Source organism: Pyrus communis, chromosome 8, assembly GCF_963583255.1.
Source record: "Pyrus communis chromosome 8, drPyrComm1.1, whole genome shotgun sequence".
Lineage (NCBI taxonomy): Eukaryota > Viridiplantae > Streptophyta > Magnoliopsida > Rosales > Rosaceae > Pyrus > Pyrus communis.
The window spans coordinates 17,560,742-17,621,394 of NC_084810.1; the positions used below are offsets into that span (position 1 = coordinate 17,560,742).

At 36.4% G+C, this 60,653-nt stretch overlaps 5 protein-coding genes across 11 annotated transcripts; 2 read left to right on the forward strand and 3 right to left on the reverse strand.

Moving 5' to 3' along the window:
* Positions 1 to 10,923: 10,923 nt before the first annotated feature.
* Positions 10,924 to 14,112, forward strand: LOC137741480 (uncharacterized). 2 transcript variants are annotated; one of them, XM_068481184.1, is made up of 5 exons: positions 10,924 to 10,975; positions 11,072 to 11,183; positions 12,138 to 12,245; positions 12,544 to 12,786; positions 13,827 to 14,112. In XM_068481184.1, the coding sequence occupies exons 1-5, from the start codon at positions 10,967 to 10,969 to the stop codon at positions 13,889 to 13,891; spliced, it is 537 nt and encodes a 178-aa protein (XP_068337285.1). In that variant the 5' UTR covers positions 10,924 to 10,966; the 3' UTR covers positions 13,892 to 14,112. The 2 variants fall into 2 exon arrangements, with proteins under 2 accessions (XP_068337285.1, XP_068337286.1); XM_068481185.1 differs by having other exon boundaries at positions 12,547 to 12,786.
* Positions 14,113 to 18,631: 4,519 nt separating this feature from the next.
* LOC137741910 (heavy metal-associated isoprenylated plant protein 3-like) lies at positions 18,632 to 20,629 on the forward strand. The gene is made up of 5 exons (XM_068481610.1): positions 18,632 to 18,756; positions 18,852 to 19,047; positions 19,402 to 19,619; positions 19,737 to 19,824; positions 19,923 to 20,629. The coding sequence occupies exons 1-5, from the start codon at positions 18,748 to 18,750 to the stop codon at positions 20,333 to 20,335; spliced, it is 924 nt and encodes a 307-aa protein (XP_068337711.1). The 5' UTR covers positions 18,632 to 18,747; the 3' UTR covers positions 20,336 to 20,629.
* An 8,352-nt stretch (positions 20,630 to 28,981) lies between these two features.
* LOC137743359 (uncharacterized) lies at positions 28,982 to 32,360 on the reverse strand. 6 transcript variants are annotated; one of them, XR_011069457.1, is made up of 3 exons: positions 32,275 to 32,360; positions 31,814 to 31,892; positions 28,982 to 29,292 (listed from the first exon to the last, which is right to left on the reverse strand). XR_011069457.1 is itself a non-coding variant. In XM_068483240.1 (3 exons), the coding sequence occupies exon 3, from the start codon at positions 30,286 to 30,288 to the stop codon at positions 29,908 to 29,910; it is 381 nt and encodes a 126-aa protein (XP_068339341.1). In that variant the 5' UTR covers positions 30,289 to 30,303; positions 31,814 to 31,892; positions 32,275 to 32,351; the 3' UTR covers positions 29,790 to 29,907. The 6 variants fall into 6 exon arrangements, 5 of the variants coding, with proteins under 5 accessions (XP_068339341.1, XP_068339342.1, XP_068339345.1 ...); XM_068483240.1 differs by lacking the exon at positions 28,982 to 29,292 and adding an exon at positions 29,790 to 30,303 and having other exon boundaries at positions 32,275 to 32,351; XM_068483241.1 differs by lacking the exon at positions 28,982 to 29,292 and adding an exon at positions 29,790 to 30,300 and having other exon boundaries at positions 32,275 to 32,348.
* Positions 32,361 to 41,543: 9,183 nt separating this feature from the next.
* On the reverse strand, positions 41,544 to 46,316 carry LOC137741700 (ABC transporter F family member 1). The gene is made up of 6 exons (XM_068481411.1): positions 46,155 to 46,316; positions 45,803 to 46,035; positions 45,046 to 45,119; positions 44,725 to 44,935; positions 44,063 to 44,297; positions 41,544 to 43,022 (listed from the first exon to the last, which is right to left on the reverse strand). Exons 2-6 carry the CDS (start codon positions 46,016 to 46,018, stop codon positions 41,965 to 41,967), a joined length of 1,794 nt encoding a protein of 597 aa, XP_068337512.1. The 5' UTR covers positions 46,019 to 46,035; positions 46,155 to 46,316; the 3' UTR covers positions 41,544 to 41,964.
* A 7,235-nt stretch (positions 46,317 to 53,551) lies between these two features.
* LOC137743051 (auxin-responsive protein SAUR50-like) lies at positions 53,552 to 54,117 on the reverse strand. Its single transcript, XM_068482969.1, has 2 exons — positions 53,721 to 54,117; positions 53,552 to 53,601 (listed from the first exon to the last, which is right to left on the reverse strand). The coding sequence occupies exons 1-2, from the start codon at positions 54,115 to 54,117 to the stop codon at positions 53,552 to 53,554; spliced, it is 447 nt and encodes a 148-aa protein (XP_068339070.1).
* Between the last annotated feature and the right edge of the window lie 6,536 nt (positions 54,118 to 60,653).

Sequence of the window (60,653 nt, forward strand, 5' to 3'; positions counted from 1 at the left end):
TATTATTAGTGACATTTTAAAACTTGCAATCAGTGAGTGCTAAACTTTGTTTGGTTTAAATGATTACTTTCTTTGTGTCAATACATTGTCCTACCTTTAATAAAAAATATAAATAAATAAAAATAAAAATAAAAAAACCTATCTTAATAGGGGCCCTTTTATTAATTTCGCACAAGGCCCCCAAAATCTCAGAGACGACCCTAAGTGCCATGTAGAATATGTCCAAACTGACCCATGTTTGTTGCAAAATCTCGTTGGAAAGCTGCAAATCCCCGGTAAAGTGTCCCCTTCTAGTTCCACTTCTGCCTCGACCCACCACTGCGCAAAATTTGTAGCCTCTCTAGCAGCCATACACTTTGCAAACATCGGAGATTTGATTCCTCCAGTATTTAGCGCCATTGCAACCACAAAAGTGCCATTGGCATCTCGGATCACCATTCTCATCCCACCCTGATCATGTCGCTTATCCCAAGCCCCATCAAAGTTGACCTTCAGCCACCCTGTTGCAGATTTCCTCCATTTTTTGTAGTTTACTAAACTTTTTACAGTTATGCTTCCCATGCCACTGTTAAACTCCTCAAGTCAGGCTTAGGATTTACACTGAATATCCAGTGGACTCATTGCCACACCTCTCCATAGGAATGCATTTCTATCTATCCATATTTTCCAAAGAAAAACCAACACCAAGTCAAAACTCTTTTTTGCAAAAGAAGACGCCAACCTCGATAGCCATTCTCTCAATCCTCCTTGTTTGTCACAGCCTGTTCTGAGGCCCAGCACCCATGATAACCAAATGGAGCTCGAGCGAGGGCAATCCAGCAAAGCATGTTCAACCGTCTCCAGTTCTCTGCAACAGAATAAACATTTTGCCTCCGTTAGACCATTTACAACCCTTGGGTTAAAACCTAAAATTTTTAACCCCAAAAATTTAGGCTTAACCCAGAAATAATTTTTCCCCTTTAACCCTTTTGGGTTAAGTTTTTAGCCCGAGGGTATTAAAGATGAATTTAAGATTTTTTTTTTCTTAAAGTAATTTAAAAAAAAAAAAAAACATTATGTAGACTATCCTAATTTAATTTTATGAACATTTTAACCTAAAAATATTTAGATTCCTATAAATATTGAAAAATCTCTAAACCGACACCATCAAACTCATGGAACACTATGAAAGAATATTAAATACATAAAATAATTTTTTTTAATTACTTTAGCCGTTGGATTAAAATTTGGACCGTTAGATCTTTTATTTATTTATTTTTTTTTTACCGTTGAATTTGATCATATTAGATCTTAACCGTTGGATTCAATGAATTTATAAATATCTAACTAAAAAAAATTACACATATATGATGGGCCATCTCCACTATCCCAAGGGGAATCCTAGGCTAAATTAGCCCCAAAAATGAGTTCTAAGTTAAAACTCATATTTTCCCCAAAGGTTGGAGTAAGTTGGGATAAGTTTAAGACTTAAAATTTGAGTTTTACTACTCCAAGAATTGGAGCAGGTCTTAAGACCCTATTAACACCCTACGCTGCACCAAATTCACTCGAGTCGATATAGCGTTCCAGCAACACCTCCAAACACCAATTTTAACTTTACCAGGCACCTTAGCTCTCCATAGAGCTTTCCATAAAAACTTAATATCAGCATTCAAATGAGAACCGCCAGGCACATCTCCAAACACTTCACTACATGATCTCGCCACATGATAACCACTTCTAGTCGTGAACTCTCCATTATTTTCAGTAGTCCATATCAGTGAATCAAGTGGTTGGAAAAGGCTTAGTGGAATGCTCATAATTAGTTCTATTTGCTCCTCCCGGAAAACGTTACGAATTAATCCTTCATCCCAAACCAGCCTCTCCAAGTCTACGATCAAACTCCATACTGTTAAAGCATGACTCCACCCTTGCGGAATAGGGCTTAAAACCTTGAAAAAACTTTCCCTTGGTATCCAGCCATCACCCCATATTCTGACCTTGAGCCCATCTCCCACTCTCTATCTAGAACCTTTCCAAATAATTAGACAGGATTCAGCGTGCTTCTCCAAATGTGAGATGCATTATTCTTCATCGGTGCTTGTAAGAAATCAGTGGTTGGGAAATACCGTGCTTTGAATAACCTGGCTGCAAGTGAGGAGGGATTATGAATGAACCTCCAACCTTGCTTAGCAAGTAGTGCCAAATTGAAAGCATATAAATCTTTAAATCCCAAGCCCCCTTCACTTTTGGGTTTACACATTTTCTTCCAACTCACCCAATGTATTTTCCGTTTGCCCGATTCCCGCCCCCATCAAAACTGGGCAACAAAATGATTCAACTCATCACAGAGGGTTTTGGGCAAAAGAAATGTGTGCATTGTATAGAGTGGCACTGCTTGGGCCACTGTTTTTATCAAAATCTCCTTACCCGGACTACTTAGTAAATTTCCTCGCCACCCATGGAGCTTCTTCCATAACTTATCTTTTAAATAAGCAAATGTAGCTTTCATGAAACTCAATCGTTGCTACTCCCAAGAAATTTGCTAGTAGGTGGCCATCGAACTCATTTACATTCCCACTGAAAGCGACACAACTCTTGGAAAAATTAACAACTTGCCTTGATGCTTCCTCATAGCTCTTCAACAAAAGCTTCACTTGCACACACTTCTGTAAAGTGCTATGTGTGAAGATGAAGATGCCATCGGCAAACAATAAATGATGAACACTTGGTAAATTTTCCTTTGTTGTTGGCATGCATCAAATAGAGCGGAATGTCCCTCCGCACAAATAACAAACAAAAATGGTGACAAAGGATCCCTTTGACAAAAAACCGTGGAGACACATCATAATAAGTTGAATCCATTGTTCCAAGAACCCCAATTTCTGCACTATTTGCTCTAGGAAACCCCACTCAATCTGATCATACACTTTACTAATGTCCAGTTTCAGAGCCATCACTTCATTCCATCCACAGCCACCAAGCAATTGTCCGAATTCAACTAGCTAGGAACAAATACACTTTGTGACGGAGATATAATTTGCGGCAAGATTTATTTTAAACGATTGGTTAAGACCTTTGAACAAATTTTATTAATAACCTTGCGTAGGCTGATAGGCTTAAGCTGAGACATCATCGAATGATCTTTAGTCTTAGGAACAAAAGTAAGATGTGTAAAATTAATCTTCCGTAACATATGATCAAACGTTAGAATATGCCGAACGCCATTACACACGTCATGTCCCACAACCTCCCAATCCTTTTGGTAGAAACTCGATGACATGCCATCAGGGCCAAGGGCCTTTGTAGGATGCATTTGAAAAAGGGCAAATTTGATTTCCTCATTGGTAAATGGCAATAGGAGCTCCTGATTCGTTGAAGCTGAGACTTTGGGTTGGACCACTAAAGAACATCATCCACCACCACCGGTCCTTTAGAGTCAAATAATTTTGAAAAATAGCTAACAATGAAATTCTCCATTCCTTGTTTACTCTCCACGCAACCCATTCTGCCTTTGTTATCTCGTCACTTTTTGGTGGAAGAATTCTATATTAAAGTCCCCTAGCCACATCCAATTTTCCTTGGCTCGTTGCCTCCAAAAGGCTTCTTATTTTCTAATTCGAATTGAACATTTTTATTAATTGAAGCAATAGTGGAGAAATTAAGGAACTCAAATTTAGGAGAGAAATTGCCTCTTAGTACTACGATCTAGTGGTATTCCTATTCACTTGTAAGTGAGAAGTCTTAGATTCGATTCTTGCTAAAGGCAAATTTGAGATTCAATTCTTGCTAAAGGCAAATTTGAACCACATTATTGCTAGCCCATTGTGAAGCTAAGCCTACCCTCTCCCTCTTAGTATAGATAATATCGTTTGTTTAAAAAAAATTAGGAGGGAAATTGGCAAAAATACTCACTATTTGCCTTCTTAAATAAAAAAAACAATCACTTTTTGAAAGTCAATCAAATATACTCATTTTAGCATGTGGTGTTAGGAATTTGCCATTCTTAGAGGGACACTTGGGTGAATTTAACAACACCATAACGACACTACAACAACAATCTGATGTCATAATGACACGACAACAACAATAAAATCAGGTCATGCACAACTCATGGTGGTGTCGTTACAGTATTGTTGAATTTCTGGAGTATCATTATAGTGTCGTTGTGGCATCATAAATTATACTGGTGTCCTTGTACTAGATATTCAAATGGTAATACAGTAAAAGTAGAAGGAAAAATGAGTACGTTTAATTGAATTTTTAAAAGTGAGTTTTTTTTATTTTATTTAAAAAGGCAAATAGTGAGTACTTTTGCCAAGGGGCGTGCTATCCACACACCCCATTTTAATTCTCACACACCCCTTGATAATTTCTATTCTTTGATCTTCTTCAATTCATCCGATCCAACTGTTGAAAATTAAAAAGAGTGTGCGAGAAGTAAAATAAGGTGTGTGGATATCACACCTCTTTTGCCAAATTTCCAAATCTAGGACCATGTGTTCAAGGTTAAATGATTATCATCACTTGAGCTACAAACCCTTATAGTTGATCTTTTAAGTAGCTTCATTCAAGAATACTGTTGACGTAAAAAATTGGAGGACAACTAATACTGATTAGGTCATAATTACGCGTATATAGTGGTTCACCTATAATTAGTCTACATCCACTGTGGTTGTATTTGTATTGAGTATTAGAGGAGCTATTATATTTACATAGGCTTAGCAGCCATTACATAGAGAGAATGGGGGAGAGAGCTTATGGGAGTGACCTCCCTGACCCCTTCAATGTGAAAGGCTTCCTTTTATAAACCCTCAAACCTTCTTAGCAAGTTCACCATGTGGCAATCCTCCTTTTGGGGCCTAAAGCACGGTCGAGTCCTTTAATTGTAGAAATTGGTGGCCCTCTCTAAGTCACCATCTCTCCATCCAGCGTTGATGGAGCTACAAGTCAATGGGTCTGATAGGGCTTTTACCACACACACGAAAAGGTTAAAAACTCCTATAAAACTTGCAAGAATGACAAGGTTATTGTAGTATAAACGGGTCTAGCAAGGTCGTTCTCCACAGAGATTATTAAATAATTCGAAACAAATCAAATTCCAATTAATTATTGTAAAATAGAAATTTGAGATGATTAATTTTTATGACCTAATTTAATAAAACGAATTTAACTAATAAAAATAAGACAATTTGCAATAATAAAGCTGAAGGAAAAAGAAACAATTTTTTAAATACCAATTTATAAAAGCACTAGGGTTCCACCATCACCTAGCAATCATATGCATTTTTACCAATTACTTATGATCTACACATGTCACTTTGAAGGTTAGGTTTTCCTAATGTATATCCTACTTGGAACATCCAACATAGAACGTATATTTAACATGCAATCCGTCCTGACGTTCGAATCAAATATGAACATGAGAGACTCATTAAGTTTTATGAAAACCCTTTGAAAAACCATGCAACCCTTAAGATTACAATTATTAATCACAAGAAGCCAGCGCCAATTTCAAGGAACCTTCCGACGAAAATTGCATCAAATTACTTTTCTAAAGATCCTAATGGTGATCAGGCATTAAGACAATTAGATAGTTTTAATCACAGTGATTAATAATTCAAAGTATGCATATAATCAATCATAAGCAATTAAATAAAAATTACATATTCATGCTAAGACTCAAGGCTTCGCCCTAACAAAAGGAATTAGTTACGCATACTCATAATAAAAATCAAAGAAAATATCATTAACTAGAAAAAGAATGAAAACACCTTGTAGGTAAAAAGCCTAAAATTCTCCAAAGCTTTGCTAAATTATCTCAATGTCGAGTCGTGAACCTTAATGGCTAAAAACCTTATTTATACTACCCCAAATTAAAACCCTCATAGGAAAAGGTTTTTAAAAAACTAGGAAATAAAATAATAAAAGGATAACTAGGAATTAGATTCCCATTATGATTAGGAAATATGCTAAACACAAAAATAACCACGTTTCTGGACCTTCAGGGCTCTAAAACAGGCCCAAAACGACTCAAACTAAAGATTAGGACCTCCTTTTCAAGTTCCAAGAAGAGCCCAAATCCAAAATCCATCATATTTCAACCCAAAAATAAAAAATAAGCTCTGCAGCACAATCTGCCAGCACAGCAAGCTGGGCATAAATTAATTCATCATGATCAGATGCTTCGGGATAAAATTATGAAATTTTGACATAACCTTCTTGATAGATTTACAAACCCGCTCCAATTGGAATCACTAAAAAATTCCACCGTTTGATTACTTTATGCTCCAAACAAGTTCGCATGTGTTACATTAAAAACACGTAGCAAGAAATCAAAATCTCACCAAAATAATAACCAAAATATACCAAGAATAGGGAATAATCTATAGTATAAAATCGACTCATTAGGATCCTCCATCTAACGGTGATCATGTACAGGGTCAACAAGTCTTCCTTCGTTAGTGACGTGGACAAAGTTGACTATTCTTCGTTAATTTATGTGCATATATGTAGCATCTACCAGCCCCCAAGTCTTCAGGCAAGTGCTGCTGCATCTGTGCAAGTCAATTTATCTGAGCATTTCTGATTGGCCGACCTGATTTTGGAGGACTACCTGTGAGTATTTTGGTCGAGCGTTCGAGTTCAAATTGGTTTAGATTCTTTAGAAAATATTATTACTTGTCCTAATTAATATGGAATTCAACTTATAGTATAAACTAGTTTTTACCACTTATATTTTGATAACCAGACTATATTGAGATTATAATAAGAGATTAATCATATGGATTAATTGACTATATAAAAATGCCCTCCGCTCTCACAGATCGAGAAGATAACGTCAACTGTGAAGATTATGGCTTCATGGTTTCTTCATCAGCTGATACATGTAAAATTATTCTTACATATTTTGCAACTCAAATCCGATAAGTTTTTTCTTAATTTTTTTTTTTAATTTTTTGAAAGAGGTATATGTAGTATTTGCATTTTTATTCTAAGGGGCAGTTGAATGTGAAACCGAGCTAATATCCAAGGTTACCACTAAACAATGACATTTCCTCTTAAGAATAAACAATGACCCCCGATTAGAAATAAAATAAATAAAACGAAACTACAAGGAACTTGTTCAGGTGAGATTTCGGCCCTGGCACAGCTCCTCTACGACGTTGTCACTTTGGGTGAATGTGTTGGTGTCTGCTGGCTTCTGTGACCTAAGTTCGCCATCCGCTTAGAAAGTTAGCTTTACAAAAAAAAAAATATAAGTTGCAAACTACAATTTCTAAACATGTTGACATCCAAGTCCAAAATTATAATTTCACCAACACGATAGAGGACGCAGAGTTTGAATTTGGCCCTATAAACCAAATTAAGGTAACTGCTACATGCTGTGACACATACATTAAAAAACTTATCAATTATGGCTAATGAGTCAACGATTCTCATCAATTAAATAAGGGTAAATATCAGTTTACTACTCTCAAGTTTCGTGGTTTTCAACATTTGGTACATGAAGTTTTTTTCATCCCAAAGTCATATCTAAAGTATTAATTTTGGAACAGTGTCATACATCCGTTAGTCTAACTGTTAAATCTTCCATTAACTGATGACATGACACCTATGTGAACAATGACTGGGCACCACGTGTCATTAAAAGATCCACGTGGAAATTAAAAATTCAAAACAAAAAATTCCCGCCAAATTTTTAACCCATAACTCACTGGATTCCTTTTTTTCCCGCCAAATTTTTTTTTCAAAAAAATCAAATTTGTCTGCCATTGTTGATCTCTTCCCCACACTCCTCTCGATCGCTCTCCCCATTTTTAACCCATAACTCACTGCATTCCTTCATTCCATTGTTGCTCTCATTTTTCTTTACTTCCAAGCATCTCTCTCTCTTTCTCTCATGCAGTGTTCAGCGATGCCCGATACAAACCAAAACCCGACCCGATTCTAATCCGGCCCTCCCCTTCCCAAATGCATCTCGCCGCCGTCGTCGCCGCAAACCCACTCCAAACCCTCCTCGACCTCATCAACTTCACCCTTTCCCTCCTCCTCTGCTCCTCCCTCACCGTCCACTCCTTCGTCGGCCGCTGGACCGCCCTTCATTCCTCTGTCGCTGACATCTTCGACTCCGCCCACTGGCCCCAGAACCCCCTCCTCCACACCCTCCTACCTCAACTCCTCTCCACTATTCATCGCCTCACTACCCTCGCCGACCAATGTACCAACGCTCGATTTCCACCACCAGTCTTCCGTCTGCGAGCAGGCTATCTTCGCCGTCTGTCACTTGACCATCGCGGACGACGAGTCGTCGCGCAAGGCAGTGTTTGAAGAAAGGAGTATAGGTCCTATGCTGAGAATACTTGAATCCGAGTAGACCCATTTGAAGAGAAGGTTGTGATGGCGGTATAGGCGTTCACCGCAGAACCAGAAAATGCCTAGGCCATTTCCGCCTACTGTGGCATCTCAATCCACATCGAAGCCTACTTATCTGGGTCTCCGGCGACCCAGACCCATGCTGTCGGAGCCATTAGAAATGTTGCCAATGTGGAAGAAATCAAAACTGCTCTGGGTCGTTCCCTATCTAGTTTTATTTTATTTTATTTTTTCAAAAAATTTTGGCGAGAAAAAATGAATGTTATGGGTTAAAATTTGGGCGGGATTTTTTTTTTTTTAATTTTTAATTTCCACGTGGACCCTTTAATGACACGTGACGCCTAGTCATTGTCCACATGGGTGCCACGTCATCAGTGAACAGAAAACTTAATAGCCAAACTAACGAATGTATGAGATTATCCCAAAATTAACACTTTAGGTATGACTTTAGGACTAAAAAAATTTCATGTACTAAATGTTGAAAACCACGAAACTTGATGGTAATAAACTGATATTTACCCATTAAGCAATGACCCTGGAGTCTTTTTGATAAACAGAGACACTTCGTTAGTGCTAACAAATGATTGAGGATCCTCTTCGGATTCTTTTTTTGAAGATCTCGGAAATCCTTCAATTGTATCTATTCATTGTACATTGTACAGTCAGAAATTATTTTAAAATTTTTATTTAAAATTAAACACAAATAGTACCTGACGAAAACTAGTTACACAATTTACAATAAACGGATACAATAAAAGAATTCATGACCCTCGTTCCTACAAATAATGCTTATATTATTTCACACGTCTTTAGAATTATTACAAAAATATCCTTGGAACAAATAGACGGGGATTTTCACTTCCTACAAATAATGCTTATATTATTTCACACGTCTTTAGGATTATTACAAAAATATCCTTGGAACAAATAAACGGGGATTTCACTTCCTACAAATAATGCTTATCTTATTTCACACGTCTTTAGGATTATTACAAAAATATCCTTGGAACAAATAAACGGGGATTTTCACTTCCATTACAAGTTTTTTGGTTTCAGGGACATTTGCGTCCAATAATTTTTTATGAAGTCTTGTGACCCCAAAGTATGGTTTTGTCTTTCTAATGGTAAAGATAAATAGATAAAAGTCATGCATTATGTGGATGGAGATATACAATTATGGGATAAACATAGTAACACTCACGAATGATAATATAGACGTCGTATTGAAATGAAGTTGTATGCTAATATTATATTAACATTATTTCTAGAAAGTCAATGCTCCTCATCCATAAACAATCACCGTGGTGGTTGGCTTTTCCATAAACAAAAACTCTCGTTATCTTCTCTATACATTTTCATTTACATCTCAAACTATGATTACCTTTTTTCTTTTTCTCTTTTTTATTCTTGTCGAGTTTCTACAGATTATAGCATGCCTTTGAGTTCTACATTAGCTTATTCAAGTTAGCTCCTTAATTGTCACAAAATAATATGTCAAACACATTTTTCACTCGTTGTATATGTAATAAACTGTTTTGCAAAATATTAACGAACAAACCATTACATTTTCAGATTTGTTATATTTTTTTCATTTGTAACTCAAAATCTGATATATATATATATATATATATATATATATATATATATTTTTTTTTTTTTTTGCTTTTTCTCTTGTTTAGTAACTACAGAATATAGCATGCCTTTGAGTTTAGCATCAGCTTGTTCAAGTTAGATCCTTAATTGCTTCAATTGAATTGGCTAATAATTAGATTCTTTTTTTTTTTTTTTTGTCAAAATAATTAGATTCAAGTTCATTTAAACGACACATATTAGATGCTCACATAAATGGAAGCTTACATTTCCACATTTGTTGTATATTTTCATATAGAACTCCAAATTTGATTACCTTTTTTCGTTTTTTATCTTTTTTTTCCTTGTTGAGTTTCCACAGATAATGGCATGTATCCGTAAAGAAAGCTAGCTTTACAAAAAAAAAAAAAAAAATATAAGAGGCAAATTGTAATTTCAAAACATGTCGATATCCAAGTCCAAAATTATAGTTTCACCAAAATAATGGAGGATGCAAAGTCTGCTCCCACAAACCAAATTAAGGTAACTATGACGAAAATAATGGTGTGACAATTACACTAAAAAGCTTCTCAACTATGGACAAGGATTGTAGGCCCTCCCATCTCCGGTGCCCTCATGTGCCCTCTTGTTTTGTATGGTCACAGTTGAGGCACGTCAACATAACAAAAAGGCACGGAAGAGCATCGAAAGTGGGAGGGCAAACAATTCTTGTCCCTCAACTATGGCTAATGTGTAATGAGTCAACGCTCCTCATCAATTAAAAAAGAAAGACCCAAAAGACTCTCATTAGTGCTAACAAATAATGCTTCTATATATATTTCACAAGTCTTTAGACTTAGTCTTGAACAAAATAAATAAAGACCCACTCTCTGCTAATGCGATCCAGGTGTAGAAGTTAATTAATAAATCAAAACTGAATCGGTCTCAGATTTCTTTAAATACAGGCCATGTCTCTCCTCATTTTCCACTGATCATCTCCCAGTGACGAGAAAAGAAGAAGAAAAAAGAAAGAAAAATCGCGATGGGAAACGTACGTCAATCGACTCAGCCACATCTATAACCTTGAGATCTGTCTTTAATTTCTTTGCGCTTGTGTGAGTTGTTTGTGATATGATTAATAATGCAGGGAAATCAGAACCAGAAGGAGGACCCGAACAGGTTGCGTGTGGAGTTCCCAAACGGCGCAATTGCCTCAGGCACCCCTACCATGCTTGGCAGACTCATTAATCGTGTTGCAGGTATTTTCATTGAACTTAGAAGTAAAAACATGCATGTTTTCTTACCAGACATGCAGTTTTAACTTAACAACCTAAATTACCTCTTTTCTGTTTGTTAGAGTATAAGTCTAGCTAAAAGTATTTTGGCCGAATGTTTGAATTTAAATTGGTTTAGAGAAGACGATTACTTGTCCGAATTTATACGAAATTCAACGTAGTGTATTAATTAGTTTTTACCACTTATAATTTGATAACTAGACTATATTGGGATTATAGGAGATCAATCATATGGATTAATAAAGTGGATCCGGAAAGGATCCTCCTCCATCAAATTGGACAGAGGTATATTTAATATTTGAATATTCTCCTCTTAAGAATAAACAATGACCCCGGATTAGAAATCAAACCAAATAAAACGAAACTACAAGGAATTGTCCATACATGATCTGTTTGTCTGCATTTTATAGGTTGAATGTTTGATATAAATAATGCTATGCTATGAAAATGTTCGAATATTATAATTTTGTAACTCAAAAGGTCCATGGTTTCTGCGTTTAAATGCTCGATCTTTGACCATTTTATATCGACATATTATTTTATTGTGTTAGGATAAGTTGCACTAATTCATTTCAACTACGGAAAGGAGGATTCCTAATTTTTTCAAGTCACTTGCTTCATATCGACATATTATCAATGACAAGAACTGAGAGCACTAAACTCGTATCGGGATGCCCAAATCCAATGTTGGGGATGACAATAGCGGGAAGAGAGGCCCTCATCAGAAATGCTACACTAAGTAGCTTGAAGAAATTAGGAATATCGTCGTGTTTAAATTTAATTTCTTGAAGAGACTTTTGTACTTTTTGTCTCTTCCTAACAAAAAGGTAAAAATCAAAAATGTAAACGAAATGGTTACCAAATGATTTCATAGCCGTTGAATTTGACTAACTTTGTTTGTCCTCTCATGTTTTGAAGAGACCAACCCAAAGGAGGTAGGAAAAACAGGTTCCTCCGCCAGCAAAGGATTGTGGAATTCTATACCGAGCACCTCAGGTGGTTCGACCAAAATAAAAGCCACTTCAGGTTATTCTACTACTTCTTCCTATGTAATACTTTCTAGGCTTCGAAATAGTCTATTGTATCATGTAAGTATATATACGCACACACCAATACACTTACACAAGGGTTACGTGATTTGGGCTAAATCGCATGAATCAGCTATAATAATTAATTTGATATCCAATTCGCTTTTCACGGGAGTCGAATTTAAAAAACACCGCTTACAAGTGAAAGAGAATATCATTAGAACGTCAACGTAGTGGTAAGTGACAATTCTTCCTTTTTATGAATTAATTGTGACTTATATAATTAGTGGCAACAGCAGCAACGAGCAAAGAAAACACTGACGGGATGGTTAACCAGATTCAAAGGGGAGCAATTAATATGGCGCAAAATGTTCAGAAGGGAGCTGTTGAGATGGCACAAAATGCTCCAAAGAAAGCTGTTGAGATGGCGCAAAATGCTCCAAAAAAAGCTTCTGAACTAAAAGAAAAACTTCGAAGGAAGTTCTTTCCAAAACCATGGGAGAAACCTGAATATCAGGCATTGTACTTCGCTAGACAAAGTAAGTGAGTACTACACTCTTTAGTGCCCCATATTTTGGATAACTACATTATGTAGTCTACATATATAGGTTAGAATTGGGGGACACACAATTTTTTTACATACATTTTGACACCTTCTTGTGATTTCTGTATCGTAAATCTTTTTAATGATCGAAACAATTTATATTTCAATCTATTATTCATAGATCCTTTTTTTTTTTTTTTTTTTTTTTTGAAATTTTGGAAGAAAAAAAAAGACAAATCCATAATCATTAAAACATTCATTTGTAGGAAAGAAAATGAATGAATACAATTCTGTAAAGATAGATGATTAATCCAGCAATCATATAATTTCATATTTGAGTAATTTTTTTTAAAGATATATTCGAGGAAATATCTAAAAGATAAACAGTTGGATCGTTGAAATACATTATGGAGTGAGCTTTATGAAAATGTATCAAAATTTATGTGTCTCCCGATCCTAACCCTATACATACAATTTTTTTTTTTTTTTTTTTTGTCTGTGAAAATACAACAGTTACTACAGGTAAAAAAAATAAGGACTTCAAATATATCTAGAAAAAGTCTAGAACACCTCTTCTGTTAAGTAATGGTATGGAATTTGTATTAGAGTAAATTTGTATATATGTTAATCTTTATAAATTAACTGTTATTAGATTTTTATAACGACTTGGCCCATGCTCTAATTGATAGGCATTCTTCTTCAATACACTGTTTTTGGGATTGAAATTTTCCCCCTCTCCTTAATAAAATTTAAAGTAGTAATATCGTTTGTTTGTAAAATCTTGACACCAGATACTCATAACTTAGTAAGTTAGAAATTCTTACCACAGTATAGGTAGGGTTCAATACATACGCAGTATATCTAGAAATATAATTACTCATTTTAGTTCACTTTTTATTTTTTTTGTTATATCACTTTTTATTTTTTTGTTATGTCAATTTTAGTTATGGAAGATAATATGTTATCTATACGATGCAGTTTTTAGTATTTTAAATTGTTTATTTATTGGATGAATATGTTTACTTCTTGTTGTAGATGTCCCGAAGAAAGATGCCCCACGTATTGATCCTGAAGTCTTCATCGGAAAAAAAAAATGGTGAAATTAAAGAAGGCAAACCTTGCCTGCGGTCGTGCCACGGAAGTTAAACAAAGAAAGATACCGTGGATTCACAAAATCAATTTATAGCTTATTTGGAGGCAAGACTGTATAATTTATTTTTGGTGAGAAAACATAAAATAAAGAGGGGGATGCAACACGAGGATTTTCCAAGAGTTCATTCATCTTAGTACTACTTTAGTCTAAACTCGTTTATTTTCAAAATCTGATGGGATCTAGTGCTTGTGAGTTGGTATGATCTCATCTATCAAAACTTCGTATTTGATTCGTTTCAAGTTTGAACATTTTACAAGACAATATTTATGTTCTCACAAGTATGGAGCCAATATTTTTATCACACAATAACATTATTCGCGTGTTGTTATTTTAAATATCTAAAAAGATATTTTGACTATTTAATTTAGGAACTCAAAATACACTAACACTTCATTTTTGCTCAAGCTGCATGGGCAAAATGTGGGGATGTTTCAAGTTGTTCTTACTAGTAATTAAACTCTTAGAACTCAGCAGAGGCCCTGGCGATAAAAGAAGGGAGGTGGGGGGCTTGCGCAAAAAGACTAGGGGATTCCAAAATTTGGTTGTTGGGCTTGATTCGCTTCAGGTTAATTTATCTCTGATTGGCAGGTTATTAAGGATACGAAGCACTGTTCTCCATGATCACTAAAGTTACCGTACCCATATTCATCATCAAGCCAACGGTGTTGCGCATCGTCTCGCTAGATGTGGCCTTGGTTCTAGTACATTTTGTAAATGGTTGGGGTCCCTTCCCAATCTGATTTTGGATGCCCTCTTGGAAGATCGTTGCTATCTGTAATATGGCTTCTGTTTGACCTTGTTTTGTCTTCTTTATCAATGAAAATACTATTGATTCCTTTCAAAAAAAAAAAAAACCTAATTTTTAGAGTGAAATTCTTTTTGTGCCATTCTCTAATAAAAAAATATATATAGGTTTTTTAATGGGGAACTGAAATTGATACCAAGTGGATTACCCTATTATAAAAACTTTGAAACCAACTGCATTGACTAATCAAACGTACTAGTCAATTGAGTACAGATTGTTAGGTGCTGACAAGCATATAAATCAAGCAAACTTATGATGCTAAAATAACGTAGTGTGATCATTGGTTATGTTTTAACCTTAATTATTGAGTTATGTTTACTTGTTTAACAAAGTGTCAATACTAGCAAACCCTACAATGTTTACCTCTAACAGTGGTTATTTGGTCATAAAGGATGCTTTGTAAAGTATTGAACACAAGAAAGTTTTTGGCCAGAAAAACCCACATTTGGGTTAAAAAACCGGGAAATCTCTACTCTGAGTCCAATCCACTACTATAAACAAAGTTTTTACAAAGACCACACAAACTCAATTCCTAGATCCCAGTCTACGGAGCAGCTTTACCTTTGTATAACATTGTCTTACTCAAGATGAACTCCTTTGGTCTTCATGAGATGACAGCTCCTCCTGAGCTCTTCATTTTGTGGCACCGAGATCAACACAATCAATAATATGATGTTATGATATGCTTATTAAATGAGGACTCAAACGACCAGTCAGGTTCTCTAGTCAAACAATTGAAGAAGAACCTAACATGTATTTTAAAAAATTGGTCTATGAAGGATATAAAACTTAAGGTATAGACCAACAACTTAATGTAAAACCATGAAAACAATGCAACCCTAATATGCAGTGACTGGGTGTGTTTGTGCATGAGATGGTTTTGTGGCTAAGGTTTCAGTTTGGAAGCTTAAGAGGTAGCTCTAGGCTAAAAGCACTATTTCTCTTGAAATGTGAATAACCTAGCCAAGAAACAAATGAACCCTTAGAACCTCTTTTAATGGAATAGTTGAATGTTTCAAACAAAAGAAACAAGGAGACATGTGTCACAAGCCAAAGAAACCTTTTTAGATCAAGGGTGAGAAATCCACGCACAGAAAAATGTGTCAGATGGCTCATGTGGACTATCTTAATTTGCATGCCTAAACAGTTGGATAGTAGAATGAATTTCTGACTAGACAACTACACTAAACAAAAGAAATCTGAAAAAATAAGCTTGATATGCATATGCAAATGTATGAATCAAACCTTTTGTAGTGATGATGGTCGGTGCTTTGACAAGTTCAATCCCAATAGTAATCCCAGATCAGCATTGTACCCTAACTCTAAATTATGAGCATGTGTGGTAGTATTTACAAATTTTGACAAGGGAAGCCAAACATTAAATCTAGTACTTAACAGGAACTGTTATTAGCACTTCAAAAATCGCATTCTACAATCCTCTTAACTGTATTGTACTTACTAATTATAAAAAAAATTGGAGTGTAAAATGAGATTTTTGGAGTGCCAATAACAATTCCCTTTTAATGAGAAACCCCGTAGTCTTTATGGGTCGATGTTTGAGATTTGGGGTTTTAGATTTTTTTTTTGCTTGGGTTTATAAACCCTAAACTATGGATTATGAAGAGTTCATTGATAAATTGTTGATAGATGAAGATTTTGGATGTAAAGCTCCCTAAGTATTATGGATTTTCGGTGGTGCTCCGTACTCCGGGTCTTCTAACACTTAGATCTTTGTTAAAAAAAAAAAAAAAAAAAAAAAACACTCACCATTCGCCCTGTGCCCCATTCTCTCCCCCACAAACCTCTAAAGCTTTGAAACCCTTCTTCATGTCGACTCTTTGCTCCGGCTTAGGGTCGGCGGCAGCTTAGTGCCCATACTCCTCCCTCTTCTCCTTTCTTCCACCCTCTGATTCCTTTCTTTCTCCCCTTCTCTCCATGTTGTTCGCCCTCCTTTATCTCCCCCTTTTTTCCACCCTCTGTTACCTTTATATCTCCCATTCTCTCCCTCCGTTTTCCCCTACCTTCCCAGCTCCCTTTTTTCTCCCAACTCCACCCCGGTTTTCACTTCTCCAAACCACCATAGTTGGTGATTTGGATTTTCTTTTTATGCATTTAATTTTCAACTTTTTCCTTTTTGAGCATTTTGTGTCTCAGGTTGCTCTGAGCTTGGTCTAAGATGTCCTTGAGATCTCAGATCTGGCTTCTATACCTTGCTCCTCTCCAAATATCGCTCCTCAATGTGAATTTACAACCATCTACCCTTGCTGGTCGTTTCATTGGGTGTCTCTTCCTAGGATCTCCTCCAGAAGTGCACTTTGGTGGCTTGTAGCATTTAAAGTGCATTTTGCACTAATTGGTAGGATTATTGGGAGTGCTTTTAGCATGGGTAGCTTGTCTACCCTTATTTTTCGTGCATCTATTTGGTTCTTCGACCCTTCTTTCGGGCGATGGCGACGGATCTACAGTGGCGGTAGTGCTGTTTTGGTGGATGTGGCTGCTTTACATTTTCATGTCTAGGCTTTTATGGTTGTTAGTTGCATAGGGCTGCTCACTTTGGGCCCATTTCATTGTAATTTTCTTTTATAGAGTTGGACTTTTGTTTGGCTATTCTGGACTCTCATTTTGAGTTGTCTTCATTTTGTACTAGCTTTCTCTATTAATGAAATTTACTTTGATTGACCAAAAAAAGATCTTTGATATAAACAAAACAAAAAAAAAACATAAATTTTAAATTTTACGGTTAAAATGCCCCTAGAAATTTTGTAGTGTACTGATATCATGAAATGGAATGGGCCTTTTCCTATGGTCTTTGAAACTATACTTATTGGGCCGATATACATAAGTCTAACGTAATTGGGCCAAGGGTAGTGTTGTACATTTCACTTCTTCAAAGAAAAATGTCTCTGCATTTCACCACATGCAAAGACATTCCTATGGAGAATTTTCTTTACATATTTATACGTTCTTTTTCGCAGAGAAATTTTTGCTAACATTCACTTTACTCAAACTCCAAGCAAAAAAACGATAATTTCTTATTTTATAATGGAAGAAGAGCACCAATTGATCTTTTGACTGGATGCATGAAGATTTTTATATTTCAATTAGCCTCTTAAAGTGATTTTATAAAATAATTGATAGTTGTCGGAGTGTTTTATCTAATTTACTCAAACCATGTGATATGTCCAATATTTCTAATTCGGCTAAGTCGGCATATGGCTCGCAACAGATGCATACTTTATAATGTCACACCAGTAAAGGAGAACTGTTAAATTGCGAAAAACTTGAGTGTGACGGTCGCATCGCATCACACGATTGCCGGATTACTAACCGACGTGGTATCCTTAGAGAAGTCATCAGGGTCCACTTTATAGACCCAGAGAGAAAAAGCTGCCAAAATTTAAAACCCCACAAGACCAAGACCAAAATCTATGAGCCTATGGGCTTTTTCCACGCAATCCTTCGGGGACGACCACCAAACCCCACCTCACCTTCCTCGAAAAATACAAGGAAGTTTCGTTCCTCGTTCGCCACGCGTAAATACGAAGCCCCATTTCACACGCCCACACACATCCGACGCACATGACATGTATGTGAAAATGCCTCAATGACATTGACCATACATACATACATACATACACAATCATATCATAAACAACCGCCATCGTCCTCATCATAACTTTAACGAAAAGCTTATGGTATTATTTATTTTAACGAAAAATCATATTTTTATACTAAAATGTAAATTCTAATACTATTTATTTTATCCTTATCATTGAAACCTAAAGTTTTCAAACATTTTTTCATTAGTTTTCTTTTAAAAATTTACATCCAGCTTTACACTACAACAGTAACTGACCCGCAACTCTCTCGGCCTTTAAATACCCACTACCCTCCCACCTTCTCACACAACGTTTCCTTACTCTCTCCCACTCTCCAATTCCTGAAAAACCAGAAGGAAAAGAAACCCGACTAATTTTTCAGAGAAAAATCAATCCTCCATGGCCAAGGTCACACTGCATTCCTCACTCTCCCTCTCCCTCTCTATGCTTTTGGGTTTTGTGTTTCGACTAATGGGTTGGTGTTTGTTTTTGGTTTAATGCAGAAGAAGAACGGCGGCGGCGGCGGTAACACCGCCAGCAACGACGGGGGTGAGAAGAAGAAGGGCGACGGGGGTGAGAAGAAGAAGGGCGACGGAGGTGAGAAGAAGGAGGAAACCCCCATCACTGTCATCCTGAAGATTGACATGCACTGTGAGGGCTGCGCTACCAAGATTGTCAAATGCGTCAAAAGTTTTGCAGGTACGATAATAAATCCTTCAAAACTCATCACATCTCCTTCACGAATTCTAAATTTCCCTTCATTTTCCACACGATTTTCCTCAAAATTTTCACAGTAATGTTCATTTAATGCTTTCTGCATCTGGGTTTTTACCCAAAAATATTCATTTACTTCTTTTTGCATCTGGGTTTTTACTTTTTATTTCCCACAGACGTCAGACTCACTCGTCAAACCCCAGAATTTTTTTTTTTTTTTTTCAAAACAAATTCAAAGAAATTTGATTCCGAATATGCTATGTTTCCTACTTTAAGGTTCGTCAAAATTTAGATTCGAACAATTTTTTGATTTTTTGCGGCGGCGTCGTTTGGTTACAGAGGTGGAGACAGTGAAGTCAGAAAGCCAGGCGAACAAGCTGACGGTGGTCGGGAAAGTGGACCCCATCACTCTCCGGGACAAACTCGCCGCCAAGACCAATAAGAAGGTCGACCTCATCTCCCCCCAGCCCAAAAAGGACAACAAAGACGATGGCGACAGCGGCGACGCCAAGAAAAAGCCGCCGGAGAAATCCAACGACGACAAAAAAACCAAAGAGGTGCGTACTTACAACAGCGCACTGGTGCACTGGTTCCCCCTTCGCTAACGTGCGCCAGCCTCAATATTTTCAATTATTTAATTTTTAATTAAATGGTTTGTATATTTGTGTGTGCAGCCTCCGGTGACGACAGCGGTTCTGAAGCTGAACCTCCACTGCCAGGGATGCGTCCAGAAGATCCACAGGATCGTCACCAAGACGAAAGGTGAGCTTATCATCTCCCACTAATTGGCAACTTTTCGCAGTAAAACGCCACCGTTTTTGTGATTTTGGTTTGGTTTTTTAACGTGGGTGACGTGGCAGGGTTCACCGAGATGAGCATCGACAAGGAGAAGGATCTGCTGATGGTGAAGGGCTCGATGGACATGAAGGTTCTGGCAGAGACCTTGAAGGAGAAGCTGAGGAGGTCCGTCGACATTGTCCCGCCGAAGAAAGAGAAGGAGAAGGGCGACAATAACGGCGGAGGCGGGGATAAGAAGAAAAAGGAAGGGGAGGAGGGAAAGGAGGGTGGGAAACTTGAGGGGAACAGGATGGATTTTCCTCCGGGTCCGACCGGGTACGGGCAGCAGATTCCATACGTGATCCCATACGGTCCTGGATACGGAGCACCCGGATACGGAGCACCCGGATACCCGATTCCGCCTCCACCAATGTACATTGGCAACCCGCCGGAGATGTTCAGCGACGAGAACCCTAATGCCTGCTCAATTATGTGAAGAAATTGCTGAATTAAGAAGGGATTAGAGTTAATAAGAAGTTGATAAGAAAAAGAGAATAAAAAACAAAAACTGTAAATAAGAGAATAGACGGGGGTAGATATGAGATAAATTTTGGTGGGCTGGGTTCGTCTCTGAACCGGTTTGGAACACTGCGATTTGTTTTTGTTGTTAATCCTACGGTTGTGATCTGGTTTAGTGATGCTATTGTTGGTTACAATTTCAAGTTTCTACTCTTCGGAAATGTTACTTTTACTCCTTTGAAATATCAAATGGAAGACTATTTAGATATAATTCTAAAAATCTTTACTACTCAGAAAAAATACTCCGCCTTTCAAAAAAGATAAGGCACAAAGAACAGGAATTTTCAAAAGACATTTGACAAAGTTACGAAGTATCTACTCAATCCAGCCATCCTAGTACCGCCAACGGCGTAACGGGACTAAAAGTCTTGTTTACCAAGTGGGTACTTCTAAAAAAATTGCATATTTTGGAGGCATTTTTATTCTAACAACAATTTCAGATAATCGTAAATAAATGGTAGATAGCGAAAACTTGTATAATATTAGCATGGGATATATTCAGATTATAAAATAGCTATATTTTGGCTGTCTTTTTTTTTTTTTCTTTTTTATGTGGCCAACGTGCGCGTGGCTAGGTGCAAATGCGATCAGGTGCAGTTCAGTTATAATTAAGGTGGTATTAGCAGTTAGCCACTCTGCAGCTGGTGAGAGCGAAGGAAGCACTAAAAACGGAAGAAACTTGTTCTTAAGTGTGCGGTTTGGTTTTAGTGGCATACAAATACAACCACTTGGACAATGACATGTCATTAATGTCATTCTCAGCACTTACCCTACATTTGAATTTTGGCTACAAATATATAAACAAAATAAACAAATTATAATGATCAAGAGGATTCTTAATTTCGAAATCTTAATATAAAATTAGTTCAATTTTATCACTTAATACTACGGTCTAGTAGTATTTTTCTTCACTTATAAGTGAGTAGTTTTAGGTTCGATTTTCGCCAAAACCGAATTTGAACCACATTATTAATAACCCTTTATACAGCTTCACCCACTCCTCTATCCCTTGATAGAGATAATATTATTTGTTTGATAAAATTAGTTTAATCTTAATTATAATATTTAGTATTTTTGGGTTGTTGAATATTCTAGTCTATAGTTGGAGGTCAAAGATGGGAACACATTGGCCTAGCATTATTTATCAATTTGATAAGTTATTCTATGGTTAGGATTCTTTTGATTATAATTAACAATCAATTTGGTCCTATGTGACATCCCCAGCATAATTTTAGGAGAGGGCAAAGCTTGAGGAGTACAAGTTTAAAACTTTCTTTTGTGTGTGTGTATGTGTGTGTATATATATCCACGTGTGCCTATCTCACTCATTCTAATTATTTTTAAGTGGCATGTTTACGTGCTTGGAATCGAAACTAAACAAATGCAACTATCAATGGTCAATCCTGAGCTAATTTTCCGAGAATTTAGAAAATTTCTCCAAAACTACATACTCAATAGATGAGAATAACCCCTTAATGAAGTTTTCATCTTATTATAAAATTTAAATGATTGATGTTACTACATAAATTGGCTAAAATGATGAATTTTATAAATTTCAATTGATGAATTGATTAACTTAAATATTGATGACATATCAACAAAATATCTATAAAAAAATAGTGACTATTGTTCTAAAAATTTCCGCTTAGGTGCTTAGCAGCTAATCACCGTCCCGATTAGTCTCTAGGAATACGAAAATTAAGAAAGTACGCTTAGACCCACTTAGGAGTCAACCTAAGTCCTCGCCTAAACCTGCCTAGACATCCACCTAGATCTCGACTCTCACTTGGATAGAAAATTAATAACTTTCATTTTGCATTTTAATTTTTCAATAAAATGTTAGAAACTTGTTGAATACTTGGATAAACAGTCATTATATGTTTGTTTCCATGTTTTAAATATGTTCTAATACTTTATAACTCATATTTCATTTTATTTTGCAATTTATGTATTCTAATACAATTATGTGTGCGTTTAAGTATAAACAGACATTTATTTATACAATATATAATAAATTTACTTAAATCCGCTTAGTCTCCTGCCTAACCGCTAGGCCTTAGCTCTCTGTCTAACTAACGATTAACATCTTTTAGAACCTTGATAGTGACATATAAATCAAACGTTAACAAAATATCTATGAAACCAGGTGCAAAATCAATCAAACGTTAACGAAACATCTATCAAACATAGTGACACATCAATTAAAAATAGACGGACCAGCTAAAATCTCTTTAAATTGCCACTTTAATGGTACGTAGATATTATAAACAAATGTCTTAACAAGAAGACAAATAATATCTCCAATGCGAATGCTAAAAATTTAATCCCTGAGATTGCAACCGTGGAGCAAAAGCAGTACATTTTCCTTGAGGACACCTGTGAATGGATAGGCAATGGGCTGAGGTGTTGTCGTGCACGTTTCAGTGAGCGTACGACGCGACCGTCTCAACATTCCTGCGTCCAATTCATGTCGACCAATTTTGCCTATTTTAAAAGCAGCGGTGCGACTGTGAGTGGGACTCACTCTGTCGATGCAACGGGCACAATTGACTGTGAGCACTACTGTGGGAGGGAGGCCGCACAACACAATAATTGTTCGTCGATTTCCTATTCGAAATTTGAGAGGGTAACGACTCAATTATTCCTTTCCTCTATGAAAGTCTTTTTTTTTTTTTTTTTTTTTTACTCAAGAGGAAATAGTTTATATTGATCAAAGTAGAGTTTGGTTTTGTTCGGTTTGGTCTCAAATCACAACCAAACTAATATTAACGTTACAGTCTGATTTGGTTTGATTTTAAGCAAATCAACTCAATTAATTAGTGACCGATTTAGTTCGGTGATTTCTCTATAACAAATCAAATCAAATTTTATATTGTAAATTGATGATTAGTGGAGGAAACTTATCATTCTTGAAAATCGAGATATTTTCAAAGAGGATTTTGATGTCAAATTGGAATGGTTTGGAGATTTTGTACTTGGTAACAAGTAGTGAATATCTACGTATAAGATGGAACATACTAGTACAAAAGTGATGACCAATAAGAAGATATCAAGTACTACAAAATATATGCGATTTAGTTGTTTAGCCCACTTTTAAATAATTTAAGCCAAACCAAACTAATTATGATTATGCTAAATTCATTTGAATACTATATTGTTATACCGTGACAACGAAATCAACTCATTCACATCAGCTCAATTAATGTTAGGTTTTACCAGTTTTTGTGACTAATAACGGTTTCTTTGATTTTTTTTTTTTAATTTAAATTTTTTTTTTTGTGTAAAAGGCAAGAAGCATTTTACAAAAATCTAAATCGCGTCTGATTGCGTTTTATTAGAAATATCATATAATCACTTTTTAAAAAACATATTCATAAAGCATTTGAGGTAAGTTTTTAATAAACAGTTAAACGTGTTTATCGAATAACAAAAGAGCTTTCAACGTAAACATCTATGAGCATTAAAATGAGATCTACAAAATCATTTCATGATCGTCGTCGTAAATGACCATGAGAGTCGATTCATGAGCCTGATTTTCCAACAATGAATCTGGCGGGGGAAATGAATTAAAACACACCTTAGAGCAAATTCAAATGAGGAGAACAAAAAAAAAATCCACATCAATAGTAACAATAAAAAGATAATTTTCGTATTTTTCAACTGAAATGTCAATTTTTACGTGACATATAAGCTCTTAAGCCAAACAAATTATCAGTAGCCAATGGGTGTTGTCTACGTGTCCCATTAGGTGTCCTTTGCCTACTACTGAGCTGGCTTGGCTTTTTTTATTTAAGAAAACTAATGAAAATGGTTTGAAAATTTTAAGTTTTAACGACAAAATAAAGGGTAAATTGAATAATATCAGGATTGACTTTTTAGTGTAAAAATATGATTTTTCATTAAAATAAACAGTACCGAAAATTTTTTTTTTTGTTTTTTTTGTCTGCTGGCTGGACTTTTGAAATAACATACAAAGTCTGAGGATATTCGCTTCACCCTCCCTCCTCTCCTGCTATGCTGTCCTATATAGTACCGCCGTATAGGACCAGGCCATACGCCATACGCCATACGCCATGAGCCATGGGACAAACGACATTTCCTGGAAGGTACCTACGTCCTTAGCGCGTAGGGTACCCTTTAAATCCAGTGGGGTACTACAAACACAATCAGATGCCCACATACAGAACAAAATCAAATTGGTTTTGTTTTGGACCGATTTAGTTACCATTACAAACCGAAGTTACCCACAAAGCATCCCCTCTTTTTGCCCAAAAGAAAGGTAGCCACTAGCCACCCTTTTTCTTTTTCCTTTTTTTTTTTTTTTCCACTCCTTTTCCCTCTCCCTTCAAAGTTATAAAGTTCCAACTTACAACTATGGTTGAAGCTACACCAAGCACTTATCCAAAGGAAAAAAGGTTGAGTTCTCAAGTACCTACACCAATAAAAATAATACTTCTTTTTAAAGAAAATTGTTTGAATTTTAGCCAAAATTGATTACGTAAGCGTGTGATCAGCTGATAACTGATGATTAAGGTGATTATACCACTCAACTAAGTATGGAGTTGTATCAAGTTTTGGTCAAAATTCTCAACTCTTTGTACGATGCCTTTTTTATTTATTTATTTTTAGGACGCAACAATTTTTGCTTTTAGTTTCCTACATCTTTTTTTTGGATTAAGTTTCCTACATCTACACGCTTTCGACTCTTGTAGATGAAAAACTCAATACGAAATATTATGGCCAAGCCTAACCTATTTATGAACTAAATCAAATCTCTCACCCCTTTGTCAAATATATTAATGCCGTATTCAAAATATAAATTACATACTACTTTAAATAGGATTTCTTGATTAAATTATACTCAGAAGAAATAAAATCATAAGTTGAGTTCAAGGCACACTCTAAAAAAAATCAAGTAAAGAAACTTTAAAAAAAAAATTATTATTACTAAGGAAATGATGATTCGAAACTATTACAATAATTTGATGAGAAATTCAAACAGAAAAATATAAATAAAAATTCAACACTCTATCTACTAAAATATTAAATTATCTGCAGGTGAAGAAACTGGTCTTTGCCACTAATAAATTCGCTTTCGGTAATTAAATAAAATAGAAACCAACAAAAGAAAGTAATACTTTTAGGGCATAAAAAAAACACTTTTAATTGCATACCACTCTTTGCAAGTGTAAATTAAGGAGTAGACACACGAGCTTGCATTAGAAGTTCGTGTAACGTGCGTGTGTGGTCCATCATGAGTCATGACCCTGTTAATATTTTGATAAGGACGATGTCATGTCATGCTACATATACATCATGCGTGGATGGTGATGCCACATACCATGCCATGGCAAGTGACAACGATGCCCTCGGTTTAGTCTGCCTATGAGAAAAAGACACGAACTTTCCCGAAAGGGTGGGTGGGTAAAAGGGGAAAGTAGGACAAAAAGAACCCAAAACGCTCATTGGCATCGAAATTAATTTTGTCAACAATGTGATTGCAACCAAATTCCAAAATTTCTTTCATGTATTAACTGTATAAAATTATCCAAACTCCTAGGTTATTTTCATACATTTATAGGTTAATTACTCAAAACCTACACATATTTTCTTCCCTACTAATTTTTATTTTTGAAATTAAAATTTTGATTGGTAACTATTTTAAAATTTTCAATTTATAAAGAATTAAAACTTCAACTAGAATTTAAAACGTATAACAGTAAAATTTAAAAGTAGTTACCTAACTATTTTTTAGTTTTTGAAAAAAAAAAAAGAAAAAGAAAAAGAAAAAAAAAACTAAAATTTAAAGACAAGCCTCGTGTATGAGTTGACTGAATAAAGTAACAAAGTCGTTTATGTATTGTACATTTTATGCGAATTATTATAAGAGTTTTAAAAGTTTTAGGCTAAAAATGGCCCAAGATTTTGAGTAAATTTATGTAGTTTATCATTCGACATCAAAGAGCAATATCGGCTAGGGAGCCAAATATAATGAAGGAATTAAATACAAGAAAAGAATATGAATATTCTACCTACGCAACAACCTCACAATTAAGTAGTCAACTTCTTGAGAAAATATTTTCTTTTATGTACGCACAATAGTATTTGAAAAAAAATAAATAAAGTTAAAGAAACGCATGTGATCAAAGGGTTTGCTTGGAATCTTCTTTTCTTAGACGTGATCATTGCATGGCATGACCTCAAACCCATGTGAGAGTGAGTATTTTGTAGGCTGTGTCAAAAGGTTAAAGGTCGACGAAATAAAAGATGAACAATTGCGATACATCGAAAGTCTCTTTCACTTTCGTCGTCATATGGCTTGTAATAATCTGTCTTTCAGCAGATACGTTGCCTCTTTCGTTGCCTGAGACGTTAATTTGTCAAGTCAAAATTTTTGCTTTTGGAGAAATTTGATCAATGTAAATTCGATACATTGCAAGATATATGATTGATCTGTGAAGCACATAGTTTACTGGTTTCATCAATTTGTGATCGAGAACACCTAAAAACAAGTTGAAATTATGCACACGTTTGGTCATGATGAAGGGTTGAGGGCAAAGAACAAACTCCTTGGTGTGTCAAAACCATTGAGCATGGAGATATATGATGAGAGTGTTTTAAGAGTTTAAAGTCTCTAAAAGTTAGCCACATGCTTGCAAAAAGCAAAGCAAAATGACCTTCATCATTTCATCACTATCAAAACTTTATTAATTAACCACATTTATAGCTACATAACTAGTGCTCAAATCTTGACCTCCTTTCTTTTTCCAAAAGAACACCATCCTCAAGTTTTGTACGTGTTCCCTTAATCAATGAATATCGTACCGTTTTTAAAAATAAAAAAAAAAATTAATAGTTTTTTTTTTATTATAAATTTTTTCAATACAACGACATTAAAAGTGGAATAAGTTAAGTCACTCTATAAATTAGTTATGGACTTATAATAATTTACTATTAAACTCGTTATCTACAGGAGTCTTTTTATGTAAGTAAAAGAGTTAACTTTTCTCTCTTGAAGGGGTTTTATTAGTTCTTCTCCAAAGGTGCCATCTGCTGAGAACTGGCGAGGTGTGACATCTTCAACCGAAGATGAATGGTTTGAGTGAGAACAAAACAATATATCTCTCATCCATCGAGAATCGAACCTAAAACTTATCGCTTAAAGAGTAACGAAATATACTACTAAATTGCTTGAAAATATGGCCTTGACTTTTGATTCAAAAATTCTAAGAGCTTAATAAAACAAGAAAAGAAAAATAAAAACAAAGATGAAGAAAGAATGGAATCATTTAAGTCAAGAAGATAAAGTCTTCTTTATGATGAAAAACCATTTCAAATGCGGACACAAAAGGCTTTCTTTTTCATGGTCTTTACTATTTCAAAGCATTTCGTTTACAGCTCCCACAAGAAGTTATATTATGCGTATATCCATATACCGTAGATTACGTACAAAGAGCTCGGATTTCTTTAAGCCTACATTCTGTCATTAAAATGATGTGATGATCTAGCTTACAAAAAGGGATGCTAAGCAACCTTCTTACTCGAGCTTTCTCGTTTTTCTGATTTTCCTCCATGTTGTTTGATGATAAGAACTCTTTTACTTTTTATGTCATTTTTTTTAAATCAATTCTAAAAAATAGGTAAATTAGAAATTGTAGTGTGTGAGTAATGTTGTCAAAATTTCAAGGTTGGAGTGAGAAACACAATTTATCTGTTTATTAGATAATTGTTAAATGACTAAACGATTTCAGAATTAATTAATTCTTTACCAAGATGGCATGATCTTCAAAGAATTACGTACAAAATAGAATGAGAAAGAAGTCGATGGGGCATAATGTTAAGGTTGATTATATTCTCCCAACAAAAGTTAAACCATGTTTGCTCTTTGAACACTACCTTAGTATATTCGTGTTAAGAGAGGTGAATATTCTCATTAGGAATAACTCTTTAGTTCCTAAAAGATTTTAATTATTAAGACAAAAATATGGCGAAGGGATAAACTTTTTCTTTCTTTATCCACCTTTTAAGACCTTTGCAGTTTGCATGTCAAATTCCAAAGTTCTCATTCACCTTTATTTTTCCTTTTCCACAGCTGCCTGGGCAGAAAAAGTGGAGCCCTAATTGATATTATTAATTAGATTGATTTTTTTTTTTATCAACAATATTTTTTTTTTATCAACAAAATTATTTACACTAAAGGAAATGAGCTGAGTTTAACCTTACAATAGACTAGTAATAATGTGGTTGAACTTCTCATTTGACGAGAATATATTGTCAAAAGTTCTTTATTTCATAGAGCCTCAAATTAAACCAAAAAAATGTGGACTTTATGTAATGTATGATCTTCATAAACTAGAATTAGCGATCTTTTAAAGAAATTCCTCGTGTTGCATCCAAATTTATTTCCTATCCATATATATATATATATATATATATATATATATATATAACATGATCTTGATTAACATGTAACGGAGGAATATTACCGAACAGAACAAATGAGCAATGTTCTTTAAAATGTGAAAATTTGACTCATAAATGACTAGATAATCAAGTATTGAATTCCGTCAATAACTAATTTAACAAAATTTAACGCTTGATAAAAAAATAAAAAAAAGTTTTGATATCCATCAGGATTGAGAGAGCCGACAGTCAAAACTTTTTAAATTTGGCAGTTTGGTGAAAGTCCTCCCACGAACCTCCACCGACTCACTATCAATACAACTTCATGAGAAGGAATGCATGACACCAACTCCCTGACAAAGCATAACATTCAATTCTGAGCCAATTTATCCCATTTGAAGATGCTGCAAGATTTGCTGGTAAAGGTAGTTGCAAATAAAACCTCAAATATCACCCCAAGTCACTTTGCTCCTGTTATCAAGAATAAACTTTTAGGTCTAGCACGGTCCACCGCCAACATAGCCAATATTGACAAATATCAAACACCACCACATATTGCCAATTGTAAGTTTGCAATTTGCAATATCAACAACATAGACGGCAATATTGACTGCAGACTCAAGTACCGTTGAGTATCTAAACATAAATGGTAGAAAAGTTTTTATTTTTATTTTCACAAACGATAGTATTAATGAGTTAAATTGTTAGCTGTTAGAGAGAAATTGATAGGAATCAAACCCGCACCAGAGTGCATAGTCATGATTGTTTTTCGTCATGTACTAAAGCAACATCGACACAAGTGGTAGAAAAGTTCAAACGAATAAAGATTCCATAATTTTAAGTATGAAAAATCAATTAGAAAACATGAAAAGTGACGGCAATTTGTGACATTAGTCTTTCAAGGAGTTCCGTCACTCCCCCCGTCCTAATCATAGCTACGCTGCACTGTCGAAAACAAAACATACACATTCCGGTAAATGCGGATTCTGTACAATCAGCGTAAATCCGTCCATGTCGCTACTAACAATCACACGTATATTCAGCACATGGACACATAGAAGGAATGAAACAAGAGAGCTCTCAATACTAACTCGACCGAGAAGTGTTTTCATCGTTATCATCAAGAACGAGTTTGACTCCGTTGTTCTTAAGAGCATTGACAATAGCCCAAATCTTGGTGCGGTTCCTGAAACCCTTCTTCTCGACTTCGTTATTTACATTGGCGTGAATCCCTCGTCCCTGTCCCTCATCAAGACCTTCCACCTTGAGTCTCCTAGCCAACACCTCTCCAACAACTGCCGCTGCCTTTGCGTTGCAAGACCTTCCACATTCGAGTGAGCCCTTGATTGAATGTTCAACTGTAGATGCTGATACAACAATCCTGCCATTATTTCTGTCCACTACGTTTGCTGTAATGTACTTCAATGATATGAACATTCGTAGCACATACCGCTTCACAACCGTCATTCTGAGGCAGTCCTGCTGTTTTTCGTTTAATAAAAGCATATTGGATATGAAAACATTTATCAACCAAACAAAGATACTAAACTCTGGTGGTTAATTCTCCTCAAGGGGTTTACATAGACACTTTTAGTTATCGTAACCCACAGCCACAGGGTAAGTTCTAACCAAATTCATTTAAGCACTGACAGAACGGTGATAACACACTTGAATCAAACTGGTTGCACCTTCCACCCAATTTTTATCAAACAGGTAGAACCAAATACTAATTGCTTCGACGTGTTAAATAAAGATATAATTTTAAACAAAAAATTCCTTCAAATACAACATGCTAACTAATGCATTATTGTAGGCCTGATTGCCAAGATATACAGGACCGAATATATCCAGGTTCCCAAAATTGTAAGTTCAGATGCATCTTAATAGACATTCCGAAACAATTTGAGTTCAACTTTGGTACACAAATTTAATCTGACTCCCACTCCCACCAAACCATCTGATAAACTGAAATCCTGAAAGTGAAAGGAACGTGCATTCTTTGTTGCTCCGCCACCTCAAAAGTTTCACACAGACACTGATTTGTTAGTCCTTAGTGGTTGTAAGACTAGTTGTAGGGCTGATGATTGAAGACAGGGAAATCCAACAATATCAATTTACCATAGAGTTCCCTTTCTCCACAGAGGGAAGCAGAAAATGTGACATCCCACATCGCCCAGGGGAGTGATCCTTATATGTATATTCCAATCCCTACCTAGCACGAGGCATTTTGGGAGCTCACTGGCTTCGGGTTCCGTTGGAACTCCGAAGTTAAGCGAGTAGCGCGCGAGAGCATTCCCAGGATGGGTGACCCATCGGGAAGTTCTCGTGTGAGTTCCCAAAAACAAAACCGTGAGGGCGTGGTTGGGGCCCAAAGTGGACAATATCGTGCTACGGTGGTGGAGCGAGCCCGGGAAGTGATCCCGCCCCGGGCCGGGATGTGACAGAAAAAATAAACACGCTCGTCAAAACCAATTTCCGTGTTACTAGCAAAGAAGTTGCATATTTGGAAGTTCCACAAAGTGGAAAGGTTATTCAAGTGTCAGAGGTATCTTATAATGCTTAACCTTAATTTTCACCCAAGTACATGCTATTAACAGCAATGCCAGCATATATCGGTCTTAGAGATAACACCAAAACATATTTGATTCTACTCAAAAGCAACTGACAGAAATATCTCTGATTACCCTAGCCGTAAGTAGAACCAGAAGCAAGTAATACATAACATAAGATATAGCTTCTGCAACTCTACTACTAATGGTAAGAAACACCAAAACCAGACTAGCGCACGGTTCTTATGAAGTCGGTGCAACGCATATAGACGTGCATTTGTAAATTCACTAAATTCATATACTGAGATAATCGTATTTTGATTTACTAGATCAAAGAGCAAACTACAACCTCCAAGCATGAACAAATAACATGAAAACGATGATAGTCAATCAACCTTCAATGAACTCGATACGAAAGAACACGAAAAGTAGTAAGATTGTACCTCAAACGAAACAAATACGAAACTCCTCGACCAAGTTCAACCTTTTTAGCTCTCTTGCAGGATATCAAACTACATTAAGCTGTTAGAATAAGAAGAAAACTAAACCATCAGAAATCTTTATCCAAAAGTAGAGGGAAACACAAACACTGAGGAAAAAAAAGAAGAAACCAGGAAAATAAAAAGTAAAGGACTGTGATGCCCAAATCCAAAACAAAAAAGCAAACCAGGACAGCTCAAAAATTCAAATAACACAAACCCTTTCGTATGCTAAAAAAAAAAAACCATAATTTCCTAATCCTGGATTATTACTTGCTTATGAAGTGGAAGGGGCAATCGACCAAAAATTCACAGCATAAAATAATTAATCATAAAAATACATTTTTGAAAAATGATTAAACACGTCTATTTATTCTGAAGGAAGAAAACATGAACGGACGAGAGAGAGAGAGATATTCACGTACCTGTCGGGAACAAGGCTGAAGGCTTGGTGGGGTGGAAGCGTGGAAGCGTGGGAGTGTGACCGAGTGCCGAACGACGGAACGAGGAAAGTGGGGAGAAGGAGAAGGAAAGCCAACGGGTGGGCTGGCGTGGGTAACGGGCTATTGGAGGGTTGTGGTGCCTATTGGGCTACTGGGTTCAATTTTGACAAGTTAATGGACACCCAAATATTGTCTTTAGACCCCAAGTTCTCCTTCGTCTAAATTTCAAAATTGCACAAGACGATATTTTAATTTAAACTCTCTGATCAATGCGGAGAGATGATTAAATAAATAAATAATCTTTGCGTATGGCAAACTAAGAGGAATGTATTTAATTGAGATTTTGAGGGATTTTAATTATTTTAATGAATATAGGGGTATTCAATCAGAATTTTAAGTGATTCTCTGAAATTCAGTATGTATTTAATCAAGATTTTAAGATAGTTTATTAAATCCTTATAAATCTGGGTGTATTCAATTAGCGTTTTAAAGAAGTTTATAACATTTCAAGTGTATTCGATTAGAATTTGATTTTAAAGAATTTTATAAGGTTGAGGAATTAGAGGGAATTAGAGGGAATTAGAGAGATTTTGTAATGTATTTTAAGCATCCACAAATCTCTCCCTACGAGATTTCGAGGAAATTGAATCAAAATTTTACATGGAATCTCTACAAATTAATTAAACTCTAGAAAAATCCATGTATTTATAAATCCATTAAAATCTCTCTAATTCCCAATTAAATACACCCTCCAAAATATAAGCACAAATGGTAGGCACACAATCACCCTAATAAACTAACTTGATCCACACATATCACAAATTGGCAAGGATGGGGCTATCTCCAGAACAACATCTAGTGTGATTTGAAGAACCCCTGATATTATTGATCTCTTATTCGAGGATAGTACTATTATGTAGTTTGATGCAGGACACTCTTTTTCACTTCAATCAGGTGGAAATCCTGACAAGGTGTTTATTGAAGCCCAATGTGACAACCTGTTTTGTATGTATTCGCTAAATCTTATCAATGAATATCGTACTTTTCTCAAAAAAAAAAAAAATATATATATATATATATATATATATATAACCTTCAAACACTTTTCTAAGACTATCTAAAATTCTATATATACTAAAACCCAGTTCAGCATCTTCACTGTTCCTAAGCATAGTGAAAGGATGAAACTACCCATCTTCAAGTGTTTTTCTCTTCCTTTATTTCTCATCTTCATAGTAAAATTACGAATTTGCCCATGTAGATACATGTCCTGTGTTGGTGCGTTGTCGTTGCCTATACGTTACATCGTTCCCCTCTTCTCGACAACACACTTTCAATGAGACTATAAATTGTTTCTCCAAATAGTTTACCTAAACCACCGCTACCACCGATTCATTCAAATCCGTAGAATCTCGCTGCATAACCAATCAACAACGCAAAGCTTTCTTCATCCACAACAACTTATCGATCCACCTCAACGCCGCGTGCGCAACAACTAGCACAATCCCAACCAGCAGCGGCACCCAAACATTCACCATCGCCTAGGAAGAACAAAGAAGTGGTGGAAATCACTATTTTGTCATGGTAAGACAAAGAAGTGGTGGAAATCACACATAAGAGTCAAATTTGCTGCACTCATGAGAAGAACCACAAGAGCACTGCGGATAAAGAAATTGCAATAGATTATATGGATATGCCCAAGTAAAGTGTAGTAACAAATAGACTAGCAACAAGTAAGCACAAAGAGATGCATGCATGCATTCTGAATTGACTTCCCTATAATGGAAACTCCCCCAGAATTAATTCGCTTCATGTAAACACTTCCTCATAATTCAAAATTATAACTTCATTTATCTGATGAGAGACAATGACTCAACAGAAAGAAGAGATGACTATTGAAACATGAATTTGAGCAAGGGCATAGACAAAGCACCCAAACAACCAAAGGCAACTCATTAAGATGATAGAGATCAAGATAACAGTTGAAACTTTGCACTAAGAGACAACCAACAACATACTGACTAAATGAGAACGAATTACAATGTAGCTTGAATATCTATGCTTCCAAGAGGTAGGTAATTTGGAGAACACAAAAAGTAGACGTGCAATGAAGTTCTCAATAGACAAATCTTCAAAGGCATACACAAACATTAATAATGAGATTAACAAAAGCTCATAATCCTTCAGTGATGTGTCAAGATATGGGAGAAAGGATTTTGGGTAGCCATCTTAAAATCATAGAACCAAGCATTTAATCTCAAAAGCATTTTCAAAGTTAATCAAGCTTTTAATAATCTATTGACTTAAGAGACAACACTTCCTACATAATATGGACAATGGACAAGACTTGCAAAAAGCAAGGCATAAGCCTTGAAGGAAAAGCCAACTTTGATGAGGAATTTTGAGTGAGGCACCAATTTGAGAAATGCCAAGGTCATTTGAATGAAGGTGAAATATTGATGAATCATCGTTGATATTTAAGAGAATTTGATACATGACCTACGAAGGGGGATCTTGAGGCACTACTCATGACATTGCATGGAAGGCTAAATGAAGGGATTTTCCCATTTGATAATACATTCTTTCTTTTGAAGATACCCCTTTCATAAAACACTCTCTCATTTGAACCTTTGACATCAAGATAATAGGGAGAACCTTTGACATCATAGTGAATAATTAACCAAGGATAATCCCAAAAATATCATGAATGTTTGACAGTTAAGATAAGCAATAGAGAGACAAAACGTATGTATCTGATGAGCATGCTAACAAGATAGATACTACCTGGAAGTATAGATGTTCAAACAATTTAGTTCATTGCAGAAAGACCAATAGACCATTGAAGATCTTCGTACCTTCGATTATCTAGGGCTTTAGTGAATATGTCAACTAGTTGTTTTTCAGTTGGCACAAAGTTTAGTGTAAGAATCTTAGCTTCCACTAGATCTCTAATGAAGTGATACCTACTGTCAATGTGTTTGGTTCTCGAATGTTGGACATGATTCTTAGAGATATCAATTGCACTCAAGTTATCACAATAAACAAGAAAGGTGGATTGAGATATACCATAGTTACTAAGCATTTGTTTCATTCACATCAGTTGAGTGCAACAGCTCCTGGCAGCCACATATTCTGCCTGAGCAATAGATAAAGAGACACAATTTTGCTTCTTGTTGTGCCAAGCAACCAAATTGTACCCAAAATATAAAGCTCCCCCTGAGGTACTATTTCGATCGTTAATACACCCAGCCCCATCAGCATCATTGTACCCAACCAGGTTTGTGTTGGTGTCATAAGTATACTGAAGTCCATACTCCCATTCACATACTTGATGACCCTCTTGACTACTTGTAAGTGAGACTTCTTGGGACAGTTTTGAAACCGTGCACACACCCTAACAACTAATGTGATGTCAACTCAACTAACAGTCAAGTAAAGTAAGCTTCCAGTTATGCTTCTATACAAAGTCTGATCAACATCCTTGCCACTTCAGTCCTTATGAATTTGGGCACAAGTGCTTATGGGAGATCTAGCAGCTTTTGACCCTCTAGACAAACTTCTTCACCAAATTCTTGGCATTCTTTGTTTGAGAGATGAAGATGCCATCATTTTCTTATTTCACTTGAAGTCCAAGGAAGTAGTTTAATTCACCAACCAAACTCATCTCAAATTCACCTGTCATCATATCGATAAATTGTTTCACAAGAGAATCAGAAGTAGATCCAGCAACTATGTCATCCATATATACTTAAGCAATCACAACATGAGATTTAACCTTCTTAACAAACAAGGTTTTATCAACATAACCATGAGTGTAACCATGAGTAAGAAGATAAGACGACAACCTATCATACCAATCACGTAGGGCTTGTTTGAGACCTAGAGAGCCTTTCTCAGTTTGTACACCCCATCTGGCTTGTGAGGATCCTCAAAGCTCTTTGGTTATTCCACGTAGACCTCCTCATTAAAATATCCATTAAGGAATGCGGTTTTGACATCCATTTGAAAAAGTTTGAACTTTAAATGGTATGCAATTGCACATAGAAGTCTGACTGATTTAAGACAAGTAAAAAAAGTGAAGGTTTCATCAAAATCAACACCTTCAAGTTGAGAGTATCCTCGAGAATCAAGCCTGGCCTTATTTCTGATTACATTCCCTGACTCATCAGACTTGCTCTTGTAAATCCATTTTGTCCCAATAACATTAGTGTTCGATGGACGATCAACAATAGACCAGGCTTCATTCCTCTCAAAATAATTCAGCTCTTCCTGCATGGCTAAGATCCATTCATCATCAGTTAGAGTATCTTTGATATTCTTAGGCTCAATTCGGGAAACATAGCAAACATTTGCAACTTCATCAGCTATTTATCTTCGTGTTCTAACGTTTTTGTCAATCAGACCCACAATTTCCTCATCACGATGACCTTTAGCCCACTTTGGTTTGTCCTTGAATAGAACACGAGAGTCTTGATCAGTGCTTGATTCACTGTCATTGTCACTTTCTGACACCACACTTGACTCACTAGAAGCATCACCATTATCCTTAGAAAATGGAAATAACACATCGTCATTTTCAGTTGCCAAAGAGGGAGGGACATCAATGTCATCAATCTTGACATTTATGGACTCCATGATGGTCTTTGTCCTCAGATTATAAACTCTTGGGCCTGACTTGTGTTGAAGTACCCCAAGAAGATTCCTTCATCACTCTTAGTGTCATACTTTGCAAGATGTTCTCAATCACGTAGAATGTAGCACACACTCCCAAAGACTTTCAAATACTTTACCATTGGCTTTTTACCCATCCAGAGTTCATAGGGAGTCACATTAGTTCCAGTTCTGAGGAACATATGATTTGAGATGTAGCAAGCACTGTTCATTGCCTTGCCCCAAAAGTGCTTTGCCAAGTTTTTGTTGTTAAGTAGCACCCTACTCAATCAAAACACGATTTTTCCTTTCCACTACACCATTTTGTTGAGGGGTGATTGGAGCAGAAAATTCATGCTTAATGTCATTGGTTAAACAGAAATCATCAAAGTGAGCATTCTCAAATTTGGTTCCATGATCCGTTCTAATTCTGACTAGAGCATAATGGCTAGACAGAGATTCATTCAACATTACTTTGTACACAGTGAATAACTATTGAAAGGTATCAGATTTTTCCCTTAAAAAGCAAACCCAAGTGAATCTAGAGTAGTCATCCACAAGTACTAAAATGTACTTCTTGCCACCAAGAGATAATGTCTGAATTGGTCCAACAAGATCCATATGAATCAATTGAAGAGGCTTAGTTGTTCCGATGTCAATCACTTTCTTGTGTGCCACTCTAGATTGCTTTCCCATTTGACATGGTCTGCAAACATATGAGTCAGAAATAGAAAAAGGTGGCAGCCTTCTCACAACCTCATGTTTGGATAACTTCTTGAAGTCTTTGAAGTTCACATACCCAAGTTTCTTATGCCACAGAACACTAGCTTCATCAGTAGCTTTATGGTACTTGGGGTATTTAGCGGTATTTAGCAACTTTAAAGACATTAAGAATGTAGTAATTGTCTCATATCTCAGAAGTACAAGCAAGTTCTTTCCATGTTCATCTATAATTTGACACCCTTTTTTTGAGAAACACGCTTCATCAGCCTCATCATCACACAACTAGCTAATGCTAATACGATTTAACTTTAACCCATCAACATAGCTAACATTTTCAAGCTTAGGTAATCCAGGGATCTTGACAACATATTTCCCTATGATCTAAGACTTGTCTCCACCACCACCAATAAAGGGAGTAAGAGATGAGAAAGTCTCCTTGTCTCCAGTCATGTGATGAGATCATCCACTATTAAGATACCATACATTTAGCTTGGCAACAGATAGAGCATTTAGAACAATAAGGCACCTGTTTGAGTCTTTCTGAACCCACTTCAAACTTTGCTTAATATTTCCAAATGAAGAAGAATGAACAAGTTGAGCAATTCTGTTGACTTCGATGACCAGATGGTCCACCTGATCTTTCAGTAAGTTGGGCTTTCCAGAGTACAATTTTCTACATTTTGAATGAATGTGCCCAACTTCACCACAATGATGACACATAGGAACAGATCTTGTCTTTGGACATGGTTTGACATTCTAAGATATAGGCCTAGATTTTCTCACAAATTTTGTTTTGGTGGGAATAGAATTTGAGCCACTTTCTACAAAACCAATACCACTTTTGTCACCGTGTAGTTTCCCAAAACTAAGCATCTTGTCAATTTTTTTCAACTCCAATAGTAAGGTGAATAACTTTATCATCTACCTCATTCAGCTCAAGTAGCTATTTTTTGTTAGCCTCATAATACATCACATTGTTTGCCTTCAACACATGAGTTTGATTTGTCAAGTTTTCTTAAGATTTTAGCAAGTTATGGACCTGAGCTTCAAGAGTAGAGATGACATATTAATCTTCAACTTTGTCATTGCAGTTATGAGCTTTCTCATTCAGCTCTTCAACATGAGCCTCAAAATAACCAATCTTTTCATCCAGTACAATTCTGACTGGACGAAGAGACTTGTTTTCCTTTTGTAACTCAGTAACTTTCTTAGCTAGTTCAATCTTCTCCACTTTTGTAGAGCATGTCTTATCAAAGAATGTATCATACTTAATGCACAATTCATCATAAGTCATCTCTTCATTCGTATTCAGAACAGAATTATCATCACTTACAGACACTTCCTCAAATGGAGTAACAAAAGCAACAACCTTTTCTTCATCATCTGACGACTCATCAAACTTCATAGAACCTTGTTCATTGACATCACTTCAATCAATCATGATTGCCTTCTCTCGCTTTTGACTAAGGTGTTTGGTGTTAGCACAATCAGCTGCACAGTGCTCACTTCCACCACATGCAAAGTAGAGACCAAGTACCTTCAATAAACCTTTGTCTCATTTTCTAGTGAACCCTTTTAGTCTTCACTCTAGTGAGTTGTTTTTCCCAACTGCTTGATGGCTCACTAAACCATTTAGAATCTTTCCATTTGTTTTTGTGAATTCTTCTAAATTGTTTAACGAATAAAGCAAGATCATCTTCTGAGGCATGTCTACACACATCACCAACAGCCTCACAGTTCTGAACACCATAAAGGTCACTTTTTTCTCTTCTTGGAGTCACTTTCATCCATCTCAAGCTCAATCTCATAGGTAATGAGTTTCTTAACCAATTTTCCAAGCTTGATCTCATTTAGGTCCTAAAACTCTTGAATGGCAACCTTCTTTGCTTGAAATCTCTTGGGTAAGCATCTTAAGAGTGACTACCCTCGATGCAGCGATGGAGCCTTCCACTTAAGAGTAAGATAATCAACAGCAATAAGATCTTGTGCCTCAAGAAAATTTTGAAACTTCTCGTTCCAAGCAGCATAATTTGTACCATCAAAGAATGAAGGTGTATTACACGAGCTACTGACACGTTCACGGCCCATGATGAGATTCCATCAAATACCAGTAAATCCCAGAGATCACTCTATGTATATCTAGAGCAAGGCTCTGATACCAATTGAAATTGGTACCAGGTGGAATAACCTGTATATAAAAATTATAATTCACTGGACTGACTAGTCAAACCCGCTAGCCAACTAAGATAGATTTGTTAGTCAATAAATCTAAGATTCAAATACCAATTTCAGTTTCTAAAAACTATCCTATCAACAAAGTTGTAGTTCATTGCAAGTTATCAATGTGTCAAGTGAGCATAACAGTGAACACATGCCATTTAGATGTTAACTAGATATATGTACCATGTATGTGTGTTTGGGATGTGTGACACAATAAACATAACTTAAACTCAATACACGTAACTTAAACATAAGATATTTTTGGCCGGAAAAACCCACATCTGGGTTAAAAAATCGAGGATTCTCCACTGAGTCCAATCCACTAGTGTAAACAAACCTTTATAGAAATATCACACAAACTCAATTCCTAGATCCATATCTACGAAGCAGCTTTACCTTTGTACAACATTACCTTACACAAGATGAACTCCTTTGGTCTTTACTAAGTGGCAGCTCCTCCTGAGCTCTTCACCATGTGGCACCAATATCAACTCAAATCATGAAATGATATGATGTTATGATATGTATATAAAATCTGGTTTCAAACGACTAGTCAGATTCTCCAGTCAAACAGTTGAATGAAGACTCTAATTTGAATCCAAAAGCTTGGTCTAAAAATGGATTTAAAACTTAAAACCAGATCAAGAACTTAATGCAAAATCTTAAAACAATGCAACCCTAACATATAATGATTGGGTGTTTAATCCATGAAGTTGGTTTTGCAGCTAGGGTTCCATAAATGAAGAAAATGCAAGCTCAAAGCTTTGAAATCACTCTCTTTAAAATAAATTCTGAATCCCCAAGAACAAAAATGAAACCCTAAGAGCAGATATACCCAAGGAAATCTGACTTTTCATCAGCCAACTTGTCCCAAGGACACTTGTCGACTGCACAAGAGATCTAGGCAGATTAATGGCCAGAAACTGACTACCATCATAAAGGTGTCAGTTAGCCCATATGAGATGTCTTAATCTGTGTGCCTAGACAGCTGGAAGTCAGCGTGCAAAACTAACTAGACAATCAAACTAGATAGAATGCAACACAAAATGAGATATGAAATGCACATGCATGAACAAACATCTTGATGTGAAATGAGCCACTTCATGAACATTTCCTCCAGCAGCAACATCCATAATCTGAGTATATTCTAAAGCTAGATTGAGCATGTGTGATGGTTCAATTACAATATTTGAGAAGGAAAGCCAAATACTTAAAACTAGACTTTACACATGCAAATTTACTTTGGGAAAAATGCAAACAAACGAATGAATTTTAAAGTAATTCTAATTATAGTAGGTTTGTGATTCTTTCAAGATGATTGTGCCAAAATTTTAGAATTTAATTCGATCATGACGAATAGCGCAATGCTGCCAGTTTGACATCCAAGATGGTGTCTTTTGGCGATGGGCACTTTTGTAAATATGTTAAGGATTCAGCCCAAGCATGACGTTGACACACACGGATTAGATTATAGGGGGCAAAGTGAAGCAAGAAAATTACTATAAACAATTTGACCAGAAAAGAAACGAAGACCATAAACACAGACAAGGTGAATAAAACAAAATATATTATTACAATGACACAAGTAAAATTGGAAAGGACACGTTTAAGTGTTGAAATTATTTCAATGACAAATGTCATCCCACGACACAGAAGAAGATAGAAATTCCGGTATTTATAAATAAATAATGCAAATAAGTACAACATACCCTTTCAGTTCGAGGGAATAGTATAACATAAACATACCAGTGTTCACCTAAAATAACAACTATATCATAATCATAGTAATAATCTTAATCGAACTTGGCCGCTAACCAAGCAAAATATGCGGAAAGGGTATGTAAACAAAAATACCACCTACAAACCGGGCAAAGGGCAATAGAAACTGCCGCCGGCTTGAAACAATAACCAAGCCTTCGCCCGTTTCCCATCTCGTCTTCCGTCCTAGTCAAGAGTCTCCGAAGATGGCTCGGAAATACTAAATACCCTCCTCGCTACATTGTCTCATACAAAGTGTCAGCAAGGCTAACAAATTAACCACTACAAACTCGAGACGGAACTTCAATATCAATATCGGTCTCAATCGGCTAAACCAGCTTTTATCTTCAGGTGCTGCTTGAAGTCCATGATATCGCCATTCCACTTGGTCACGGCTTGATTTTCGCACACCCATATCTCCTGAGCTACCTGGTTTATGAGCCTGAAATCGTGGCTAACAAGAACCAGACCCCCATCCCACTCATTCAATGCCTCCGCCAGCGAGTCGATTGTCTCGATATCCAAATGATTTGTTGGCTCATCCAGTAACAGTAACTGGGGCTGCCTAAACGCCAACCAAGCAAAGATCACACGGCTCCTCTGTCCATCAGATAAATTCTTCATTGGCATTACTTGTGCCTTGCCCGAGAGGCCAAACTTACCGATTGCAGCCCTCATCTTCTCTTCCTCGTTTCCTGGGTACTCTTTGATCATATACGCTAGGGCAGACAGTTCCATATCAAGCTTCTCAGCCAAGTGCTGATGGAACTGGGCAATTCTAAGGTGATTGTGCCGCCGGACCATGCCATCAGAAGGAAACAACTCCCCCGTCATCAGCTTCAAGAGAGTACTCTTTCCAGCTCCATTTGGCCCAACCAGAGCTATACGCGAATCCAGATCAACACCAAAGTCGATGTTCTTGTAGATCAGATTATCAGGAGTGTAACCAAATGAGACTTCAACAAACTGAAGAACTGGTGGCGGCAGCTTTCCCACGTCGACAAAACGGAAGATCAGAACCTTGTCTCTTGCCACCTTCTCTGTAAGCCCACCGCGCTCCATTTTTGCTAGGGTTTTCTCTTTGCTCTGCGCCTGGCGAGCAAGTTTTGCTGAACCATGCCCAAACCGAGCAATATATTCCTTCATGTTAGCAATCTGTTCCTGCTCCCACTTATACTGCTTCATCTGGTTCTCCTCCAGTTCAGAACGGGTCTGAACATACTGATCATAGTTTCCAGTGTAAATCTTCAATTTCTTGTTCTGCATGTGGATGATGTTTGTGCAGACACCATTCAAGAAGTCCTGGGAGTGTGAAATAACAACCAGGATTCGCTCAAAATTCTTCAACATCTCCTCCAACCACACACAAGCTTCTAGATCTGTTAACAAGGTAAGACAACTAACCATGAGCAACTCAAGCTATAAAAATATGTTGTACCAAAAGACGGACACAAAATCATATTAATGGAGTCAAACAGCTGCACAGACACTGAGTATCACCACAGTGAAATAAGTTCGCCAAACTAATACTGTTCAGAAGTCAACCTAAACAAGAGAAATAAATGTTGGGATGGGGATGAGTAAGAATTTCTTTACGCGAAGTTGTACTGTTTGAAAAAGAAATGCATCCAATCTCTCCACTTTTTCATGATAACTCAGAAAACCAAAATGACAAATCTGTATTAACAAGACAATGGGAAGGAGATGGCCGCACATAACTCCCATTGCTGGTTCAGGAATGACACAACACCAGTAAAAAGTACCATTTGATCCCCACAATTAACCTAAACTTTAAAAAAATAAAAAATAAAAAAAACAGTTAGAAAAGAGGGGAAATGTTCTATATCAGATTCCTGACATGACTTTCGGTCTCTATGTACACTCTGAACCACTGATAAGTGGACCAATCCAACCAATTTTGGAAACTGGCTATACATTTTATAACTAGATAAGAAAATGGTGAAACCCACTACACCACCAAACCTGATGCTACAACGAAAGTCTAGTTGTAATGAGAACTATCCTGCCCATATAACGAGCAAAAAAGAGAACCTAAAAGGTTAGGCCTATAAAGTGGAAAATTAACTAGGTAATGTGATTTCACAGGCCATACAAAAGACGATCTATAACATAAAAAATACAACTCACAAAACTCAAATTTGAAAAACAAAAGCCAAAAACTTCCATGCCCAACTACTTTCTGCTTTAGGTCTCTCCTTTCCTTTCCTTCTCCATCCCGTTTTCTCACAACAGTATAAAGACTCTTTACACAATGGCAAAGTACAAACAATTTAAAACGAAAGGATATATAACCCATAAACAACAAAATTCCTTCCATACTACAGACTATTCAATAGTACGGTATAGAGTGAATAAAAATCTAACACAATAACTAAAATTTCGAACCAGTTAAACTTACCAAGATGATTGGTGGGCTCATCAAGCAACAAGATGGTTGGGTTTATAAAAAGAGCACGTGCAAGTGCAATCCTCATTCTCCACCCACCAGAAAAATCCCGAGTTTTCTTCGCTTGCATCTGCTTGTCAAACCCAAGACCATAAAGAATTTCAGCAGCACGCTTCTCAGCAGTTGCTGCATCCAATGCTTCAAGGCGCTCATAAATGCGTTCAAGCTGCTCTCCACCACCATCATCCTAAAATAGGTAAAACAAGTCATAAGAAATGCATACAAAGGTATGAAGCTGCGTAAAACAAAAGTACTATTACAATTCCATTACTGGATCCCATCCTCTCTAACGAGTTGAAGCAATGATTGTATGATCTATGATACAAAATGAATAAAAGCATCTAGACTTCTGCGAATAGGTTATTGGAGCGTACTAGTGACGGTATTAACCCGGAAAGTTTACAAAACCCATGGAACATTACGCTAAGAAACTATAAGTTCGTTTAAAGAGGATTTTCATACCGAATTATGCAAGCTTGTCAGTTTTTACCCTTAAAAGTTATTCACATTAATTTATAACGACTAACCAAACTCTGGTTTCTGTACTTCCCAATTCTTTGAATATCAAAGAGCAAAGTAATACAAAATCTAACATTTAATTTACTACAGCATACCTGAGCTACCAGTTCTTCAACTTCTTTCTCCAACTTTATCCTCTCCTCATCGCAGCTAATGACAGCCTCAAGTGAAGACATGTCTGAAGCTTCAATTTCCCTGCTGAGATGATAGATATCCATGTGATCCGGAATTGGAAGCTCTCGGAGCCCTATGGCAGTTAGAAGGGTGGATTTACCACACCCATTCAACCCAAGCAAACCATAGCGTCTGAAAAGGAACATGAAACACACAACTTTAGCATATCTATAAGCAAAACAAAATTACCCAAATCGTGAATTTTTTTTTTTTAATACTTGAATAAAACATGTATGACTAACCTTCCGTAATTAAGCTCCAGTTCAGAATCAACTATCAGATCATGCCCATGGAAGGTAACTGACAGAGACTCAATCTGCAATGGTCACAAAAAATGTCATTTCATCACTATTACCAACCATTTCAATTGGAAAATCAACTGAATCCAATGTTTAGAAAACAGACAGCAAATGAAACGCGTTAATTAATCATAATACCTAAAAAGGTTTCAAACCATGATACCAAACTAATAACGAAACCAGATTACAACCTTTAAAAAACTAGGAAATCAAGTATTCACTTGTACACACAATATCAATAACGAAACCTCCTAGTCGAGCAACAAATATAGATTTGAGCAGATAACTAAATACTAAAACCTTAAAGCTTTAAACTTTAATAAATAAAATTTACTGTCGCTACATCTAATTCTTCTTGCTCTATCACCCTTCTCCTACAACATTCAACCATATTTGCAGGTTACGAAAACTAACTAATTTCTCCCATGGACCAATTACACTGTCTCCTACCACATTCAACGATATTGCATCGTACATTACTTTTTCGGATTAAAAATTAAGTAAATAAATACAAACTTAAATGGAACATTGCCCACCTTATCACCTGAGTAAAAAAAAATTTCACAAATAAATTAAATTTCTTTAAAGGCAAAAAAAATTAAGATATCATATTAAATACTCTATGTCAAAGAGACAAAGACCATATAAATATATGCAAAAACAAAAATAAATCGAGACGACATCGTATTGGAAGACATACGCGGATATCTCTAGAAAGTGGATGCGAGCAGAGCACGCCGGTGCAGTTCCGATCCGAGATATGCATGGACCCGACTCCATTGGCCAGCTTATCGGCTCCGTTGTCGGCCGCAGCCGCCTTTGACGAAGCAGCTGCCGCCGCCGCCTTCCCACCTCTCTTGGCCGCCGCCGCCGCCTTCTTCTGCGCCGCCTTCTTCTTGCTCGCGTCCGACACCATCGTTTTCAAAGATCAACCTGCACGTCGAAAAATCATCATCAAAAATAAAAAATTGCAACAATCCAATTCACACACGTACATGCGTGTGTATAGATATATGTAATGGGGAATTAGGGATTTGAGATTGGGGAGGTACCTTGGAGAAGAGAAGACGATCGGAGAAGAGAGGGAGGGCGGTGGGGGAGGTCAGATCTGGGATTGCGTTTCAGGTGGTGGGGGTGTACAGATATTTGGTGGTACGTCAGGTAAGAGGAGCAAAAACCAGTTGGCCTGGGTTGTGGAGGTTTTCCAGAAAGGGAGGTGGAAGATTTGGGAATTTATAGGAGATTCCAGACCCTGGGAAGGGGGGAGGTTAGGGTTGAGGTGGCTTTCCACGTGTTCGTCGGTTATAGGCGGTTCCATCCACACTATGTGGTTGGGTTGCGTATGCGGATGGGACTCCTCTTCGGCGTTCTGATTTTTCTGGTGAATGGACGGTGCCGTTTCGGGTAGAGAGAGCTTGGGCTGGAGGCGATGGGCCTATTCGATGTATTTACTTCAGTGATTTCAATTTTAGTCCAATAACTAAACCCAACAAAAACAAAACGCCTGCCGTTTATCTTAACAAAACAAAACGGTGGCGCTTTTTGCTCATAAATTTATTTGTTATAACTTTAGGGCAACTCAACCCCTAAAAAATGAGCTGGTCCAAAGTTCATTTAGAGCTGATTTGGTATTGCTGTGATTTGAAAAAAAATTACTTCTGCTGTGATGTGAGAATAAATTCATTTTTGCTGCTTCATGTTTTCAGCTTTTTTTACCCAAAACTCAGAAAATAAGCTTTTTTTAAGTGTTTACCAAACACATTTTTGAGCTCACCTTTTTTTTATACCCACTTTTTAGAAAGCACCTCAGTACCAAACCAGTACTTAATCCACCCAAATGAATAGTAATTGATTTCAATGAACAGTAAATGACCAAATGCATCTCCACCACTAAAAAATTACTACTGCCTTGTAGATGCTTGCATATGGAACATCTACAAATCAAGTGGATGAGATAGCGAGGATGAGAAAATCAATTGTTCTAAAGTCCCTGATGAGGTTTTTCTTCCCGCTTTTCAAATGTGTCGCCTTCCTATTGGTTAGAAGGATGTTGTGCATGACAACTTCTAGACTGGTTGGCACAAGTTTGTATATGGAACGATCTTTGACAACATTCCAACATTCCCATCTGTTGAATGAATTGTTTTTGTTGTTCGTATTGTACCAAGCTTGTGCTTGAAGTGTCTATAAAATGTGGGATAAGACAATATTATAAAATGCAAAGTGTAAAACAAATAAATAAATAAAAATATTGTCACATGATCCGCTAAACTTCTGCCACTACTTAGATTAATGGCAGCATGAGAGAAGGCGTTTTTCCAACAAGCAAGCGATTTGCTGAGTTTTTTCCAACGACCTTGAAAACCTTGACTATTTCTTGCGTATTTTTCAAGCCTATCGCAAAACGCTGTAGTAATTCTCTCCAAAGTTCTCACAACTGCATCTCATTACCCATAATCGGGTCATGAGTAATTTGAACCCAGCATTCATACAATGTAACATCTTCAATGACCCTCCAAGTTGCCATTTTTTGCACACAAAAGTATATGAAAGCTTCAGTTCGAAGTGTTGAAAATATTGAAATGTGGTGTAAGGGGGAAGATGATCCAACAATATCCTCTTTGGGTCCCTTTGGTGAGGATTCTGGGGATCTATAAATCATGTCCGTTCATCGTACATCATGTGGTTAGTTTTTGTCAAGTACTGTTTATGTTAATTTTTAAATTAAAATATTTAAAATGATTTCTAACCACACGATGTACGATGAACAGACACGATTCACGGATCTCCGAGATCCTCACAAATAAGATCCGGACTCGAAGATGATGGTTAGGTATTTATAGAAAAAAAAAATTCGTTTTTTTTTTTTTTTTTTTTGTATTTTTAAACAATTTTTAATAATTTATATTAAATTAATTAATCTGGATTGTTGGATTTGAAAAAAATTGAAATCCAACAGCCCAAAATTGGACATATGGCCAACGATAAGAATTCTGACTTTTTTTTTTTTTTTTATTTTTATGTTTTTGGCCAAAAATCATGGACCGTTAATGACACACCCCGACCAAGAATGTCCACTAATACCCCGAATCGAGCCATGTTGGCCGACATCTGAAAGGTGACGAAGCCATAAAGTGTGATAATGTAGAAAATGTGAATAAATTAAAATCTAAAGTGCCTAAGAACACGAGTGCACGGTGAACGGGTCTAGACCCATTTCACGCGTGATACAGAGCATTGGTATAGTACAGTAAGGTAAGATAATGTTTATACCATCATAAGAAGACATCTTTACTGAAAAGTGTCACAAATCCTCGTCGATACGGAACTCTACTGCTAGAACCTGGAGGGGTGCAAAAATAGAAAATGTGAGTGAGTGAAACAAAACTTTTCAAACCAATTTCAATTACCAAATGCAGTAACCCCTCGCCGTAATACCTGTATAATTTCCAGAAAATCATACTACGTAGAAGTATGAAATCAAATGTATACACACAGTAAATCCAGAAATATACCACTACTCAGCATCTCATTAGCAATATAGTTAATCACGTGCTTAATAACCCATACTAGAACGCAAGTCTGAAACATCTATGGTGCCCTGTACGACTGCACTCATATCTCATCAATCAATGCTAGCATATAAGTCGGGAGTCACCTATAGTGACTTGTACGTCTTATCCATATCTCATCAATTAATGCTAGCATATAAGTCGAGAGTCACCTATAGTGATCTGTACAACTTATCCATAACTCATCAATCAATGCTAGCATATAAGTCGAGAGTCACATATAGTGACCTGTACGACTTATCAATATCTCATCAATCAATGCTAACATATAAGTCGAGAGTCATCTATATCAATCAATGCTAACATATAAGTCGGAAATCACCTATAGTGACATGTACAACTTATCCATATCTCATCAATCAATGCTAGCGTATAAGTCGGGAGTCACCTATAGTGACCTGTACAACTTATCCATAACTCATCAATCAATGCTAGCATATAAGTCGGGAGTCACCTATAGTGACCTGTACGACTTATCCATATATCATCAATTAATGCTAGCATATAAGTCAAGAGTCACCTATAGTGACATGTACGACTTAATATATAGCTCATTAAACATCCCTGCACACGAGTCGGAACCACCTCTAGTGGTTTATACGACAGGACTGGTGTAAATAAGTACGCTCAAGTGTTACGATCACGTGAAGGCTGTACGAATAATCGCGGGTCATCTACGAGTCAGAACCACCTATAGTGGTTTATACGACAGGCCTGTGCATCTACCTTGAGTCCAAGGTGAGTGTAAGGTGTAGAAGGTGAACATCACACGAAAGACTATACCCTGGCCACGGGCGGGAGCACTAACATCGGGGTGCAGGTTTATGAGCTCTCAATGCATCTCAATATAACATGTACAACTCATGAGCAATTAGTACAACAGTGTTGGAGTTGTCTAACACATAAATGTAGTCATGCTATAACTCCATCGATTCAACTAATACCATAAACTCACCTGAACTTACCTGGGTGTCCTGCGTTCACCTTTGCACTTCAAAGCATTCACAATAATTATGTGCAGGTAATATACATATGGATATACCATGATGCAATCTAATACTTAACCATGTCATAACATTTTCAATTATATACATATATATAATATGACATAAAATGCATAAGCTGTAACGCCCTACTTCCGAACTATTTATTTTCGGGGATAATCATCGATGACAAGCCCAACTAGACACTAGTTTAATTAACTATCATTACTTACATTTCCTTACTTTAATTTCTTGATTCTTCACACATTGATTTATAACCAACATTTAACCACCAACACATAAGGTTAAACTCACATTTTACACCAATGTCCCTCACATTGTTCAATTCCCCAAACAAAGCTATTGTCTCAGTTATTTAATCTCACTTCTTGTATGGTTGCATCTAACGTCTCGTTAGACTGCCTACGTACCCTAAATAGGGATCAAGCCATTCGTAGTTCACGTATGTACTTCTAAACATTCACAGAAGGTATATGAAATATTCAATTTATAAACGTTTGTGGAGATGTCAATCTTATATATATATATATATACACACACACACACGATAGAAAGGAAAAGACCCACTCACCTTAGGTCCGCGCTATAACTCCCCAATACGAATATTGAGACGTCACGAACGATCTTTACCTAGAACAATTATTCAGTCACATCTCAGAACTCTTATCCATAGAACCTATAATTTACATAAAACACATCCCAATGACGTTCTAGAATGATTTGAGATCCATTGACTAAAAGTCAACATTCGGTCAAAGATTAACGGTAAGGTCCACAACCTTACGTAACTCAATCCGGAAGATCCGCATCTCGGATTTCCAATCCGAAACTTCTAAAGATCCACATTATACTTCTAGAACATAATACTAAAGTTTCATTACGAACTTACAAATCCAACAGTAGGATCTCCACCAATTGCCGATTCAAGTGGCGGTCAACGTTTTATTTTACAAACTTACGAATCCAATTTAGGAAGATCCGTACATCAGATTTCCAATCCATAAGTTTCTAATATTCTCAAATACTACATACCATAATGTATTAAACTTTGGTGACGATCCAACGGTTGGATCGTCAATTCATGCAAGGACCCCTTAATGGCCAACTAGGTGGTCAACTATGAAACTATATTAAACATTATAATTTCACTAAACAGATGTTAAATATGGAATCAGGGCTTCAAAATTAGCCTAGGAAGGTCAGGCGGAGTCTCGGCCCACGCGCTGCCGCGTGTGGTGGCCCGCCGCACAGTTCGCTGGAAAATTCAACTATTTCTAAAAATTACCAAATTTCACAAAAATAAATATCTCTGTGAGTGAAGCAACTTTCATACATGTGACCAAGGCCAATTTGCCCAGGAAAATTCCCAATTCCACGAAAATCTGTCGGAAACCCTATAAAGGGTGTGCTTCGATTCTTCCCCCTCAAAGTTCCGCCGCCCCTAAAACCTATTGGGCTTTGTTCAGGAGTTCAAGGGGAGTCTATTGGTAGTGATAATTGAATGAAATTGTTTCAGGTTTGGTGGATCTCAGCCAAGGATCCTCACGGCACCCATGGTTTCGTTGGGATGGTTTCCTCCAGATACAACCAAATTCACTATAATCTTAGGTGGAAAATAAAGAGGAAGGATAGTGGAATGTTTTCAAGTGATGAATGGCGGTGATTCGCCGGAAAAATCGCCTGCAAAGGCGTCGGAAAAATGTGGAGGAATTAGGTTGGGCACGGGTCAAGGATAACCCAACAGGTTCTTTCCTTCTTCTCCTCTCGTTTCCCTCCTTTCTCTCCTCTCTGATGGGTCAGTCTCTTCTCTCTGCTCTCCTCCAATTGGGCAACGGCCCTCTTTTTCCTCCCTTCCCTTTCTTCTTCTTCTTCTTCCCCCGATTCCCTTCTTCTTTTTTTCCTCTCAACCACACACATGTGGCATCATAAATTAGTGATATAAAATAATATAATATAATTAAAATAGTGATTCCTTTAACATGTTATCGAATTCGTAGCTCCGTAAAACTTTAATTGTAGCTCCACAATCACTTCTACTTGCGCCTATGCGTCTGTATCGTCGAGTACTTTAGGAATACATAAAAAAATATTTTGTACATCTCACTACACGTTGGTCAATGAAAGTCAAAACCTTCGCCTCTAGGGCATTTTCGTAAATTCACACTTTTAAAATTAAGAAAATTTTAAAGGCAGGGACGGGTTGTGACAGTTGATCTAGGAATTGGATAGCCCATATGTTGCCACGTCACTAGCCTTTGGGTTTGAAATTCAAAATTTTTTTACTGTTGCAAATCCAACAATTCAGAAAACTAACCGTAGGAAATCCAAATGCCAAAGACGTGTCACGTGGCCCATGTCCCGCTCCCCTTTAGTGATCCTGCAGTGTGGGGCCCACCATCTATCAGATGTCTGGAACGCGCGCCCACGCACCTGTCACAAAAAAAATATCAGGCCTTTGCTGAAGTCATGCTAGCATCAACATGACGCCAAATAGGCCGGTTCCTACGTCAACCCATTTTGGGCCAGCCTACAAACTGGCTTGGACTTTAGGCTGGCCTATTTTTAGGGGTGGAGAGGTTTTTTTGAGTGCCAACCTATTTTTTTAGGCTTTGGGCCGGCCTAAAAGATAGGATTGAAGTTGCTCTTATAAGTGCTTGACATTTTAATGTTACTAGAGTTCAAAGGCTTTTTTTAATGGAAAAGCATTTGACAATGCTTCTTGAATTGCATGTGTTTTTAAAAAAAATATATTTATATGGCTCATAAGTAATATTAAGTTTTTATATTAAACATAGTTATAATCATTTTTTGTTGTCAAATGACACTTTAATTGGTTTTAAAAGTAGTCTCAAACATGCTCATAGTCATCTTTATATGTGTTTTGGTGATGTCATTTGTCACTTTACTGTTGCAACAAAAGAGAGGGGGAGAGGGAGAAATGATTAATTAAAAGGAGAGAAAAAAAGGATGCGGAGATGCTAGTACAGTAAGTGTTTGGTGTTGTTAGTTGAGTCTTTCTTCAGGTGAAACAATAGTGAATACTAGTAAAAATGCCCCCACTTCACTGCGGATTTTGAATTCATAACCAAAATTTAACACATTCATTTTTAAATTAGACAGATGCTTCAACTTTCAATCGCCTTTTTCTTTTTAATTATTATGTCGCACTATGAGGTTTTATTAAATGTGATTTTGTTCACTTATATTGTAACACGTGAATTATTTTTAGAGCACATATTTCTGTTTTTCAAAGTCACTTTGTTTGTATTTAGAGAACCTAAATTTACCACCATTATGGCCTTTACCCTTCCTTCAATGGGGAATTGCAAATTTGAGATATAAAAGTTATATTTACATCTCATTTTAGTTTTTAGGTAGATTTAAATGTTCTCTTTCAATGGGAGAGATGTAAATTTGAGATCTCATATAATTTTCTCTTTTTAATTAGTATGATCTGTCATCAAAGGATGTAAAAAAGAATGTAAATTTAGGTTTTTATTTACATCTTCTAGAGAAGATAATTAATTTACATTCCGTCGTTGAAGAATATTCTTGCAAAAAAAAAAAAAAAAGATATAAAATATCTATTTCAAGGCATTTGGCATCTCTCCTTGTCACTGGAGATGCTAAGGCATAGATTTGAACCTTCATAATTTCGAAGAAGGAGAGAATAGGAAACAACGACACAATTTATGATCAAACTAACCCACCCATAGGTGAATGACATGTCGCCAAATCAATATCATGATAACTATGACCCAAACGTAATTATTCCTTAAGAGCTTTCATAATAATAAACCAATTATTGGCATAATGGTGTCACATAAGCACTTTTTGCAAGCTAGAGAATATTAACAAGTCCACCACATTAATTTAAACAATGTCAAAACTCCTCTGCCTCTGCCGATGGATAAATTTACTCTCTATATTGAGAAACAAAAACAATTTACTCAAACAAAATGTAAAATATGGCAGAGAGACTAACTTATACAGCCTCACCAAAATTAAAAAAACCAGTTCCGTACCATAGATTTATAATAACCCCAGTTAACATCACTAGATGAGCCTCTTTCTTCCTCCTGCCATTGCCGATCGTCTAATATCTTCTCGAGCTCGCTTGACTGGCAAGGAATGGATAAGGCACCTTCGTGAACAAAACCATACTCCTCAGCTGCTTGCTCCAATAGCTTCAAGAAAGTTGAGTGTGTCAAGTAACTCAATGCCACCACAAATCTCTTTGGTTCATCTCCTTCCACCGCAATCACAGCAAAGTGGCCCTCCTTAACATCTTCTGGCACAGTCGTTGAGTCGCCATCGGAATAATTTGACGATTTTGATCTTCCCAAAGATAGACTTCTTCGTAGCTTTTCCACTACAATTTTGAGCTTCACAGTGCTCTTATTCTTCTTGCAAGTACTTGTGGTTCTAGACTTGGCCATAATAGTTTCTTCTTGTTGATGTGTTGGACTGATGGTATATTTGGTACGTTAGCTCACTTTGTTATATAGAGGGTTAAGGGGGGTAAAATTGTACTGTTCCCATATGTACAATTTGTGACATAGCAAGAAGCTAGAAATAACACGTTGTTGCTGATTTGTATCAATCGGAGGGTGGGGGGTGGTTGGGTGGGTGCGGCGAGACCATCCCATGTGATTGTGGTCTGACTTATGTCTTCCAATTTACCATGATACGTCCCTTTTGAATTGTCATGTCAACCTCTTCCTCTACCAAAATCATTAAACGGCACTTCTACTTCTACTCTACTACCTCTGATCTTTTTCCATGCCTTCTTAGCTTTCTAGTTATATATGCCGTCCCCCACACCCGTCCCCTCCCCAGCCCATCCGTCCTCCCCTGGCCCCCTTCCCACCCCCATCCGTACTCCCCGCCAACCCGTCCCCCCTCCCTCCAACATTTATTCCTCCCCCCTACCCTTTTTATGCCTCCGCTAATGATCATTATCCCATTCGAAAATGCACTTTCTGTCTTGCGGCTTGCGATTCATAAGACTATTGTTTTATCATTTCGACAGGTTCTCCAAATGTACAACGTGGATATTGTAAACAAATATCTAGTATGCACTCGAAGAATATTAGGGGATACAACCGAATTTTCCATGATTGAAACTTAACCATGTTCACCGCAAACCCTAAAGACATACTAGTGCACTTTCAAACTATTTGAATTGGACAATTCAAGAATCAGTTAGATTGTAGAGATGCATACTACATATACACGCACACCCAGCAAACTCTCAAACGAATCTAAGGTTTTCCTAAATTTATTATACGAAGTTAATCAACATAATTAACTTCGTATAAACGGTTGGGGAGATATGGGTGTGCGTGTGTGAGAGAGAGAGATAATGAAATTTTTTCTGCAAGAGGAGAGAGCAGCGGCGAGGGAGAAAGAAGAAGGCACAAACCTTTTTAATGAATAGGGTTTTGCCCGACGAACTATTTCGTCTAACAAATATAAAAAACCATCGAGCAAAATATCGGTGGTTCTTTTATAGGTTATTGTGGATCTTTGCCCAATGTTTTCACCCTTGACCCGATGAAATGTGTCGTCAGGCGTTAACATATTATGTGTCATTTTTCTTCCTTGGCGCCAAAGTATATCGGACGAATATTATCTTACCCTGAATGTTGACTAGCTAGCGTTAACTAACTACTGTAAATTTTCATTGGGCAAACTCCATTGACCTAATGAAATATGGTTCGTCGGGTCAAATCTAGTTGGACAAATACTGTTTTTTGGTAATGTGTGTAAATATTTGGAGCACTGTTTCTAAAAATTCTCGTCTAGCGCCACCTAGGTGCTAGACGTTTGGCCACCACTCTGATTAGTGCCTAGGCGTTTAAAAATTAAGAAAGTGCACCCGCATAGGTTGCGACTCTCACTTGGAGAGAAAATCGATAACTTTCATTTTGCATATATATTTTTTTTAATAAAATGTAAGAAACTTGTTGAATACTAAGATGAACACGCATTATATTCTTGTGTGTCCCATGTTTTCAACAAGTTCTAATACTTTATAATCTATATGTCATTTGATTTTACAATTTATGTATCCCAATACAATTATGTGTTTTTAAAGTATAAATAGACACTTATTTGTCCAATATATAATAAATTTACTTAAATCCGCCTAGTCCTCCAAGGCCCCACCCAGCTGCTTAGGCGCTAGGCCCCAGCTAGCCGCCTGACTAGCACTTATCATCTTTTAGAACCTTGATTTGGACTGTTGTTTCACATCATAAAGCAAAAGGACTTTGCATGATCTTATAAAGAGTTGATTACTCTACAACCACGTTTTCTGCCTAGGACTGGGATGGATTAGATTGGATTTATTAGCTCACTAAACTCCAAGTATGTTAATGAGATAACTGGGCAAACTTTTAAATTTTGTCCAAGTTGAAGTTAGACATAAATGATGTTTCACTTGATAGACCTGGAGGGCATGCGCATGCTTAGAACAAATTGAGCACATGGAGTACCCAAAATTTGACACGGATTCAGCCTCCATCACACAAATTTTTTGACGAGTGAAATGCATGTCTAAATATATAGTACTGCAGTAAACCTGGGGTCTGTGGTTCTTGTTGAGTTTTTCGACTTTTTCGACTTTTACGACTTTGTCTTCATGCATGCATTCCACAAATTCATCGTACGTGTAAACTTCTACATTAAATAAATATTTTCTTTTTCAACATGGAGAAGTTTTTCCATGTCCTCGCACGTGGCGATGAAGGGCATCCGCAGTTGAGTTAAGTAGTTAACAGTTCAGGATTTGGCTTTTGCGTCCATCTATGATTGTTCTCACGTTATTTTTTCATTTTGTTTTATAGTGTCCCATTGCTTTTAAAGTTTTAATTTTTTCTCAACTTGGTTCCCCCCCTATACTCTGTTTTTTTTTTTTCTTCTAAAAGTTTTAATTAAAACATCACAGATAATATCTAGAGTTACTATGTTCAAAACGACAAACTTGACTAATCAATTTGCCGCGGAATTAGATGTTCAACTTGGCTTCTCCATTAAAGTTTTGTTTTCTTTTGATCTATAAAATTTGTTTAAAATTCATCATGTAATGGATTTTATTTAAATTGGACTGGAGATATGTGTGATGCAGCTGTAGTTATCACTTGGACATATATATTCGTCCCATGTGGTGTGCATGATATAGTCCCTACGGACGTGAAGTTCTGCTCTATCCACTGTCCTTTTTGTCCTTCCCCACCCCTGGTCACTACATATAAAAGTGTGGTCTGTCCTCAAACTACATATAAAAGTGTGGTCTGTTCTAACTTTCGGAGGAAGATTTTCTCTTCTCATAATCACTTTCCTCATCTCTCTCCTCTTACTTGAATTACAATTAAGTCACATTAACATTTTATATTAATTTTTTTATAGGAACAAAAAAAAATAAAATAAAATAAAATAAAACAAAACAAACAAAAAAAAGCAAAGTGTGAGAGGAGAGGAGGAAAAGGGATGGAAATAGGAGGGGAGTAAATCCTACATTCTAAATTTTATAATTCTAAAAGGTGGGAGCCGTACAAAAAGGAACCAAAGCTTTCTCCACGCGTATCAAAACTCAGAGCTCTATCAATAGATAAAAATGGTGTTGACATCATGCTGACGTCAGCTTGCCGAAGGTAGTAGGTTGAGCTTGTGAAGGCTGGGCATCTGGGTTGGCAGTGGTTGGCCCACCACTTGCCCTTGATTTTATGGACTGCTCAACATTGTTGCCTTTGCTCTTGCCTTCCACCAACTAATGGAGATCATATTAGAAAATAGGGCAACAATTGAAATGTGTCTCAACTTTTTTCAGCACAATAAACCTAGCATAATGTCACTTCTTATTTATTGATCTAGTATGATGAGTATTTTTCTTCACTTATAAGTAAAATGTCCTAAATTTTAATGTTATGAATAATAAATTTGTAATCAATTTATTTCTCCCACGCTTTAGTGTAAAATTTATCAATGAAAAAACCCTAGCATACAATTTTTCAGATTTGTAGTCTTATTTAGTTGTGAAAAGTAATTCCATAAAGATCTTTAAGATTTTAGGACCATGACATATATTCATGGTATGAATTCTCAGCTGACTCTACAATCATCAGCTTCATTTTTCACAAATACAAACTTCATCCATGGAAATATGTTTAAGAAATTTATATACAAATTATAAATACTTTTGAATTCATGACTTGATATTTTGCTTTTGTGGGATCAAATCTAGCTGTCCAGGTAGATATTTTGCTAGAGAAAGACCAACGATGTGGGTTCATAAGTGACACATCATCCCATCATTTAATTAAAGATTGACTAATTATTGGAAAAGATGTCAACATAGGCTTCATGTGTTTTCTAGGAACCAAACTAAACTAATTAGGGTTGCCACACAAGGGACCGGACAAACAAAAGGCAGCACTTTGAGGTTCTTCTTCGAATTATTGTCTTCTGTTGGATGAGAGGGCTCTATAGTTTTGATCAGTTTGAATGCTATGTTTTAAGGGAGATACTGCTAATTGAGGGAGTAAAGGCCAATCAATCAAGAGACAAAACACAAACATAACTTGCGTGCGTGCTTGCAAATTCATTTCCAATAAGTTCTGATATTATTAAAGTGAAGTTATTGGCTGGTATCTTCGTCCAATTTATAATATTTTGTACATTGCCGATATTTTTGCGATCATGTATATTTAGCTGGTACGATTGGTACTCGATGCCAAACGATATTTTCCCTTGTAAATTATTTCAGTCCAATTTTAGGAGTAGGAAAAGGTTACTTAGGAAATAAGAAACTTTCATATTAAGAGTACGTAAACTTATAAATAAAGTTGGCAATTGAAATATTTAAAACACATCTAGAATGCTTGTAGAATTTTCAAATACAAAGTAGAGCAATTAGATTGTCTGATTAAACAAGAAGGTTCCATTAAATTAAAAGAAACAATGAGGTCCTGCATGCATATCCGTGAAATTTTTTTTTTTTTTTTTTTTTTTGTCAAACGAGATAAATTTCATTAATTTTAGGGAGCTTTAATGAAAAGGGTTTTGGCCAACAAATATTTAACCAAAAATCATCCCAAAATATTATTTAACCAAAAGGGCTTAAAGTTTAATAAAAAAACCATCCTCTTCTCACCCTTCTCTAGCTTAAGCGGTGCAAGCTCCGCACAGCACTTGGGTTTTTTCAACTTCTCCAACAACGGCAACCCCAACAACAACATCTTCGGTGTCGAGTTTGATGTCTTCGAAAACCAAGAGTTCCAGGATCCTGATGACAACCATGTTGGTTTGGACATCAACTCCCTTACGTCTAATGCTTCGAGCACCATTGGGTATTGGAGTGGCGGACTTGATCAAGATTTCAACAAGTTGAAGCTCAACAATGGAATTAACTATCAAGTGTGGATTGATTTTATGGGCTTGAGAATTAACATGACCATGGCTCGTGCCGGTGAGGCAAAAACAACCAAATCGAATTCCTCCATTTCAAAAACAACCAAATCAAAGTTGAAAAAGGAAGCATTCATCGAAATAAAGCCGCCGAACACAAGTTCAAAGAAGTTTAATGGCAGAAACTGGTGAAAAATGTCTGGGAAAAAAAAAAAAGAACCAAAACATAAAACTATTTTTGGAGGACCCAAAACATAACACTGTTTCTGGAAAAAAAAAAAAAAAATTCAGATACAGTGTTTGTTTTGTCTGACACAAATAAACAATGTATCTGAAAGAAAAGAACCAAAATCCAGAAACAGTGACTTAAATTCCAAAAACTGTAACTTAGATTCCAGAAACAGTCTATATTTTAACCTTTGACTGTTTATTTTCTTTCGTTTATCAGTTGATTATATTTAAGAAACAAGGTGCTTAATTTGCTTTGAATCTAAATACAGTGAATTTCACTATTTCTTTTCTAGCTTACATTTAAGAAACAGTGTGTCTATTTCATTTGGATCCAGAAACAGTGACTTAGATTCAAGAGGTAAAGTAACTTAGGTTCCAAAAACAGTGACTTCAATTCCAAAAACAGTGTTACTTAAAATCCAAAGACAGTTTATTTTTACAGTCCAGAAACAGTGACTTGTCGTTATTATTGAATAGCATGCAAATCTCAAATTTATTTTCTGGAGAAACAAACGATGAACTCCACTAATGAAGAAAAATTGAAAAACAATATCTCGAATACACTATGAATAATAACGATGATCACATTTCAACGAAATAATACAAAATATAGCATGAGGATCTATATTTTTGTTTCAAAGAAAAAGAAGAAGGTTTGCAAAACAACGGTGAACTCCATTAACAACGAAAATCTGGAACTCAACCTAAAAAAGTTAGGGGTAAAATCGACAAATCATAATTTATTATAGTTGGGCCATTTTTAGTTGGATTACTTTAATATGAGTATGTATTAATCATTAAACAAAACTTACAACATGTTTTTTTTATTAAAACTAAAACTGTTTAAGTCTTTTTCATTAGTTTTTCTTTAATTTTAATACTTAAATAGAAAGTCCAAAAGCAATCCAGACACAAGCATAATTTAACCGTAAATACAACAGAAAAGCCCAAAAAGACCAAGTCCACAATAATAAAACCCTAGATCTAGAAGACTGCAGACTCGACCACACCAGCTAGCTTGCCATCGCAGATCTGCCACCACCACCAAGAGGAAGAACTCACGAAAAAATTGGATGAACGGAAAATGGAGGTGAGTGAGCCATCCGTGCAAAAAGTGCTCCCGTAATCCTAACAAATAGTACTAATAAAAGCACATTAACAACCATCAAATACCAAAATGCGCTACCAAGAAGAGACATGCGATGGGCCAAGTAGTAGAAGTCGGCGGTGAAGGACTGACAACGGAGAGAAACATCGTAGCAAAAAAAGGAACATAAAAGTCCAAATCTTAGACAAACTCAGAGAGGTCCAGCCAAAAGCTCTAGAATTGAAA

What these genes read in the sequence shown, in the direction of transcription:
- LOC137743359 (XM_068483240.1), bottom strand. Translation starts at nt 30,288, where the DNA reads ATGACGGTTGTGAAGCGGTATGTGCTACGAATGTTCATATCATTGAAG.
- LOC137741480 (XM_068481184.1), top strand. An exon ending in ACTCATTAATCGTGTTGCAG is followed by an intron (nt 11,184 to 12,137) that starts GTATTTTCATTG and finishes CATGTTTTGAAG; the next exon opens with AGACCAACCCAAAGGAGGTA. An exon ending in ATTGTACTTCGCTAGACAAA is followed by an intron (nt 12,787 to 13,826) that starts GTAAGTGAGTAC and finishes TTCTTGTTGTAG; the next exon opens with ATGTCCCGAAGAAAGATGCC.
- LOC137741910 (XM_068481610.1), top strand. An exon ending in ACGACAAAAAAACCAAAGAG is followed by an intron (nt 19,620 to 19,736) that starts GTGCGTACTTAC and finishes TTGTGTGTGCAG; the next exon opens with CCTCCGGTGACGACAGCGGT. An exon ending in GATCGTCACCAAGACGAAAG is followed by an intron (nt 19,825 to 19,922) that starts GTGAGCTTATCA and finishes GTGACGTGGCAG; the next exon opens with GGTTCACCGAGATGAGCATC.
- LOC137741700 (XM_068481411.1), bottom strand. Translation starts at nt 46,018, where the DNA reads ATGGTGTCGGACGCGAGCAAGAAGAAGGCGGCGCAGAAGAAGGCGGCG. An exon ending in CACTTTCTAGAGATATCCGC is followed by an intron (nt 45,120 to 45,802) that starts GTATGTCTTCCA and finishes TGACCATTGCAG; the next exon opens with ATTGAGTCTCTGTCAGTTAC. An exon ending in TTGAAGAACTGGTAGCTCAG is followed by an intron (nt 44,298 to 44,724) that starts GTATGCTGTAGT and finishes TACCTATTTTAG; the next exon opens with GATGATGGTGGTGGAGAGCA.
- LOC137743051 (XM_068482969.1), bottom strand. Translation starts at nt 54,117, where the DNA reads ATGGCCAAGTCTAGAACCACAAGTACTTGCAAGAAGAATAAGAGCACT. An exon ending in ATCTAGTGATGTTAACTGGG is followed by an intron (nt 53,602 to 53,720) that starts GTTATTATAAAT and finishes TTCTCAATATAG; the next exon opens with AGAGTAAATTTATCCATCGG.